Below are 62,500 nucleotides of genomic sequence, written 5' to 3'. Positions count from 1 at the left end.
GAAATACAGACGAAAGAAGGCTTACCAGTGGGAGGGATGAGAGAGTGAAGATGCTGGTTAACTCTTGCATTTTCTTTCTTCTCCTTTATTTTCACCTGTCTTCTCTCTACCTTCCTTGGAATTCCCCTCCTTAAAAGTCTTTGGAGTTATAGGAAGAAGGAAATATAGACGAAAGAAGGATTGTCACTAGGAGGGATGAGAGAGTGAAGACGCTGGTTAACTCTTGCATTTTTTTTCTTCTCCTTTGTTCTCCCCTGTCTTCTCTCTACCTTCCGTGTGCTATTATTTCCACCTGTGTTTTTTTTATTATCCTCCGTTTTCTTTGTTTTTTCTTTGTTCTCGTTTTTCTTTCCACCTTACTATTTTCTCCCTCCTCTTTAGCTCACGTTTTCTCATTAATTCTTACACTGACGTCACTGCAGCACACACACACACACACACACACACACACACACACACACACACACTGACAGTATATCGGACCTCTAGCAAAGGGAGGAAAACAAGTCAAATATTCAAGAAAAAACAAATAAATCGGATAGAACATTAGTATTTTCTCCACGTGTCGCCAGAACAAACATCTTTCTTATGTAATGCAAAGGGACCAAGACTATCAAACCACGTAACATAAAAGAAGAGGAAAAAAAAAAAGTATAAGCTCCCTGACCCACATCGTAAGGAGGGCTCTCTCTGTGTGTGTGTGTGTGTGTGTGTGTGTGTGTGTGTGTGTGTGTGTGTGTGAGGGAGAGGACGAGGACGAGGACGAGAGCGAGAGCGAGTCCTTGTTAGATCTCATTCTTTTTTTTTTTAGTAGGAGTCGTTTGTGGCCGTCCAGAATCGTATTGAAGTCAGTGTGTCAAAGTGTGTGTGTGTGTGTGTGTGTGTGTGTGTGTGTGTGTGTGTGTGTGTGTGTGTGTGTGTGTGTGTGTGTGTGTGTGTGTGTGTGTGTGTGTGTGTGTGTGTGTGTGTGTGTGTGTGTCGTGGAGTCGTCGAGTTTTTAAGGACAGTTTTGCTTGGCGTGCGGAGCTGCAACACGAGGACAAGGAAAACAAACCCTCCCGGCAGCGATGATGACAAGACCTCGCAGCCTCATTCAGGGACAGGGAAAGAAAGGAGGGAAAAACAATGTCCCTGGAGTGGTGGTGTTTGGATTGTCTCTTTCTAGGTTTGTGTTTGGATAAGGAAACAAAGAAAGAAAAAAACAGCCTATAGCGGTGGTGTTTGGTCCGTCTCTCTCTCTCTCTCTCTCTCTCTCTCTCTCTCTCTCTCTACTTAGGTTTGTGTGTTTGGATAAAGAAAGAAAAAACCCAGCCTATAGTGGTGGTGTTTGGACCGTCTCCCTCTACGTCGGTTTGTGTTTGGATAAAGAAAGAAAAAAACAATGTATATGTAGCAGTGGTGGTGTTTGGGTTCTTCCTTTCTCAGTTTGTGTTTTTAAATGGAAGAAAAGATATCATTTCCTAGGAGAGTTTCCCCAGACGATTTTACGGGAAAAACTTAACAGAACACATGAACACGAGGAGTCAGGAAAAAGTCGGTCAGTTTAAACAACGCAGCTCCTCTTCCATTCCTGCTGACACAACACTCTGAACCATATGAAATTGAAGAATAGGAAGGATCCGTCACCATCTATCTTGACCACCCATAATTCTATATGTAACCTTTTCGTATATATATGGACTTTTAACTCATGATTGCTAAGCATGTTCGAACGGTTTCCTTCGTCCACTATTTTATCTGTAAACCGGTTCTTGCTATAAACAACTTTGAAACCAAATATAAAGGAGAATAAAAAATATGACGGTCCAGTATTAAAACAGTTCACTCGAAATATGAACAACAAATATAAAGAATTAACGAACACACACACACACACACACACACACACACACACACACACACACACACACACACACACACACACACACACACACACACACACACACACACACACACACACACACACACACGTACGTTTATGACTAACAGTAATAAACAGCTTTCGTAACCAAGAGCCAACAGTGTATAAGAAGAACAAATAACAAACAAACGAAAAAGAAACGGTAGCGAAAGAAAAAGAAGACCGAGTTATAGAAGAGGAGGAGGAGGAGGAGGAGGAGGAGAAGAAAATAAACTAAAGAGAAAGCAGAGGTGAAGATGATGGAGGAGAAGGAGGATACCGATATACACTCAAGGGAGGACATACGTGGTCGGGGCAAGGCAGAGGAGGGCGAAGGATGGGCGTAGGGCACGCCCGAGAGGGAGAGAGAAGAGCAAGGGAGGGGAAGATATGTAGGGTAGGATAGGACAGCAACAGAGAAGGCCAGTGCAGGATCAGGGAGGGGAAGGAAAGAGGAAGAAGGAAGGAAGAAAGAGGAAAGAAGGAAATACGGCAGGGCAGAAAAGGAGAAGGGATAGGTTAGTGTGGGGTTACTTAGAGTAGGGGAGGGCAGGGTAAGGTAGGAGTTTGCAGACTAGAAGGGAATGGGCAGTAAAGGGTAGGAAAGGGCAGGGCAGGGCAGGGTAAAGGCTGAACAAGGCACGGTAGGAGTTTGTGGGCCAGAATAGACAGTATACGGAACAGAACGCGCAGAACAGGGTAGGAAAAACAGGGTAAAACAGGACTCGGCAGGGCAGGAAAGGGCAGGGTTATGGCCAGGGTAAGGGCTGAACAGGGCACGGTAGGAGTTTGTAGGCCAGAATAGACAGTATACGGAACAGAACGCGCAGAACAGGGTAGGAAAAACAGGGTAAAACAGGACTCGGCAGGGCAGGAAAGGGCTATGAACAGGGCAAGGTAAAATATGGACAGTACGGTAGGAGTTTGCATGTTAGAAGAGTGAGTATGGAACAGAATGCGTAGGACAGGATGGGAAAAACAGGGTGAACTAGAACAAGGCAGGGCAGAGCAGGGATAGAACAGGGATCAGAACAGGATAGGACAGAGAAGTGAGTGCTGAACAGGGTACGGTAGGAATTTGTAGGCCATAACAGAGTGAACAAGGAGCAAAATGCGCAGGAAAGGAGAGAAAAAACAGGGTCAGCTAGGATTCGACAAGGCAGGGCAGGGTTATGGACAGGGCAAGGTAGAGGCTGAATTCGTTACGGTAGGAATTTGCAGAAGGGAACAGAGTGAGGGGAAAACAAAACGCTCAAGGCAGGGTAGGAAAACAGGGTAAAGTAGGACTCGGCAGGGCAAGGTTGTGAGTGGGTCGGGGCGCGCCAAGGGTCCTCCTGCCACGGGTCCGCTGAACACACAGTAACTTGACCCCCAGTGTCCCTCCAGAGGCGTCCTGCTTAACCTCTCGCCAGCTTCAGAGGGCGCCGCGGCAGGGGGGGAGGAAGGGACGGCATGATGGAGGTGAAGAGGATGAGGGATAGATGGAGATGGAGAGAAGGAGGGAGGGAGGAAAGGAAGGAGTGAGGGTGGAAGGTGAGGAGATAAGGTGCGCATGGAACAAGGAGGGAGGGAAGGAGGGAGGAAGGGTAGAAGGGAGAGAAGGGAGGGAAGGAAACGTGCCTGTGAACTGTCTGGAGATACGAACAGGAGGCTGATGGATAAATAAACTGAACTGAGATGAATGACCACGGGAGGGAGAGGCAGGGGAAGGAGATGGAGATTGACAGAAGCTAAACAGATTGACGGAAGATAGAGCAATAGAAGGAACGAAGATAAATAGATAGACGGGTGATATACGGGAAAACGGGAGAGGGAATGAACGGATGATAAAAAAATATATATAGATGAATGGAAGAGGAGGAGACGAGAAGGGGAGGAAGGAGAAGGAAGGAACGGTGAGAGATGAATGGGGAGAGAGACCAGAACAGGATTTTAGTTAGTTAATACAAGCAACAGGAATGACGGTAAATATTGACGGAGGAATACGAGACAAGAGGAAGGAACTGGGAAATGGATAGGCGGGAAAAAGAGGCAAAAATTATAATAAGTAAATGTTTGTTAGTGAAAGAAAATGGGACGTGTTTGTTGTTGTTGTTGTTGTTAATGATGCTATAATATTCGACTTACTAACTGTGTGTGTGTGTGTGTGTGTGTGTGTGTGTGTGTGTGTGTGTGTCACCTCTACTCCGTTATTCGGCCTGTGACCTAACCCATCGAGGAAGAGGAAGAGGAAGAGGAAGAGGAGGAGGAGGAGGAGGAGGAGGAGATGGAGAGTCAGTGTGTCAAAGGTTAGGTCGTCATGATAGCCAACTCTCTCTCTCTCTCTCTCTCTCTCTCTCTCTCTCTCTCTCTCTCTCTCTCTCTCTCTCTCTCTCTCTCTCTCCGACTGCATCTCTATTTTCGTCACACACACACACACACACACATACACACACGTTCCATTTAGCTCATTCCATCCTTTCTTTTTTCATGTAAACAATTAGGAAAGGCTGGTATTTGTATTAGTAAAGCTAATAGTCGTAGTAGTAGTAGTAGTAGTAGTGTGTTCGTAATGCTTCTTATAATGTTGTTGATTTTTATAGCTGTTTTTTTATTTATAGATTTATTAGCGACCAGCCGAGTGTGGTTATTAGGTTAAACTGAAGGAGAGGAGGCATGGTAAGAGGAGGTGGAGGAGGAGGAGGAGGAGAATGTGAGAGAAAACGTGAGTGAGAGGCTGAGAGGAGAGAGGAGGGAAGGAAAAGGAGAAAAAAAATGCCTGAACCTGAAATGTTTGAAGAAGAATGACCGGTAACACGAAGGAAGGGAAGGGAAAGAAAAAAAAGTGGAAACAAATATCATACCTGTTGAGAGAGAGAGAGAGAGAGAGAGAGAGAGAGAGAGAGAGAGAGAGAGAGAGAGAGAGAGAGAGAGAGAGAGAGAGAGAGAGAGAGAACTTTGGACCCTCGTTAGGACATCTACGAATTTGTGAAGGTCAGAAACCCTCGCAGGTGAAGTGGCCAGCCTTCCTCCTCCTCCTCCTCTTCCTCCTCTTCCTTCCTTCCTTCCTTCCTTCCTTCCTTCTCGTGACCGGTTGTTGGAAATTCCTGATTTTTTTTTTTTTGAGTTAACGGGTTTGTTTGATTAGTTGTTGGTCTCTCTCTCTCTCTCTCTCTCTCTCTCTCTCTCTCTCTCTCTCTCTCTCTCTCTCTCTCTCTCTCTCTCTCTCTCTCTCAGGTCAAGTGAATAGGCTGTTCCGAACCTACAATTTATTTTCTTATTACTTTAACAAACTACATTTTAACTACTACTACTACTACAGTAACACACACATACACACAAATAAACATACTAAACCAGCGCCATTTCATAATCTTAATCTCAAGTGTCTCATTCATAGTTTCGAGACTCCTGATGCGCTTCGAGTCGTGGTGGAAGAGGCGAGTGGAGTGGAGTTCAGTTTCGCCTTGGGAGTGGTGGTGGTGGAGAAGGCGGTGGTGGTGTTGGATGATGTGGAGGAGGTGAGTTTGTTGATAGCGTAAGTTTAGTTATAAGGCTTGAACGGAAGAGGAGGATAAGGAGGAAGAACAGTGGGAGAAAGAGGAGGAGGAGGAGGAGGAAGAGCAGAAGGATGTGCATTAATCCTCATTATTCATTGTTGTTTTACACTATTGATTCGGTACCAGTAATTAGTGTTCATGTGCGTTATCGTTGTTCAGATAAACGAGTACGATGCTAGGTGTTAAAGGCGCGAAAATTTGAAAACGTCTTATAGGATTAATAGAGGAAGGGTTGTGATGAGTGGTGACCGTTGTGGTGATCGAAGTGATGGCAGTGGTGTTGGTTGTTACTCATGGTGGTGAGGCCGTAACTACAATAACAGCGGTGGTGGTAGGAAGTAATAAATAGTTATCATGATACTGGTAGTTGTGACGTCTGTTTTCTAGTTACATTAGGCTAGTTAGGTCATGGAAGGGTACTGACGAAGGGGAATGTATGCGGTAACACAAGCAAAGAACGTTAGAAGTAGTAGCTGTAAGTGTACATGTAAGAACGTAAGGAGTCCGCAAGAGGCGGTAGGTCTGTGCAAGGCAACTCTTGTGAACATTCTAACCCCACCTAACATCACTATCCATGAATTTATCTGATATTTTTTTGGTAAATCTTAAGAATAGCGGCTCTTATAGCGTGTGCGCATTTAGGGCACGGTGTGGTGGTAATTACAACATTTCTAGCACGTACGGTGGGGTTTTGACAAGCGGACAGGCGTGTTTGTCACAAGGGGTGTATTTTTCCACGCTGGCCTCACGATGGGCGATGAGACTGCGAGCTCCTGGGTGAAGAAAGGGGAGAGCCCGCGCTGAAAAATACACCCCTTGTGACCTAAACACGCCTGTCCGCTTGTCAAAACCTCGTACGTGCTAGAAATGTTGTAATCACTACTACACCGTTTTTTTAATGTGTATCGTGTTGGCACTGTATTTAGTAGCAGAAGAGACGGGGGGAGGGGGGAGGGGTGCATCTCAGCTCACCCGATAAGCATGATCACCACCTTTCTATTTATCCAAGTCGGAAGTCAGAATTCGGGCATGGTCAGCAGGAAGCACAAGACGGCAAGGCTGGGGACGAAGCGAGGCGTGGCGGGCGGCGGGGAGGAGGAACGGGTCGGGGAAGGGAGGACGGCGAGGTATTGTCCGGTCTGGTTGATGGTAGGTGTTTAGTGCTTTGTGGGTCTAGGTTACCGTGTACTTGAGTAAGGTTTGTTTAGTGAGGTTAGGTTACGGTTTAGCGGGGATAGGTTACTGCTTAGATAGGTTACTGAATAGGGGGATTGGGTTATTGTATAGTGTGTTAGGTTATAGTGGGGTTAGGTTACGGTTTAGCGGGGATAGGTTACTGTTTAGATAGGTTACTGAATAGGGGGATTGGGTTATTGTATAGTGTGTTAGGTTACTGTTTAGATAGGTTACTGAATAGGGGGATTAGGTTATTGTGTATAGTGTGTTAGGTTATAGTGGGGTTAGGTTACGGTTTAGCGGGGATAGGTTACTGTTTAGGTAGGTTACTGAACAGGGGGATTTGGTTATTGTATAATGGTGTATGGTTATGGTTTAGTTGGGTTAGGTTAGTGAGTAGTGAGGTTAGGTAACTGTGCTGTGAGGATAGGTTACTCTTTAGATAGAATAGGTTATTGTGTAGAGGGGATAAGTTACGGAATAGGGTGTTAGGTTATTGTATAGTGGTGTTAGGTTATAGTGGGGTTAGGTTAGTGAGTAGTGAGGTTAGGTTACTGTGCTGAGAGGATAGGTTACTCTTTAGATAGAATAGGTTATAGTGTAAAGGGGATAAGTTTCTGAATAGGAGGTGTTAGGTTACAGTATACTTAGGTTAGGTTACTGTTTTGATAGAATAGGTTGCTGAATAGAGATTAAGTTATTGTGTAATGAGGTTAGGTTATTGTTTAATGAGGTTAGTTTACTGGTAAGTGCTTATATCAGGTTAAATTAATTACTCGAAAATGGTTAAGTAAAAACAAACACAAAACAGGAAATGATAATGCTGACCCTAATATACAGTTTCGTAAATAAGTCATAATTTGTGAATCCGATAATTGATTTTTATGGGAGATCACTGAGGGCAGACCTAATCGCAGTAATTACTTAAGCGGTAGTTGTGTAATTTACAAGTAACAGTAGGAGTAGCAGGGGGAACAAAGATAGTGGGATTAACGGTAGTAACAGGAAAGTCATCAATATTAGCAAGTATAATCAGAAACAGCAGCCATATATAATAATAAGTCAGGAATGCAGTTATCTTGGAACATCAAAATACAGCGAAAGGATTAGCGAATTAAGGGAACAGTAGCAGCACAGTGGTAGCATGATCAATAGTAGTAGGAGTAATAGAGGTATCAGTAAAGAGTTATAGAGGTGGTGGTGGTGATAGTAGTAGCGATAGTAGTGGTAGTAGTAGTAGTAGTAGTAGTAGTAGTAGTAGCAGAGATACCGTTCACAACGCAACTCTAATGGATGGAGGCCCGTAGTAGTAAAAAAAAAGTAGTAGTAGTAGTAGTAGTGGGGGTAACAGTGGCAGTGATGGCAGTAATAGAAGCAGAAATATAACAGTTCAAGTGATCTTTGGCTTATTTTGTGTGCCCTTGAACTGTCTCGTAAGAATAAATTGTAATAGCAGTATAGTTGTTTTTCCTGTATATTTTGTTCTTGTTTCGTTGGCTTATCATCAAGTAGATCATCATCATCAATAACATGTTGAAGTAGTAATAGTAGTGTTGTTTTGTATAGTTGTCCTTGTTAGCATCACGTATCATCATAAATATAACATCAGCAATATAACATCTGCCCGCACTAATACTTAAAAAAGAGTTAATTTGAAGTAGTAGTATTGTTGTTTTGTATTGTTATAGTTCTTGTCTAGCATTACGAATATGTCATCATCAATATATCATTACGAATATGTCATCATCAATATAACATCTGCCGGCACTAATACTTGAAAAAAAGGTAATTTGAAGTAGTAGTATTGTTTTGTATTGTTGTAGTTCTTGTCTAGCATTACGAATGTCATCATCAATATATCATTACGAATATCATCCATTATCAATATAACATCTGCCGGCACTAATACTTGAAAAAAAGGTAATTTGAAGTAGTAGTAGTGTTGTTTTGTATTGTTATAGTTCTTGTCTAGCATCACGAATGTCATCATCAATATATCATTACGAATATCAGTCATCATCAATATAACATCTGCCGGCACTAATACTTGAAAAAAAGGTAATTTGAAGTAGTAGTATTGTTGTTTTGTATTGTTATAGTTCTTGTCTAGCATTACGAATATGTCATCATCAATATATCATTACGAATATGTCATCATCAATATAACATCTGCCGGCACTAATACTTGAAAAAAAGGTAACTTGTAGTAGTATTGTTTTGTATTGTTGTAGTTCTTGTCTAGCATCACGAATATCACCCATCATCAATATAACATCCGTCAGCACTAGCATATCGTCACCCTCATAAAATAATCGCCAAAGTCATTTTTCAGTGATTTCCAGGTTTTTGTTTACATCAATTTTTCATCATGTGACGCCCATTTTTGTACAGTTGCCTTCGTCATTCAGGGTTTGAGTGTTCTGGAATTGGCCGTTTCATTTCTGCCTAAATCTTAAGTCAAATAACATGATGACAGTTCTTTTCTGATTTCCTGTAAAGTAGAAAATAATGACTTCGGCGGTTTGTTTACGAAGGTGACGATATTCACAAGCAGCATCCCTCCCCGCCGCCGCCAGCATCTCAGGCGCGCCCAATCACCGTGAGCAACACTTTCTTGTAAGCTTGGCGGAACTCGGGCGAGGACAGCGGGTACAGGACAGGGTTGACGGCCGAGTTGATGTAGGCCATCCAGTAGCTGAATGTGACGTACCAGGTAGGGAACAGCGTGGGGAACCAGGCGCTCAGCTGTGGGGAAGAGGGGGGGGATAGAACGGGAATAAGGAAGGGGAGGAGTAGAAAAATAGAGACAAGGAAGACGGTGAAGGGCGGGGAAAGAGGAAAGAGAATAGAAGGAAGTGGACGTGTTACAGGAAAAAGGATGAGTGTTAGGAGGAAAAGAAGAAGGAGGAGGAGGAGGGGGAGGAGAAGAAAAAGGAGGTTGTGGTTTGGTGGTGGTAGGAAACAGTTAAGAGTAATAAGAGGAGGTGAAAAGAGGAGGAAGACGAGAAATAGGAGAAGTGGGAAAACGAGATAGAGAGAGAGGGGAAGGCGGGGGAGGGGATGAGAGAGAGTGGAGGAAAGTGAGAGAGGGGAAGGCGAGGGAGGGGATGAGAGAGAGTGGAGGAAAGTGAGAGCAAGGGAGAACGAGTTGTTGGGGCGAGGAGGAGGAGGAGGAGGAGAAGAAGGAGAGTGAGTGTTTGGTAATGCCACGTAATCATATTGAGAAACTTGTTGTACATGAAGCGGTGTGGGCAGCACTACTAACGGGATCCACGGTAATATATCGGCGTGGGTGCAAGAAAGATCAGTTATCTATGTCCAAAAACCGTAAGATCGAGTTTGGTGCTTTTTTTTTTTTTTTACAGCAAAGGAGTCAGTTCAAGGGCATAAAAAAAGGAAACAAATGTGAAAAAAAGCCCGCTACTCACTGCTCCTAAAAATAGTTAGAGTGGCCGAAAGATAGGTCAGTTTTGGCATGAGCTTGTATCTATAATTGTTAGTGTTTAAAATAGCCCTCCAAGTTTATCGCTAGTAAGGCTTAATATTTTTGAACTAGAGCGAATATATGAAACCAATTGCTGTTTTGATAATTCGGTTTCAGATTCTCTTTGGCTTTTGATAATGCGGTTTCAGATTCTCTTTGGCTTTTGATAATGCGGTTTCAGATTCTCTTTGACTTTTGATAATGCGGTTTCAGATTCTCTTTGACTTTTGATAATGCGGTTTCAGATTCTCTTTGGCTTCTCTTAAAAAAGAAAAAAAGATATATGGTGTTATCGGACATTGGCTCTTCATGCGTTCAGGTTAAAAATAAAAAGAACAAGGTGAGCGTTGTGCGAGATGAGTGTAAATTGACGAGAAAATTAGATAAAGAAGGAAAAAACTTACTCTGCGGCAAGTTTCAAGATTAAATTAGTTACAGTTCTGAGAGGGGAAGAAATTTGACCTTAGATCGACTTTACATACTTCGTTGTTTTTTTTCTCTTGTTTGGTACGTTACGTTAACTCTGATGCAAGTAATGGTAGACCTCCCTTCCCACCCCACCCAACACTCTCTCTCTCTCTCTCTCTCTCTCTCTCTCTCTCTCTCTCTCTCTCTCTCTCTCTCTCTCTCTCTCTCTATCTCTCCTCCTATGACACTTTTTATTTTTCTTTCTTTCTTTCTTTCTTAGTATCTATTTATGTATCTGCACTTATCTACCTATTTATCTATATACTTTTTCTCTTTTTTTCTCTTCATGTCCCGTTAACTCTCTCTCTCTCTCTCTCTCTCTCTCTCTCTCTCTCTCTCTCTCTCTCTCTCTCTCTCTCTCTCTCTCTCTCTCTCTCTCTCTCTCTCTCTCTCTCTCTCTCTCTCTCTCTCTCTCTCTCTCTCTGTACTTTTATCTTTTTTCTGTCTGTGTGTCCCGTTAACTCTCTCTCTCTCTCTCTCTCTCTCTCTCTCTCTCTCTCTCTCTCTCTCTCTCACCACGAAGAGGATGTAGAATGGCACCCAACAGAGCAGGAAGATCACCACAATGTTGAGCAGCGTGTACACCGCCTTCATCTCCCTCCTCAGCTTCGCCTCCTGCTTGTCGTCCTTCGCCTGAGTTGCCGCCGCCGACCCCGCCACCAGCCTCCTCTGATCCCCTCCTGCTCCACTTCCTCCTCCTCCTCCTCCCGAGCTTGGGTCTGCTTGTACGCTAGGCTGTTCCCGTAAGACACAAAAAAGTAGGATTGGAAGAGTTAGTGTTTTTTTTATCAATAGTGTTTTTAGAAGTAGGATCTGAAGAGGTAGTGTTTTTTTTTCTCTAATTAATAGTGTTTTTAGCGTTGAGAAAGTTGTGTTGTTTCGTGATTGTTCCCGTAAAACACACACACACACACACACACACACACACACACACACACACACACACACAGACACACACACGTAAGTAAAATATGAGAGAAAGCGTGAAAAGTACATTATTATTTATTATTATTATTATTAGATATCATTCTTGGTGTGGAGAAAGTCATGTAGTATTGTGCTAGCCAGGAAACAGTGAGTGTCGGTTCGCCTTTTTTTGTACCGTATTTACGAGTACGTGTGTGTGGGATTCTTGGGGTCAACGCATTGGTGGACTTTTAATTGTTGGAGACTTGCAGATATATATTATGCAGCCACCCTCTCACTCTTCCACGCATCCAACCGTTTTCTCTCATCCACAAAGTAATCTCATTCACTCTCACCCACCGTACCTCTTCCTTATCCATCCACTCATGCACCGATTCATCCACCCATCTCATCAGCACGCCACCTACTCATCCATTCATCCACCACTCACCCTTTCACCCACACACTCATCCATCTCACCCATCAACCAACTCTTACACTTACCCACCAATCTATTCACCCGCCCACTCAACCACCAGTCCACCCACTCATCCATTTGCCACTCCTCCTCTCACTGAGCTTCCCCTTTCCGCTTCCCCCTTTTCCCTTCTCCCTTTTCCCTTCCCCTTCCACCTTTCCCTTCTTCCTTTCCTTTCCCCTCCTTTCCCTTCCCCTCTTTTCCCTTCCCCTCTTTTCCCTTCCCTCCTTCCCTTCTTTTCCCTTCCCCTCTTTTCCCTTCTTTTCCCTTCCCCCTTTCCCTTTTTTTTCACATCCGCCTTTCCCTTTCTCCTTTCTCCTCTCCCCCCATTTCTCCCCTTCCCTTCCTCTTCCTCCTTTTCCCTTCCCCCTTTTCCCTTCCCCCTTCCCCCTTTTCCCTTCTCCCATTCCCCTTTCCCCCTCCCCCTTTCCCCCGCCCGCTTCCCCCCTTCCCGCTTCTCTCTTCCCCCTCCTCACTTTTCCCTTCTCCTATTCCCCTTTTCCCTTCCCCTTTCCTCTTCCCTTCCCCCTTACCCCCTTTAACCCCTACCCCCCTTACCCCCTCCTACCCCACCCCCCTTCCTCCCCTCCCTCCACCCACCTTCCTGCCGGCGTCCCTGATGGAGGCCGCCCGCTTCCTCACCACCCACAGGATCCTGGCGTAGGCCACGAGCATGACGAGCAGGGGCATGTAGTAACCCATGCAGCCCACGAATACCACCTGAGGGAGGGAGAGGTGTGTTGATTAGGCGGACAGGTAGACTGATAGGTAGATAGATAAGGGGGAAGGGATAAGCGGGAAGGGGGAAGGGGGAAGGGAAGGGGAATAGGAAAAGGGGGAAGGGGAGAGGGGAAGAGGAAGGGGAAAGGAGGAATGAGAAAGGGGAAGGGAGAAGGGGAAAGGGGGAAGAGGAAAGGGGAATTAAGCTCAGTGAGAGGAGGAGTGGCAAATGGATGAGTGGGTGGACTGGTGGTTGAGTGGGCGGGTGGATAGATTGGTGGGTAAGAGTTGAGAGAGTTGGGTGATGGGTGAGAGGGTTGAAAAGACAGGTAAACTAGGGAGGTAAAGAGGTAAATTGGGTGGGAAAGCAAGTAGGCAGACAGGTTAATAGGCAGGTAGAGAGGTAAGCAGATAGGTTGGAAAGGAAGTAGAGTGGTAGACAGGTAACTATTATAGACAGGTAAGCAAACATCTAGATAACAAGGTAAAGATAAAGTACCGTCCCACTCCTTTCCTCATCCTCATCCCTCTCCTTCTCTCCCCTCATCTTCCTCTCCCTCCTCCCCATCTCACTCCCTCACCTTCCATCTCCTCCCTTACCCTTTATTCCTGCCCCACCATTTACATTCCTCATCCTCATCCCTCTCCTTCTCTCCCCTCATCTTCCTCTCCCTCCTCCCCATCTCACTCCCTCACCTTCCATCTCCTCCCTTACCCTTTATTCCTGCCCCACCATTTCCATTCCTCAACCTCAACCCTCACCTTCTCTCCCCACGGCTTCCTCTCCCCCCACCCCATCTCACTCCTCCCCTTCCATCTCCTCCCTTACCCTTTATTCCTGCCCCACCATTTACATTCCTCATCCTCATCCCTCTCCTTCTCTCCCCTCATCTTCCTCTCCCTCCTCCCCATCTCACTCCCTCACCTTCCATCTCCTCCCTTACCCTTTGTTCCTGGCCCACCATTTCCATTCCTCTGCCTCCCAAAGACCCTCACCCCCTCATCTTCCTCTCCCTCCTCCCCATCTCTCTCTCTCACCTTCCATTTCTTTCTCTCTTACCCTCTATTCCCGCCCCACCATTTACATTCCTCATCCTCATCCCTCTCTTTCTCTCCCTTCATATTTCTCTCACTCCTCCCCATCTCACTCCCTCACCTTCCATCTCCTTCTCCCTTACCCTCTATTCCTGTCCCTCCATAACCTTCCAGTCCTCTCCTCTGCCTCCCAAAGACCCACACCCATTCAGGCCCCATTCTCCGTTCCTCACCAGGTTTCTGTTGAGTACGGTATCCCAGTAGCAGTCCCCCTCGTTGTAGTCGTTGACGAAGCGGTCGTAGAGGAAGGGCGGCAGCCAGATCAGCGCCACGAGACACCACGTTCCCAGGATGATGTAGAGAGACTTGCGCCCCGAGTTGTAGTTACGATAATGAAGAGACCATGTGACGCTCCACAGCCGGTCCACGCTACACAGGTAAGTGAGACGCAGGTGATGGGAGAACAAGGTGAAAGGAGGATTAGCTGATGGGAGGAAGAGGTGTTGGGAGGGAGAAGTGAAGGGAGGAAGAGGTGAAAGAGGAAGAAGTGAGGGGAGAAAGAGGTATGAAGAGAGGAAGAGGGGGAAGGGAGGAAGCGGGGGAAGAGGTGAAGGAAAGAAGAGGTGTTGGGAGGAAGAGGTGTTGGGAGGAAGAGGTGTTGGGAGGAAGAGGTGTTGGGAGGAAGAGGTGAAGGGAGGAAGAGGTGAAGGGAGGAAGAGGTGAAGGGAGGAAGAGGTGAAGGAAAGAAGAGGTGTTGGGAGGAAGAGGTGAAAGAGGAAGAGGTGGAAGGGAGGAAGAGGTGAAGGGAGAAAGAGGCGAAGGGAGAATGAAGTGAAGGGAGGAAGAGGTGAAGGGAGGAAGAGGTGAAGGGAGAAAGAGGCGAAGGGAGAAAGAGGCGAAGGGAGAAAGAGGCGAAGGGAGAAAGAGGCGAAGGGAGAAAGAGGCGAAGGGAGAAAGAGGCGAAGGGAGAAAGAGGCGAAGGGAGAAAGAGGCGAAGGGAGAAAGAGGCGAAGAGAAGAGGCGAAGGGAGTAAGAGGTGAAGGGAGTAAGAGGCGAAGGGAGAAAGAGGCGAAGGGAGAAAGAGGCGAAGGGAGAAAGAGGCGAAGGGAGAAAGAGGCGAAGGGAGAAAGAGGCGAAGGGAGAAAGAGGCGAAGGGAGAAAGAAGCGAAGGAAGGAAGAGGGGGAAGGGAGGAAGAGGTGAAAGAGAGGTGGAAGGGAGGAAGAGGTGGAAGGGAGGAGGAGATGAAGGAAGGAAGGAAGGAAGAGGGGGAAGAAGGAGAAGTAGAGTTGTATATAAAAGAAAAAGATTGTAGAGAACGTTATGTTGAAGGAGGTTGTGTAGATAGAGGAGTGCATATGTGAAGGAAGAAGAGATGGAGAGATGGAGTTGCTGGTTAATCGGAAGAAGAGACTGTCGAGGGTATGTTGAAGGAGGATATTTAAAAGGAGATGGTTTATAAAGGGGCTATCGCACTGGGCAAATTTTCCGTGGATCTTCAGTCAAACACGATTTCCGCTGGCGTGGTTCTCAATTGTTTGTTGTTATTGCTGCTGCTGAAGATGGTGAGTAATACCGTCATCCTTCAGTGAAGTCTACCGTAGCTTTGGAAGATCGTCGACACGTCAGAAAACCACGGAAATATGAGAACACGCTAGCGGAAATCGTGGTTTGACTGAAGATCCACGGAAAATCTGTCCAGTGTAATAACCCCTCTAGGCACTCTAGCAAAGTTTTAAAAGTCACTATAAACTTTGACATATACTATAACCGGAGATATGCAGGTTGATAGACATTGACACACACGCACACACGGACAACAGTAACCCAACTTAACCTAACTCAACCCAATACACCGTAACGCAACACAGGACAACACAAGAACTCAACCCAACGCACCCAACCCATCTACAACCCTTCAATAAGTACACGACACAAGAACCGAACCCAACCCAACACCAAAACAACCAAACGGTAAAAACACGACACAAGAACCGAACCCAACCCAACACCAAAACAACCAAACGGTAAAAACACGACACAAGAATCTATCCGAACCCAACCCAACCCAACAGTAACACAACACAAGAACTGAACCCAACCCAACAGTAACACAACACAAGAACTGAACCCAACCCAACCCCAAAACAACCAAACAGTAAAAACACGACACAAGAATCCAGCCCAACCCAACCCAATTACAACCCAACAATAACACAACACAAGAACCGAACCCAGCCCAACCTAAGACCAACACTACACACCACAACTCAATCCAACACAGTACTGCCCAACACAACGCAACCCAAACCACCACAACCCAACACAGGAACCGAACCCAACCTAACCTAACCGCAACACACCACACCACAGCACGACTCACTCCAACGCAACACCACAAAACACAACGAACGCAACGCAACAACACCTGATGGCGGCGAGGGTCATGACGGACTCGAAGGTCATGGTGTAGTCACTCCAGACCCAGTAGTGGCAGAGCGGCGCGGCGAAGGGGAAGTAGTCGTAGAGGTTGTAGAACATGAACAGCGACATGACGGAGATGCCCACGTTCATGTCGGTGAAGGCCAGGTTGACGATGTAGTAGTTGAAGGGCGTCTGCAGCTTCTTCTCCATCTTCACCGACAGGATCACCATCAGGTTCCCGAGCACCGTCTCCACCATGATCACGAACTGCACCACGAACATCACCGCCTTGAAGGTCGTCCACTCGATCCCGCCAGTCCCCGAACCCGCCAAGAGCTCTCCCTCCGCCGTCTCATTCGCAGTCCCGTTAGCCTCGTGGGGAGATAACACTTCGTAGGCCTCGGAAGGGTTGTTACTTGGGGACTGCGAGGTATGGGCCGCTGAGGGATGGGCACTGTCTTCTTCTGGAGCCTTCTGTGACGCCGCCGTGCCTTTCAATGGCTGTGTGGATGGTGACGCGAGTGTTTCCTTGGTTTCTTCGTCCGCGTCAAGCTCTTCCGCTGCGGATGAGCCTGTGAGTGGCGCAACCGCTGCCAACCCGCCGCCAAGGGGTTCTGTCGGGACTAATGAGGCTGTCAGTGGCTCTGGAAGGCTTGCTGGGAGTCCTGACACCGCTGAGGGTTCTGCTGAAGGATGTTGTACCGTCAACGTCTCTGAGGTAGCAGCGGAAAGCTTTGATTCCGTGGAGGGTTCTTGTGGTAAAGACCCTGGTTCCAGTGAGTGCTCTGGGGTAGGATCTAACTCCGAGGACTCTGGTGACGGTTCTGGTTCCGCTGAGGACTCTGGTTCCGCTGAGGATTCTGGGGAGGGTTCAGGTACCGTCAAGGGCTCTGGGGAGGGTTCTGGTACCGTCAAGGGCTCTGGGGAGGGTTCTGGTACCGCTGAAGGTTTTGGTGATGGTTCTGTTTCCGCTGAAGGGTCAGGTGATGGTTCTGTTTCCGCTGTGGGCTCTGGTGATGGTTCTGTTTCCGCTGAGGGCTCTATTGATGGTTCTGGTTCCGCTGAGGGCTCTATTGATGGTTCTGGTTCCGCTGAGGGCTCTATTGATGGTTCTGGTTCCGCTGAGGGCTCTATTGATGGTTCTGGTTCCGCTGAGGGCTCTGGGGAAGGTTCTGGTTCCGCCGAGGGTTCTGGTGACGGTTCTGGTTCCGCCGAGGGTTCTGGTGACGGTTCTGGTTCCACTGAGGGTTCTGGTGACGGTTCTGGTTCCACCGAGGGTTCTGGTGACGGTTCTGGTTCCACCGAGGGTTCTGGTGACGGTTCTGGTTCCACCGAGGGTTCTGGTGACGGTTCTGGTTCCACCGAGGGTTCTGGTGATGGTTCTGGTTCCACCGAGGGTTCTGGTGACGGTTCTGGTTCCACCGAGGGTTCTGGTGATGGTTCTGGTTCCACCGAGGGTTCTGGTGACGGTTCTGGTTCCACCGAGGGTTCTGGTGACGGTTCTGGTTCCACCGAGGGTTCTGGTGATGGTTCTGGTTCCACCGAGGGTTCTGGTGATGGTTCTGGTTCCGCCGAGGGTTCTGGTTCCGTTGAGGGTTCTCGTGAGGGTTCTGGTTCCGTCGAGGGCTCTGGAGAAGGCTCTGGTTCCGCTGAAGGTTCTGGAGAAGATTCTGGTTTCGTCAAGGGCTCCGGGGAGGGTTCTGGTTCCGTCGAGGGCTCTGGTGATGGTTCTGGTTCCGCCGAGGGCTCTGGTGATGATGGTTCCGCCGAGGGCATTGGTGACGGTTCTGGTTGAGCCGAGGATTCTGGTGACGGTTCGAATGCTGGTGAACCCGTGAGTAGTTCTGGTCCTGGTAACTTGTCACCGTCACTAGGTTCAGGCAGCTCCTGTGTCAAAGTAGAAAGTTCTTGCGACAGTTTACCGTTGCCGAGAAACAACACTGTGTTCTCGGCCATCTGCCTCGCGCCTCCATCGTCCTGACGGGTCAGCCTGGCTGGGAGGTGGGGCAAGCCGGGAACACTGCCGCCTGACGCGTTCACTTGCCCTCCTGTCGCTTCTTGGTTCGTTCGTTCTAAGGTCTTGACGTGTGGCTGCTCACTGTGGTTGTTTGGCCACGTCTCCGGCTGAGAGGGAGGCAGCTCTGGAATTGTTTTGGGTGCCGTAGAAGGAAAAGGCAGCGTCATTGTCTCGGTAGGCGGCGGGGAAGAACTGGGTGGATACAAGACGGTGAACACGCCAGCGGGAGTCGTGACTCTTTCTCGTGGCGGCAGAGTCGGGTACTTCAAGAAGAACACCTCCTCTGACGTCATAGTTGTGGCTTCCGGCGTGGCTTGTGGCAGGCCATCCTGGGCCGCCTCGTGTTTTGGGTTGCTGAGGTTGTGTGCTGTTGCGAGGAGGAACGCCCACAACAGTGAGGCGCCAACGGGCACGTCAGAGACGGGTCGTGTGTGGCTGTCGGGCAGGTGTGTGAGAGAAGCATCCGCATGGCCGGGGATAGAACCGATCACCTCGTTCAACATTGTGACGAGGGGTAAATGCTTGCCAATATTTGTTCCTTGAATTAAGCTTAACCCGGTTTTTGCTTTTTGCACACCGGGGAACGCGTTTGTCAAGCAGCGTGGTAGGGGAACAAATTTATCAAGCAGCGTGGTGCTCTAGTCTAGTATGTCAAAAACACTGGCGTGGGAAGTGCAGTTTGTACTGAATTCAAGTCAGGACGTGGCTGAAGGATCGACCAGCCCTGCGTGGAGAGTCGGGAGAGTGTCGACCTGAGGCACACACGCGGCAGCAGCAGACCGTCTCGTACTTCCGAAAGTTGCTTGAATTGCGACGTTTGAGCAGACAGGTGATGAAGAAAGAACAATCACGTCCTACTCTCCTTTTCCTTACAAGCAGGAATTTCGTTGGTTCACCTTCCCCAGAGAATCCTTAGGGATCGAGGAAAAAGTCCTTATGAGCTGCACGTGAATCTCGGGTGGCCGAGACAACGACGCGGCGAGATGTGAACTGTCCCTCCCCGCCGCCACTGGCCTCGATACGAAGGTGGGTCGGAAGTTGAGGCAGGTGGCTTCCATTTCGGGATACCCTTCAGACCCCCTCCGTCCAGCTCTCCCGCCCTCCCTCTGTCACGACACCCGCCAGATGCCATGCGTCTCCTTCTAAATATAGACACAAAGAAAACGCCTACAAAGGAGAGTGATCGTTATATATAGAATCAAATTAAGTGCGTTATTCGTTGCACCTCTCCAGACGGCGGCACCCGCCATCATGCGGTATAGCGGTCGAGGAAGACATGATTTGAGGCGCGGTAATGGGATGAGCCTGACGGTGCCTGGCGGGACATGTAGAAACATTTTCTGTCGTTGCTCTGCGTGCGTGTTTTTTTTTTTTTTTTGTGTGTGTGTGTGTGTGTGTGCCAGAGCTCTTCAATCCCTTCCTCTCCAAGTCACGAGAACCACCACCTTCCATCCGTCCTCACCCCACATCCTTTCTTCCTCGAGATTCCTCCTCCTCCTCCTCTCTTCCGCCCTCCACTTCCTTATCTACGCTGACTCATCAACTACGCTCTAACTTGACCTATTTTTTGTTGTTGCGCGCGCGCGCGCGCATCCGAGTGCGTGTCAGGGTCACTACGGCACATCTAGACTAGAAGGCCGCCAAAACTGGGTCGCATCACAATAAGTTTGAAGATAATTTTTCTAAAGTTCTAGTGAAACGAAGTCTTTGTAATATTAATGTAATGATAAGAATAACTCGAAACACTAGCCGCTGCATTGTTTACAAGGTTGACTGGCTCGGGGCACTTAATAACAATGATAAGAACATAAGAAGAATAGAAGAATTTAAGGAGTTTGCAAGAGGCCGGTTGGTCTATACAATGCCGCTCCTGTAAGCTTAACCCCACCTTACCCCACTATCCACTAATTTATCCAAACTCTTCTTGAATGTATCTATGGTATTTGCACTCACAACATAACTGCCAAGCCTGTTCCACTCATCCACCACCAATGATAAGAACATAAGAAGAACAGAAGAAGTAAGGAGTTTGGCAAACCAATTCTTGCCTATGTCTTTGTTGAATCTGAATTCACCAAACTTAATCAGTGCTGTGTCCTACCTGGCTCTTTTACAACCAAAACCTTATTAACATCCCCTTTTTAAAGCCCTTCATCCATTTGTAAACTTCGATCAAGTCTCCTCGTAACCTTCGCCTTTCCTGAGAATGCAGATTTAAATGGTTCAGTCTATCCTCACGGCACGTTTCTCACTCCTTGAATAATTTTTGTCATCCTCCTCTGCACAGATTCTAACATCTTGATATCAATTCTGTAGTAGGGTGAGCAGAACTGGACCGCATAATCAAGGTGAGGTCTAACTAGTGCTATGTAAAGTTTGAGGATGACTTCAGGGCTCCTATTGCTTACGCTCCTTGAGATGAAACCAAGTACCCTGTTTGTACGATTCTTAGCTTGAATGCATTGAGCCCTAGGATGGAGGTCAGTGCTCATTATAAGTTGATCACGATACCTCACGATGCATCACGATGTTAAGATCGTAGCTCATCGGCATAGAATTTCTGAAGGTGGGAAAGGGGCTTAAGACTCCTAAGTCTCTCTCACACCCAGACCTACTTAGAGGAGTGTCATTTTAGAAATAACTGTGTGAGGGGTTGTTCCTACCTACACTCAAAATACTACACTTCCCGGCATTGAATTCCATCTGCCACTTCCCCGCCCAATCATATAGTCTGTCTAGCTCATCCTGGAGAACGCTAGCATCCTGGTCTGATTGGATTACTCTACCGATCTTGTTATCATCTGCGAACTTACTGACATCACTACTAATTCATGTGTCCAAATCATTGATGTAAATGATAAAAAGCAGTGGACCCAACACCGACCCCTGCGGGACTCCACTCGTAACATTGCCCAGTCGGATATTTTACCATTGATTTTCACTCTCTGCTTCCTACCTCTAAGCCAAGCCCTCATCCATACAGAAATTGGACTACTGATTATAAGTTCCTGACTCGAATAATATTAAGTTTTTATTTTAATATCGTGCCATTAAAAAATCAGATAACTGGAATTTCTGGGCCTGAGGAATTGAGACTAGCAGAGATGCATTGGAATGATTGAACCTCAACAAATGATTATGCTGACAACGATTTTCCTCCTTTAGTGGTGACCTTGTGGCCTTGGTTATGGGCTGGAGGCTTAATTAAAAGAGCGTCGGAGGTTCAGGCCCCGCTGCCGCCTCTAACTCGGGGTATGGAGTTTGTTAGTACACTCGGTGCTCAAACCCTCGAACGTTGTGTTCTCGGAAATGGTGTTTTTTTCCACTTTTTTTCAGTAGAGCAAGTTTTTAGAGACCGTTACCGACCACATTGATATAATCCGTTAAAATATATATTGTAATAGTTGCTGAAATTAAGAAAAAAATAGAAAGTGTAGTGATTTTAGTTCCTTTATTTTTTTTGCATAACGTGTGTGTGTGTGTGTGTCACCGTGCAGCTACAAGTTTCCAGGAACAATAATCGATACATCTCTTGACAACGAATTGCATTTATTCAAGAAATTATTACGCTACATGCAGTGAACGGTAGCGAGCCTCTTCCTGTCGTGTGAGCTGAAGAGGTAATGGAAGAAAAGGGACGAAGAAAATCATCTCAGCAATAAACAAAGGAAAATAAGGAAGAGGAGTGGAGCAGCTGAAGAAAAAGGAGACAGATGAATGGAGCTGCTGTAGGAGTAGGAAAAGGAGGGAGTAGTCGAGCAGGAGGTGGAGGAGGAGGAAGAGGAAGGACGAAAAAAAAGTTAGAGCGGAATGACAGTAGAAAAACGAGAACGAAAAGGAGGCAAAGCAGAGGAACCGAGCGGATTAGAAAAAGAAAAGACCACGAGGAGGAGGTGGGGGAGGAGGATGAAAACATGGAGGATCTAGAATGGAGTGACCGTAGAAAAACAAGAATAAAAAGGAGGAAAAGGAAAGGAGTCGGGAGTCGAGAGGAGTAGGAAAAGGGAATAGACAAGGAGGAAATAGGGGAGGAAGAAGAGAATACAAAAAGGAGGATCTAGAATGTAAATACCATAGAGGGACAAGAAGAAAAAAAGATGAAAAACCAAAGAAGATGAGAAAATGTGAAAGTCTCTGGCTCTAGTGGGGATAGCGGAGGTGGAGGTTGCGGTGGGGGTGGTGGTGGTGGTGGCATCAGCGGAGTAGAGCCTCAGAAGGGGAGTTGAGACTGCTTATCATTCCACTCCTTGATCTTGGGCAGCGCCACCACCCGCTCCACCAACGCCTCCACGCTGGGGTACTTCTTCAGCACCTCCTCATCGAACTTCTTCAAGCCGCTCATGGTCAGCCCGAGAGCCAGGTCCCCCCACGTCACCTGCGTCAGTGGATGGAAGGATTAGATAGTAGCAAAGGTCTGTCGTCGTTGTTATGGGTCAGGTAATTTACAGGTATGGATGCTTGATTAGTTTGCTAGAGTCCCGCCACTCCTTCCTATAGTCCTTCCTTTTCCCCTCTCCCACGTCTCCTGCGATGGTTGTGCGAAGGGTTTAGTCGTGGTTGTGTGTGTGGGTCGTGTTGTGGTTGTGTGTGGGGGTCGTGTTGTGGTTGTGTGTGTGGGTCGTGTTGTGGTTGTGTGTGGGGGTCGTGTAGTGGTTGTGTGTGGGGGTCGTGTAGTGGTCGTGTTGTGGTTGTGTGTGTGGGTCGTGTTGTGGTTGTGTGTGGGGGTCGTGTTGTGGTTGTGTGTGGGGGTCGTGTTGTGGTTGTGTGTGGGGGTCGTGTTGTGGTTGTGTGTGTCATGTCGTGGTCAAGTATGAGTCGTGTGTCTGTATCGTTTCCGTGTGGTGCCAGCGTCGTGCCTGCGTCGTGCCAGGGTCATGTGTCACGGGTCATCACCTTGCCGGACGTGAGCCACTCCTTGCCCTGCAGCTGGGGCTCGAGGCGCGTCAGGAAGGGCGTGATGAGCTTTGGGGTGATGTCCTCCTTAAACGTCTTCTGCATCCCCTCGGGGTTCTTGAAGCTGCGGAAGGATTTATGCCTTGATTAGTTGGATGATTCGGTTTATTGATTCGGTCTATTGATTGACTAGTTACATGTCTGGTTGATTGGTTAGTTGCCTGGTTGTCGGCCGAGTGATTTTTTTATTGATTCATACATTATTTTACCGAGACGTAAACTTTTTTGAGGAATAGAAGTACAAAAGAACAAGAACAAGAAGAACAAGATGAAATGTAAGTATATCAGGATGGCTGAGGCACTAACGCTTATGCTTTCTATTGCCCCCGATGAGCCCTCGCTTCCCCATTGCTGCTGTCCCGTATATATATACTCACAAATGCTGGTACACCTCGGACATGATTTCTGAGACCGTGTCAACGACCTCGTCGCAGCGAGCGGCCTCCAGGCTGTCTTGGGGCACGAGGCCGGCCTGGCGAGCGGCGTAGCGGGCGATGGTGAGGGACTGGAGGATCGACTGGCCGTCCACCATCAGGACAGGCACTCGACCCCCGGGCACGGCTGGGGACGGACAGTGGAAGTGCTTAATTTTCACCAAATTAAACAGCACAGCTCATAGAGCCTTGTGAAAACTATTTATACGCTAAAGTAGCCCCCAGGCTATAGGGCTTATTACCCACTTGGCCCTTAACGCTACTACACAGTATTATATGCTCGGGACAAGGAAATGAATGTTAAGCTTTAAACGCACTACACACAGCCCATGGCTCCCTACTCAGTGTTCTGCTCCTCAAAGGCAAGACAAAAAAGCTCGTACATATGTTCCTGAATTGGAGAGGAATACGTATAGTGACGCCTAGTTAGTTTTACTTTTTAAATACTACTGTCTTGTGTCACTAAACGTTAAACTTTAATGTTGTTGCGCATGTACACTGTTGCATGGTTTCTTATTCAGCGAATGATTTGCTGTTGCGTATGAAAAGTCGTAAAACCTGTTCAGGTTTTAATGTGAACTCACTTTGCTTCTTGGCGGGCCAGTCACTCATCTCGAATCGTTCGTCGGTGTAGGCGATGTCCCCGTAGGCGAAGATCCAGCGGGTCAGCTCAGCGCGGCCCCGCGCGTTGAAGTAGATCAACTTGTACTCAGGCATGGCGGTGGCAGGCGGTGACACGGCGCTGGAGCTGCAATGCACATTTTCAGCTTGAGTATGATTAATAAAAAAAAAAAAAAAACTGTTCAAGTCACTTTAGTGGGACGATTCAATATAGTAGACAAACCAACGGAGATTTCGGGTTATCTTCAACTCAGCACTGCGGGAGAATTTTAGAGGTAGAAGGCAGACACCAAGATAAAGGGAGATGAAGTGGTTAGCTGTTGACTCTACTGTCCAAAAGGGCTGTGGGCGTGGAAGCCCCCCCCCCCCCCGCAGCTCGAGTTGCATACTCCATAATGGAGCGGACAAGGCCTCTGTATATAATTGGCTATCAGGAGGGAGAGAAACATTGCTGGAGACGATACACAGCAACTAACCTCGAGGAAGCTGATTTAGCAAGCAAAGAGATATGAACTTTTAAGTGCTATCGAAGTCTAAGTATTCGGAACTGATGTTTGGAAGGGTAGATGTAGAAGAAAGGGACGAGGAATAGGGATAGGTGTTTGGAAGGGTAGTAGTAAGTATACTACGCAGGAACTAACGCCCAGCATAACAAAGGTGAACTCGAGCTTCCGCGCTGAATGCCAATCGAACCTTATGTAACCTTTGAGGCGCCGACAACCATAGATTATTAGTGTGTGTGTGTGTGTGTGTGTGTGTGTTATTTCTATAGTTCATGGACACAAAGTTATTTATTATCGAATGTGTGCCGTATGGGAAGAAGAGGAGGAGGACGAGGGGAGGAGGGGGGGAGGAGGAGGAAGACGAGTAAGAGGAAGAGAAGAAAGATCATCGAGCGAGCAATGAATAATATGCAGCATGGTTACTGTGTGTGTGTGTGTGTGTGTGTATGTATGTGTGTGTGTGTATGCGCGCTTCGAAATTTGCAGTGTCATGGTGTGTGTGTGTATGGAAAAAAGTTCGGAATGCGGTCGGTTTGGAATTTCCGGACGGCCCATCATATTTTTTTTATTAACCCTCGGCCATTACCAGGTGTTTGGGATCTTGCGTTTGAATGATGAGATCAGAATTGTTAGTACTATAACCGATCAATACGCTGCTTCCGGTCACAGATGGTGTTATGACTAAGTCCGTAACAAAGGAAACAAGATGTGGAGTTCGGGCTCCATAGAATGTTATGAAAGGGAAGAAAAAATAGACTTGCTTAGCTGTAATTATGTATCTCCAGAGCCACTTTCAAATTCTAGAGATACGTTGAGAAAGTTACAATCTTGAACGGAATGAGTGAAAAAGGGGGTTCCACAAGCTTTACCATTGCACAGCCCTACTAGGAGTTGAGACCGCTACATCCCTTCCGAAATGACAATGAACGCCAGCCCCTATCACAGCCCCACCTCAGGGTACACAGCATCCCTAACAGCCCCCACAGCCCCACCTTAGGGTACACAGCACTCCTAACACAGCCCCACCTCAGGGTATAAACAGCATCCCTAACAGCCCACACAGCCCCACCTCAGGGTACACAGCACTCCTAACACAGACCCCACAGCCCCACCTCACGGTATAAACAGCATCCCTAACAGCCCATAACACAGCCCCACCTCAGGGTACACAGCACTCCTAACACAGCCCCCACAGCCCCACCTCAGGGTATAAACAGCATCCCTAACAGCCCCACCTCACGGTATAAACAGCATCCCTAACAGCCCATAACACAGCCCCACCTCAGGGTATACAGCTTCCCCAACTCAAGGCCCTCACCGCCCCAACTCAAGGCCCTCACCGCCCCAAATCAGGATCCACAGCATCCATGACACAGCCCCCACAGCCCCAACTCAAGACCCTCACCACCCCAACTCAGGACCCACAGCATCCATGACACAGCCCCCACACCCCCAACTCAAGATCCTCACCGCCCCACCTCAGGACCCACAGTATCCATGACACAGCCCCCACAGCCCCAACTCAGAACCCACAGCATCCATGACAGCCCCCACAGCCCCAACTCAAGACCCTCACCGCCCCACCTCAGGACCCACAGCATACATGACACAGCCCCCACAGCAAGATACACAGCAAGACTTAACACAGCGCACAACCCAGCCCCCACCTCAGGACGCACATGCAACTTACCCTAACACAGCACTCACAGCCTCGACTCAGCTTTTACAATTTCACAAAACATCCTTCACACTGCCCGCACAGCCACAGCACTCACAGCCACACCTCACAGATCCTTTAACACCAACCCACTCAGACGCAGGTGGACAGAGCGACTTACCTGTGAGAGCGTGCAGGTAGAAGTGACTGTGACTGTGCAGGTGATTCGGAGGCGGCGCGGGGTGTGATTCGGAGGCGGCGCGGGGTGTTGTTCGCGTTCAAGGCCGCGCGATCCTGTAATGCTGTGTAACTATTAGTCGGACTGTCTGCACATGCCCGCCTCCTCCTTGAACCCGGTGTGTGTGTGTGTACTCCAGCCGTAGCACAAGTATACTCGCTTAAGGAAAACACTTCAGAACTATCAGTACTTAATGACGGAGCAAAAAAAAAAAAAAAAAAGGTTCGGCTTTCACTTGTTCCGCCGACAATGCCGCTTGCCAGTCATCCTTCCTTTCCCTTCCCTATCTTCCCTCCTCTTCCTTGCCTCACCCGCTGCAGGATTGACGAGTCACTGTTGATTGAGAATCCGAGAATACGAATACCTGACTCACTCATGTTTCTTCTCGGCCAAGGTATCTCCCCTTCCCCCAACCCCCACGCGTCCCGTCACGTAGCCAACACACACACATACACACCAGCAGTCCGCGTGTTGCCTGAGTTTGATGGTGGTTGAAAAATTAAAGCGGCAAGACTGTTTATTTCACATTGTATAATTATGAAGTCTACAGGCATCGCAAGGCTTTCCATTTCGAAGATCACGTGACCAAAAGTATGTGTGTGTGTGTGTGTGTGTGTGTGTGTGTGTGAGAGAGAGAGAGAGAGAGAGAGAGAGAGAGAGAGAGAAATAACACCCCCACACACTCCATCAAGTACTCCACGCCTGTCTGCTCGTCACCCTTATCACGCCTCCCTTTGTTGGCCGCCACGCCACCGCCGCCGCCGCTCCCTCACTTTCACGCCATTATAGTCAGTTTTCTACTTTTCTCCCTTCATGTTTATAGGTGCACTTTTTCTCATCTCGGAAGTTGCTTTCCTTTCCGAGGTAAAGAGGATACAACCGGGACACATCAGGAAAAGAAAATATGGTCAGGAAAACAAAAAAGTAAATGTGAGGTAATGAAGAAAAAAATAAAAATACGTTTACAGAGTCTGGGATATACCACGGAAGGTTAATTATCTCCTAAGTGAAGACGCTCGGCTGTACCTTCGAAACTAACCGCGAATTGTTCTGGAAAATACTTTCATTGTAATTCCCACTCAAAATTACGCGCTTAAATATATTAACACTTAATCTAATCTAACCCAACCTGCCCAGTTCAAGAGCGGGCGCCACATCCCCGTACGGAAAAGGGAAATACGCCCCCGGTCTTCTTGGGACGCCCCATGGCACCAATGAGTATGTATTGTTAGGGGAGGTTGCCACACGCCCATGCACTTGAATGAATGTTATCTCTCCTATTGTCCACCCTTACTGAATACTGTGTCAAACGTTGTATACTCCTCGCCCTCTCCTCCCGTCCATGTCGCCCTGATTGATGCACTTTCTCGATGTTTTCCTCCCCCACCCACATGTCCCTCACCTCGTTTATGCTGTACACGTCCTTTCCTAGTGCGCAGTGTCCTTGGCCAGCTTTCTGAGTTCAGTACATATTGATAATTTTTTAGTTTCTTTTTTTTTCTTCTTTTTTTTACAACAAAGGAAGCAGCTTAACGGGAAAAAAAAATGAAAAAAAAGCCCGCTAATCACTGCTCCTATATAAAAAGTAAAGAGTGGTCGAGAGGTCAATTTCGGGAGGAGAGATGTCCTGATAACATTCTCCTCTTCACTTTTGTGCTCATATTATGACCAACATGTAATTATCTCATGAAGTGTTGTCCTTTTGTTCTCCTTTACTACTGCCTCATATATAATAGAATTGCTGCCACTTTCTAGTACAATTATCATCATCTCTTCACATTAGCCTATTAGATTTTTTTTACCCTTCACCTTGACCTCACAGCATGTCATAGCTTAACCGACTCCTTACTTTGCTCTTTCATGTTCCATTTAGGCTTTATTTCCTCTAACCTGCGATCTTCCACCACATTTCAGTTTTCCTGGCCACCAGCAGCTCCAATACTTGTGTAGCTACAATAGTCCTGCTCTCTCTCTCTCTCTCTCTCTCTCTCTCTCTCTCTCTCTCTCACATACTAACTGCAATTCTTTCCCAACACTGCTGAGGTCAGGTTTAATAGACTAACACGAGAAGGCTACATTACTACATTTTCACTGGTTGGGAAGTGTTCTTGTTCCTGCAGTCACCAGGTTCAGTAAAATAATTTGTTTCTATTTAATTTATTTCAACATGCCACTAAATGGGCCAACACTGGATTAAGGGAACACATTAAGATCACCACCATGTCAATACTTAAGTGTGGGTTTCAGCAGCACACAAGGTTTAATTTATTTTTACGCTGACAGTCTCAGCAATCAAATGATACAATTAATTGTCGGCTGTCTGCCAAGCAATGAACTGTTGCAGTACTAGGTATGTATGCTCTGACCAAGATCCACAAAAGTGCAAGTGTTAATTGTGATTATTTTCTTAGTCTCCAGCATTTGTAATGACACTTAAAATTACAGATATTAATGCTATGTACAAAACTGTCATTCCACTTTGAAGATGATCATTAATAACAAAAATAGTCTTGCAACACCTAAGATCTTGACTCAATAACATTCATGAAAACTTGAGCACTGGGCAAATTTATCTAAAAACCAAATGTAATGATTACAAAAGTGAAAAATCCCTAAGTATGACTAATTTCTATAAACTGTTCTACATAATCCTATCACCACAGAAGAGAATAAGTAAGATACATTGCCATAAGCACAATCATATCTTTCTGAGGAACAAGAAGGTTCTAGGCAACAACAACTGTATGTAATGTAAGAGTTGGTTTCACATCAACCCAACTTTCATATTATGATGCTGGCTTCCAAGGTTACAATATACATTCTTTCCCTAATAGCAACACCGGGTATGTAAACTGCCATATTTCATTGTGAATACAAATATTTGCAAAGATTGCATGTATTGCATATATAAATTTATTTTTTCCAGCAAAGTAAACTTAAAGATACAAGGGTATTACTAAATGCTGTTTTAACAAGTGATTTTGTAAGGGTTCAATATTTTATCACCTGAGCAATGCTTGCTATAGAGGGTCAGCACTATTACAGACTCCTGTGGCCAGCCTCCCTGTCAGCCACAGGGTCGCCAGCCAAGGTCACAACCGGGATAGTGTGTGGGAAAGTTACTGGGAAGGTCCATACTTGCCAATTGAAGAGATCTTCCAATGTCAATAGTGTAAATTTCCCATCCCTGAAGGGGAATCTTGAAAAATGGAACATTTGCAATGTCATGTTCATAAGCAGAACACCACAAAAGTTCTCTTCACTAATTCCCCCATTAAGGAGAACAAATTTAACTATCAGCAGAGGAAGGTTCAGAATGACAACTATGCTGGGGACTTAAAAATATGCAAAAAAAAAAGTTATCACCACATTCAATTCCAAACAAGATCACTTTCCAGAGGTAAATGGTCTTGCACACAACATCACTTGTACTGTTCTACATGAACTGAATAATAAAAAATAAAAAAAACCTTTGCAGCCATAACAGAAAAAAAACAAATATATATGTATATATATACAGAGGATGGTTGAATATTAAAAAGTTTTGTGAAATGATGCGTTTGTTTTTAGTGACGATCAATTACTGTAATTTCTTAAAAAATTAATGTGTTCAAATATTTATGCATTTCTTTAAACACGATAAAATTTGTTATAGTTCTAAAGGTATTTAGCTACCACAGAATATTAAATATTCAGTTTAGAATAACATATGACTTAGATCAATGATAACAGCTGAGAAAGAACAGTTTTAGAAATTTTTTATCGTGTCACTCAATCAATCTGGCGGCCGTGTGTCTGGCCGCCGCCGCCGCCGGGTCATTACACACTAATGGAGCCTTAAACGCTTAGCAATGTGGTCAAAATGAATATGACATGAATATTTATGTACAAAATTACACTGGGATGAAGCTTGTGCTAAAGCATGACAGAATAACCAACAAGACTTGTTTGTTTGACATTTTCACAAACATTTATAAACACTCATCAAAAGTTCATCGGTCAAAACACCTTCTGGGGTGAAACATGCAACACTTTCTACTAGTTAAAGACTCCTGTTGTATTGCAGGATCAATCTCATTTGGTTTCTTAAAACTTAACATTTCCAAATTCGTGTAACCTTTCCTAGTTGACGCAATGCTTCCTAGTTCCGTCACAGCACTGGGCTGGGCCACTAATGTCCACTGTGCATTGTCCTTCTCTTATGAATGAAGCGCTGGTATTACTGGGATTGCAACAATGGTTGCTGCAGTGAATCAAGGACACATAACACTTAATTATGCTAAGGCTACTGCTAGATCTTTGTCTAATTGGACTTTCATCATCAAAAAAATCTTTAAAATAATATCAATGAGGCTCCTTCCTACAAAACACCACCAGCATGCCACCACATGAAGCAGTGTCTTCCTCTCAGTGACCTGCCGTGGCCAGAAGACCCCCAGCACGCCACACACTCCTGGAAACCTAATGTTAGCAAGGAAACGTCTGCTATTAATTTGTACTGTTTGTCTTGCTTTACACAGTGTCATGTGGAGGATTGTCTTACTACACTAACTAAACAGTCCTGCAGGGCTCCAACAAAAAGCTGTTATTGTCTGTGGCTGGATGTGTTAATATATCCTTTTTTGTAGATAACATTCTCAGTATATATTTATTACATAACATAAAACTATAAAATGAAATATTAGTAAAAACTTCATTGCTTTTCCAGAAGGATATTAACTCTCAAGATAATACTTATTTAACACTCACAGCAGAAAATATATATCATATACATATATAAGTAAAGTAAATGAAACTTTTCCAGTCTCTGCAGTGCTAACAGAATCCTGCCTCTGCATTATTATGCTGTACCTCTCTGGTGTATTCTGCAGCCTAGGAAAGGAGTTCCTAGACCCACACTCTGCTTCCTTTTACAATGCCTCAGCTTCAACAACACTTACAACCATCTGCCACAAACTTTTAATTCTGACACTTTCCTCCTGACAGCTCCAGCGTGCTGGGATGACATTCTTGAAAGGCAACACTCCACATCAACCCTGGCAACATTCAACATCATTCCAACATTCTGATCACAATGAGGACAGACATCTGAGAGCATTCCATTGGGACTCCCTAACAGTGACAATTCATTTTTTTGCAAGCAGTATTAGGGGACTGAATGCCAGCTGCTAGTCCCACTGGGCAGCCCATGACAGGTTGGCCTAGCTGGTGGGGGGAGTGGTGCTTGAACTTGGGTTGTCTACAAGCATCTTCATCAAGTAGCTCTCCAGGGGAGTGTCTCCAATCAGCTGCAACAAAAGTAAAGGGTTAAATATTTTATATGGGCTCAGAATGCTTTGTTTGTTTTGACATATTTTGATTTTTTCCTCTGATAGACTTAAGATATATGAATACTGTATTTTCAAGAATATTACTTTGTACTTTCATGGTACATTACTATTACTTTGTACTTTCATGTTGATGAAAAGTTTGCATAATTTCCAGAAAATGTGGTAATCCTATTTAAAAATTACCCCAAAAGGTAATTCTTATAATTGGAAGGGCAGAGTTTTAGTGTCATCTTACCTTAAACAGGAAGAGGTACTCAAGACACTTGAGGCCAATGGACCTGAGTGCAGGGAGTCGCAGGAGCAGCTTGGCGAAGCGTCCGGGCTCGTCAGGGTAGGTGGTGCGTGTGTACTCCTCCAGGGCAGCGTACACCTTCTCTCGCAAGATTTCCACGTCATTGCAGCAGTTTAGTCCTTTGGCATCTGTTTAGATAGGTAAGTAAATAAGGAACTTTTAAAAATACTCAGTTAACATAAATTCAATGCATGTCTATTCAAATTTTCTGATATATCTTCTGAAGAAGCAAAATTAATCTCGTTCCAAAATACTCCAAGGTTGGTCCCTGTCATATGTTTTGTTAATGGCTGATAATACAATTATGTTTTCATTTTTTGTACCTAAGCAAACCTGCCTGCCTAAACCAACTAACCTAGAGATAGTAAATTATTGCTGGTAATTTAGTAACCTAGCCTCACCAGTTGTGGCTTGACTTGTCAGCTAGCACAAATGTAGTCAACACAAATATGGTGACCACTCGCCTGTAAGCATCTGTTAATATTCTGCTTGATTCTACCTCCTTTATCAATAACAATAGTTATATTCACACATTATGTTTTCCACTTCCTCTGGATGCCATAATTTACCCTTTTATTAGCTACATATCCAAGAAATAATAAATGCATGAACTTAAATCGCTTGCCAAAACCGAAGCTACTGTAGGACCAAGATATTGTTACTGTCACAGACCAATCGAAACAATAGTCTGGAACTGGAACAGATCAACATTAAGGCCTATGGACTTTGTTGGTTCCAATAACTGTCAATACCGAGTTTACTATGATAAAGTGAAAAATTTACAGCATGGGACTGGCTCCTAAGTTTTGTCTACTATACAAGTAATCATGTGATTAGTTTGCAGCAGGGGACAGGACTGGCTGCCCACCTGGGTTGAATAGGACGATGGAGCGGAGGCAGCCCAGCTCCGTCTTGTCAATCTTCATCTCCTTCATCTTGGCCACCAGCTCAGAGAGGACACGATCAAATATGGGGCCCACCCCAGCCTGGTGAGCACTACTTCTGTGGATCTGAGGAGGGAAAACATTTAGAAGCATTAATTGTTGAGTTTTCTAATTCTAAGAACTACTGTTATGCTGTTAGATGTCTCTCTCTATGCGCCTCTCCTAAACTTTCAAAACTGTGCTCTTGCTACAGCTATTCTATTTCCACAAGGGTTCCAGTCATAGATTGTGTGAGGGAGCTAGTTATTACAGTCATTAATAAATAAACAATCCCCAGTCATGTGTGACCATCCCCATTCTCATAACAAGCACAATTAATTTCTACAATATCTATGAGACAACAATATGTTCCTCAATGACCCTCCATAATGAGTTCTCCCAGAGGTCACCAGTGGTCTCAAAGATCCTTAATGATGTGTCCCCAGTAATGTCCTCTCAAGTGTCCCTGGTAATGTGACCTCTCATAAGCCCCCAGTAATGTCCCCAGCAAGATGTGAAGTTCACAAGACTGCCCTGTACATCCCCTCAAGACTCCAGTAATGCGTGTTGCACCCAGACTCACCACGAGCCCAGTGGCCAGCACAATGCCGTCCTCAACACCCATGCTGCGGTGGGAGAAGGAGGCGATGAGCAGCTCGTTCCAGCCTGCAGAGAATAACACCAAAAAAGGACATTAGGTAAATTCCACTTCTCCCATTTTCTAACATATTTTCTTCCTCTCTAATTTGGGTAGGTCAATAGGTGCTAGTGTAGTGTATGTTGGGAGTAGGGTCAATAGGTGCAATGGGTGTAGAAGGTCAGCTGTGACTCACCAGCTTTGAGTAACACCACTTGGTCCTCTATGGGAAGGTCTGTGAAGTGAGGGATGTGCTTGGCCCACTCCACCAGCTGCACCAGGTGTCTGTCGGCTGCCTGGCAGATGTTGCTCACCACATCCTGCTGAAGAAAGAGCAACAAGTTCTTTCCACTGCTATGGGTTTGGCTTGGGAACATTTTACCACTAGGCAACAAACTTTGTGCTGATTATATAACTATACACCACTTGATGAAAGTTTGTTTCATGTAGTGCCGTAATCGCATGCCCCTGTCAATCGATCAATTGTTCCAGGTAGCGCTGAGTGGGACAAACTTGTGTAAAAAAAAAATACAATGATATGAATAAGGGCGTTGGAATTATTGACATAAGTTTGTTCCACCTACATAACATTGCAGTGTCCCTTCCCTTCTTGTTGAACCTCTCAGACCCCTCAGTGCTCGTGTGGCTGCCCCTGGAAAAGTGATGGAAATTTTTTGCTGCATGCCCCCCCCCCCCAATGACTCCCCCTGCCCAGATAACTGTGGTCTTACATGTTCTTCTACCCATGACAGTGGCACGTGTAACGAAGCTCAAACACACATCTGCTTACAGTACATAGTTTCCTCACCAAACAGACCTGGATTAGACTCCTTTATTTTGCAGGCTGTTACACGAAGATTTGTCAATGAACACTCACTCTCTTCACCATGAAAGCAAAATGACTGCAGTTCTAGTGAGGGCTACCAGACCACTTCTCTGGGTTGGTGTGGCTCTGCAGCTTCCCCTCCTGTCAGAATTCTGAGTATCTTCTCACATGCAACCACTGACTCCAAGTTGGTCAGGTATTTCCTTGGTCTGGTTATCCCCAACCTTCAGAGCAATGATAGTTTAAATGGTCTCACCTGGTTTACTTACCTGGTTGTCCATCCGTTCTCTATAGCACGACAAGAAAATATAGCATAAAAAAGTTTGGGTGGGCCTTAAAAAAAATGCTGGCATGCCAGCCCATAAGTTGATAAATCATAGTGGTGTACTTGTGTTCAGTCTTGAAAATCATAAAGCCGATTAGATAAGTGAGTGTGTAGGGCAACTTTCAGATGTCAACCACCGGCTTTGCTTATAATGTGGGTAACACACACAGTTATATGGGGGATAAATTGTGGGGGTACACGAAGCAAATTATTTCAATTACCTTTTCTGGGGCAGCCACTTGAGCACTGAGCGTAGTCTGAAAGATTTGCCGGTAAGGCAAGGGATACTGTGACGTCATGTAGGTGAAAGAAACTCTGGTCAATACTCTTTTTTTTGTCATGTTTGTTCCACCCAGCGCTACATGGAACAAACTTGACAATTGTCAAGGGTTATATATATAATAGGGAAATTTGCTTTCTGCTTTGTAATGTCTACACTTTGGGAAAACATTTGTCACCTGCTATCCTAAACCTTTTTATCTTCTGGCACAGAAAAATTAGCTTTAAATACTTTTGATTTTTCCTCTCTAAGGCAAAGGGTATTCTTTGATTTCTGTTCATTGTCTCTACCATTCCTGTCCTCCTGCTCTCTAAACTATTCTACAGTTTTCTCCTGTTTTACAATGGATGGTCCTGTCACACCAAAGACCATGTCACACCATGAGACCATCCTGCTCTCATAGTCATTCTGTGATTTAATCTTTTCCTACCCTTTTATGATGGACTTTTGGGCTGTGGATGTATATAATCCATCCTTACACATCAATTACATATCCTAACCACTGTTACATATGAATTCAACTAAAAAATCCTTTTATTTATCCTTTAAATTTCTAAAAAAAATTATCTACTGAAAAAAATACTGGAGCTGTACTTAGACAAGATGACAAGATAACTACTCTGTCCAAATTATGTTGAGACTTTACTTTAAGCTGATGAAGGGATTCTATGGTCCACAAATACATGCAAGTTATGGTGCCCTCTGTTATTCTCTAATGAGCCTAAACCTCCCTCCTTGCAACTGGGGCACAATTAAAAGATTTAGTGTTGATGGGAAGATTTTTCAAGTGAAAGAATAGCTGTTTCCCTTATGCCTAAACAAATGTATCAGTAGACAGACAAACAGACAGACACTGGCTATCCATGCAGATAATGGTGTATTGTTGGAGACATCTTGTAGCTTTATGAAACTAGTTTGGGGATCTCTTGCAGAGAGACTTGTTATTAAGGCATTAGATACTGATTAGTGATTAAATAATATTTAAGAATACAGTGTCCCATACACATCTCATGAAAATGGTAGACTAAGGTAGAATTTTAGATCTATGGAATGGATGCATCTATGCAGAGAGAAAAAAATACAAGACAGTACCAATATTTCAACCAAGATTTCTCTTTCAGGGACAAAAGGCAGCGTGGGTCAATGTCAGGCGGGAGGCTTACAGCAGAAGCCATGCCTCCCCTTGCCATCAGGGGAGGTTGTACTGCATCTAACTGTAAACACTCAGCTGAGCTTCCTGTTTGCTGTAACTTTTCATGTGGCCAAGCGAGAAATGAGCCAAGACCTGCAATAACAGCCGGGGCACCAAGAAGGCATCACTAAATCCCCACATCAGCACACCCTCAGGTGACACCAACCACCAGCCCAGAGCCTTGCCATTCTCTATGCCCACCAGAGGGTTGACTTAAATGGGTGCTCAGAGGTAGCTGAGGTCTGTCCATCCCATCACATACATGATCTCCAGCAAGTCACTCTGAAGAAGTGTGAGGAGGAGATGTCTGCAGTGATTTTTTGTTCATGGTGGAGATCCACTGAGCCATGGCTGGCTGCTGTATGGCAGGTTACTAATGTTCCATCACATCGACACCCTGCACCCCAGTGGCCAGTAGAATCAATCAATCAATGGGAGCATGTGCTGGGGGGCAAGTTGCCTCACCCACCTTATAATGTCAAACCCAGCGATTCCCCTGGACAAGTCTCCAAACAGGCCCTCTTCCCATCCCAAGTACCTCATGACAGGATCTATTGACTTGCTCAAGCCACGAACTCTGTGGGGTCCCCTTGGCCTCCTCCACTTGGGGTTGACTCATACAGAAACAACCCAGGGAACAGGGTTGGCTTCTGCATAGTGTGCTACACACCAGTAAAGCTGAAGTTGTCATTGATAAACTATGCAAGTAATAGATGATGAATCAGTTTCATGGAGAAGTCGCCAGTTTAACACAGTCATTTCAGCGATATCCCATGATTCTGCGTATTACCAAAGGCATCACACATCTCACTGCCAGAGAGTAAGACAGGAAGCACAAGAAACTTGGAAGATTTGGATCTGGGTCCTTCTGCACAGATATCAACAATGCCATAACACCATGGACCAAGTCAATCCACTGTAAGACTTCTTGACGAGACCTGCTGTTCTTATGAACTACGCTATCAAGGTATGTAAATTTTTTATATCAAGGTCCTCACCACACACCAGGACAGACTGCACTATTAAGGCGGTGTCACAATGATCGTTTTCCTCCAACTGTTGGAGCTTGGAGCAACCATGGTTGCCTGTACACTCAACCGGGAGCGAGTTGTTGGCTATTCATATGGATGGAAAACTCTTGTGGGTATGAGCAACTGCACGGCTGTATGTAAACAAACGAATGACAGTAATAGCTCGGGAGTATATGAGTAGTGGGAGATGGCCTACCAAGAGAATCGTAAAGTGGATTGGCAGAGCTGCATTGTCTACAAGATAAGAGAACACCCTGTGCTGTGGGACCACACACATAAGCGCTTTCCAAAAAGAATTTAAGAAGAAGTGAACAGTCCATGTTTGCTGCTGCTCTTCCCTCATTCTGGCATATTGCTTGGATATGAGTGGGGCAACCATTTTCATTAATTCAAATACTTCTTTCTCACTCCCGATCTTCACAGCACAGTTCTCTGACGAAGTTTGGGTAAAAATTCCTGTCCTCCCGTCTTTGAATACATGATCGTACCCACAACTGCTTCTTACTTCCATTTAACAGCAGCAGAAGCCACAACAACCCTTACTTTTGGAAACCGTATGAAGATACAGGGTGACTGGTTTGTTTACATTGTGGACATGGGCAACTGACCTTAGTTGTGTGTGCCACACACCCAAAAAAGTTGAAGTTGCCGGTTGCGCCTACTGTGAACATGGTTGGAGGTAAAAGGCACAGTGTGACACCAGTTTTGGCAGAAATTTGCCATCCGGGAGGGTCCATGTCCCCTTACCCCCACGAATAATGGGGAACAATATTAAAGACATGTAGGGTGTACATACTTAGGTATAATGAAGCTGTCTTCATCATGTTTTATATAAGATAAAACTTTCATTAAGTAATGAATGCTTATTCTGAATGTAGGTATAAACAATATAGCAGAGGATATGTGATTATGTGGGTATAAACAGTATAGCAGAGGATATGTGATATAATCATTTTACAGGTCTGAGGTGACTTGAAAATCTTTAATATTGAAGATTCTTTCCTATATCATTCATTCATACTTGAAGAAAAAGCATTTACTTAATGAGGGTTTTGTCTTATAACCTGATGATAACTGCTTCATGGGAGAGGGAATCCACTGCACAGTTTTCTTGCCTGCCAGATATTTGGTTTCCAGCCTCTGCCTCCAGCCTCTAAACCCACAAAAAACAGAGAGTAATTTTACGCAAATTCTATTGAATAAAGCATTTCCGTCACCTGAAAGCAACATGTAATATCATAAGGAGCATCATTCATCAGCTATATGTACTATAAACTGTACTATAATTCATGTAAACTTCTTACAAATATGTAGTCATTACAATCTCACTTTAATGTTGGGTACTCAACAAAAGTCTCCACCTTTTTATTTTTCGACTTCAGATGCTTAAACATTTAATACCATAAATATTATTTACTAATGAATGTTTCTTTCTATAAAAATCAAGTAATATAAATGAAACAAGTAATACAAACAGATAACTATAAGCAGCTGTTCAGTTGATAACCATAAAGAAACTATAAGCAGCTGTTCAGTTGATAACCATAAAGAAACAGATGATAGAGTGGTAGGGTGGTGGCAGCAGGGTTCATGTACAAGGCATGACAAGTGTGCAAGTAGCCTGCTCTCATTGTTTTGAAAAGTAAGTAATTACTGCAAGTGTTGTACACACAGGAAATGATTAGAGAAAGCAGCCTCCCAGTTTGTGCCGTGTGTTTGGTGCATACACGTACGTTCCTCAAACTACCTTGCAGACATTTTTAAATTAAGCACCTGATGTTGAAAAAGAAAATGGAAGAGTCTTTATGGTGGGTACCTAACAGTAAAATGAGACTTTAATGGCTACATATATGTAAGAAATTTACATAAAATACGACACAATTATGGTACGTAGAGCTGATGAATGATGCTATTTATGATTTTTTATGCTGCCTTATGAATTTAAATATTGTCCTTTCCGTGAATAAAACCCACAGTTGCAGATAGGTTTGGTGGATGCTGACACTATCTTCAGAGATGAGAAACAGGAGAGGAAGTGAGGAAAGTCCGTAGAGATCTCATTTTATACAAAGACCAACGGGTAAACATGAGACGGCGGCGCCAGGAGGCGTAGGCAAACACCTATTTGACAAGTCACCTCCCTTCATTGCTGGATCCAACTTGAAAGTATACCTTTGGTTAAATTATTAATACATATTGCTTCAATAACACAATATTTTTTGTAATCATTATATCATAAAAAAATGTTATTTATGCAATGTGTATCAAGAAATGCAACAATTTTAATTTAAACAAAATTAGTACTCTCAAGTTAGATCCATTAATGAGGTCACTGGTGGAGAGGTCTCTTCCCAACCCTTTGATCCCTCATCTGTCCATCACAGCGTGGGGGAGGGCAGGTGACATAACTGTTGAATAAGGGTGCACCCACCCCTCCCTCTCATGTCTACCTGTTCATCTTTGTATAAAATAAGAGCTACACTGACTTTCCTCACTTCCTCTCCTGCTTCTTACCACTGAACATGGTGGCAGTGTCCACCCAAACTGCCTGGTATATGTACATCTTTCATCTGCAAGTGTGGGTTTTATTCACATTAAGAACGCTGTCACTGTGATTACCCCAGTCTATCGTCTTTTCCTTACGAAGTGCTGAATTGTCCGCGGGTGGACCGTGAAAGTTTGGAGTGGTGTCGCAAAAATTATTCTGCAGCCAACTTTGTGCAATTGGGGGAAAATCCGCATATGTGCGAATAGTGAGCCCACGAATACAGGGGAACGGGTGTATTATGGCAATCAATGACACGGCTCAGTCACCTATGGTCTGTTCTAACCAACTGTTCCTCTAGTACCTAACCAGCATTTGTAATGCTGCATCTGATTGGCTAACTTCCTCTTTTGACTCATGGAGGTGACAGTGACCAAGAGTACATGCTCTTGGTGTTACATGTCAGCATGTTGCACCAAGAGCATGTGTGAGTGACTGTCACTTCCAGAACGACCAGAAGAGCCAAGAGAGGAGGCCAGTCAATCGGGTGCAGTGTCACAAATGTTGTTTGGGCACCAAAGGAGCAGTTGGTTTAAACAGACTATACTATATCACTATAGTTCACTCTAGTGGTGGCAGTTTGAGTAACAATGATAGCTAGGAGCTTCACCAAGACTGTCACTTGTTGTGGCAAAACAAACTCAGTTTTGCCAAAGCAGCTGACTGAGTCTTAGCGAAGTTCCTAGCTACCAGTTACCAGATCCCACACAACCCCAGCAGTGGAATATTGGCCATGAGTCATCCGTCCACAGTTGTGCAATGTTTCTTTGATCAGTCAATGGAAAAAAAGGTTTCCTCATTCACTTGGAGGGAGATGAAAGATTATTCTGAAATACTTGTGTATGACAGTCTTCCTCACAGCACTGGGAAATGCTGGACAAAAGGCTCATGGCAGCAGCCGTGCCTCCCATGTCATCAGGCGAGGCTGTACTATTGTATCTAGAATGAAACACAAATGTTAGACGAGTGTTGGCTGTAACCTTTCACACTTGGCTATGTTTCAAATTACATTCTTATGAGAAAATTAGTGTTCACTACTATTCTCCTGTCATACAAGATTAAAATCCAAACAAATATTATTAACACTACATTGTTTACACTATACTGTGCATAATAATGTTGCATTATCACAAGAATTATGGACAGCATATCCAATATCGTACGACTTTCTTGTCCTGACAAACTGAGATTTATGAAAATCCCTGAAATTTCATCATAATACAGAGTTTAGGATTCTTAGGGTTTATATCCATGATATGCAACATTATTATGCAGAGTTAACTTTAAACCAAATTTATTTGGTTGATCTTTGTTTTGTATGACAACAGAATTATTAAACTGATAAATGATTTTCTAAATTAAAATATAAGTTAAAACACAGCCAATACCTCTCGTCCCTGAAAGCAGAAAAGAAATGGAAATGTTGGGAATATTTGGCCTTTTTTCCCTTTACATGAGTACCTCCATTGGCAATGGCACACCAGAGCCATGAATGTGTACAGGGGTGAGATGAGGCCCACAGGAAGGGTCAAAATAACTTGGCTACTGTAAAAGCACAGGAAAAATATACCTCCTTGTAATAATTTTCATCTACTCTAATGAGTACTTGGGGTAACTTGCATCACTCTGCTACTAAGGGTGACTTACCTAAAACTTCAGTTGTTACAAAAAACTGGGTAGCAGGAAGACTTCCAAAGATAACAAAATGATACTTCTCTTTCAAATTTTATGAGTGAGGTGAAAAAGAGGTCTGAGGCTGATGTGAGAATATAGCAAGAAGTTATGAAGTACATGCAGGAAGAACTTAGGTTCTGCTTTATAATGTCTGGCCTCTGGGTTAAATAAGAGTATGGGGAAGAGAAACTTAACTTGCATGGATAAGGATTAAAATGTGTAGATGTGTGATAAACTCAATATGCTGTTAGAATATGGGAGAAACAAGCTGAGGATGAAAGAACAAAACGAATATTTACAGAAGAAAGGATTAGCAGTACCAATGCAGGGAAAAATGAAGAGAGCCACAGAAGGTAGAGGGTATTATTATAAGCACAGAGTAGGCACTGGACATAATAGTAATCAATGTCAAAGAAGACAGCTTTCCAAGGCTTGAGAAGGATGCAACTGACTCAACCAATTAACTTTCTTTTAAGCTAAAGTACTCTTGCTAAATACAACAGCAACAAAGGCAATGAAAGTTTATATAAATTTGATTTTTGAGATTCAGAGTTTAATGTTATCCTCGGAACATTATATTTAGGTGCTGAAACCAAGCAGAGTAGTCAAAGGTTTTAGTAATTTACCACCAACCTTTTGGATAAGTAAATTTACCACCAAGTACTATGCAATTTAGAGGTTTTTGTAGCCAGGATATCACAAGAAAGATGAAAGAAAATAAGGAAATACGTTGCACTACATCCAGCACCTACCCACTCAGAGGAAGGCAGCAGCAGCAGCATGAACAATAATGACCCAAACTCAGTACAGGTCAGTCGGTTGTCTTACCAGAGGGTTAGCACAGGGTACTTCACTGACAGGATGAAAAGGTAAAGTAAAGCTACACTTTTCACTATCAGGAGGTGCGAGTGGAACCTGAAGCCTCACCCCTTGGTCCAGCGGCTGCTCATCTATGGGTTCCACAGTGAGCTCAGCCTCCCGTATGCTGGCGATCGGCATGTCTGAGATGGCACCGCAGGATGACTCTGTGTCCCCATCACCCTTGTCGCCCTTTGTCCGCTGGCGCTCCTCCTGGAATGTGGCGGAGCAGGGATGAAAAGAGTGCCATGCAAGACGTCTCCACCAAACAATGACAACAACAACTGATACAGACAAATCCTATCACAGCCAAAGATCCTGTTGCCAAGAGGAAGCAGTTTTTGCTGGCTGATGTCTTGCTTCAAGGTTCAGAGTAAAGTTTGATTTTAACACTCGTTCTAATTATGGTTTGTTTTTCATCTGATAACTTGAGTGTCTGTTGATTGATTAATTGATTAATTGGACTAGAATCATGGTGCCGCAACTGCACGTGTCATATGGCGCCGAACCTGAGTGTAAGTTAATTTTCAGTCATAAAAGTGTTTCCATTCTAATTCAGAACTTAGTAACAGCAGTAAACAGTTCATTCATGGGCAGATGACTATTTTATCAGCTGGTAAGAATGAGAGTTGACTGCTTCGACTTCTCTCACTGCTCTTCATAGTATGGCAGATAGAAGCAGTGGCAGGACTTGACTGTGTAGGTCTTTATAATATAGTACATGGAGAGTTACTACTTGTGGGTAAAATATATATTCAGATAATCCATTTCCTTCTATTTCCTTCACGTAAATATAATCAAAATTATGTATTTCATCCTCATTATATTAATGTGTGGCAGTGAGTCATGAGTGACGTGACTCCCCATGTACCATGTGTGGGTGGGGGGTACAGTGTGGGTGGGGTGGGTGGGTGGGTAAGTATACACATCATGCACCATCATCTGGGGTGATGGGACAGGCTGAAACAGTTGTTGTACTATACTATAGTAGGCTACAACATTTTTTTTTGTCTGAAACATTGTAATGAAAACATAATATGGACCAAACATGTATGTGGATAATATCAAAGCACAGATCAACATTTTCCGGAACACCATGATCAGTGACCAAAGCAAAACTCCCTGAAACGCATAAATGACCCGAGCCTGTCACCGTCACCCCAGCAGATGCCAAGCAACAGACAAAGGTACAGACGGATGCCTGCCCACAACAAGCACAGGGAAGCCCACCTCTACAGCCCCTACCTGGACCGCTTCTCTCTTCATCCCCATGGTCAAGCATTTTTGGTAGCGGCAGTATTGGCAACGGTTCCTCTGGCGCTTGTCGATGGTGCATGACCGCTCCTCACGGCACGCGTACGTCAGGTCCTTGCGCACCGTCCGCTTGAAGAACCCCTTGCACCCCTCACAGCTGCCGATGGGTTAAGGATTACTAACGAAACAATGCAAAGACGGACCACAATGCTTAAAGGTAAACATGCTGAAGGGACACTTTCATTATCACTAACAAACCACCTGCTGCAGACACGCCACAGTGGTTGGGGGTGTACAAGCCGTAGAAAAGTTTTAGCTCACAGACAAAACACTTAATGCAAAAACACACTATGATGCTTAAGCAGTACAAAGGCTTCAAACAGAACACCACTCACGGCTCCAGGGATTGGTTTGGGTCATTAACAAACACCTCGCTAGAAACCATCACATCAACAGGACTTAAATGCATCTCCTCTGTCCTCAGAAGAAGTGAGTTGCAGACATTTATCATTGATGGGACTCAGATTGTTCCCTTTTAGAACAAGAATAACACTGATCACGATGCTTCAAGTTGTACAGAGACATTAAAGGAATTGCAGATAAGATAAATTTCCAATCACTAGAAGAAGCGAGTTGCAGACATTTGTTATTGATGGGCCTTAGACTGTCCCCTTTTAGAACAAGAATAACACTGATCACAATGCTTAAAGTTGTACAGGGACATTAAAGGAGTTGCAGATAAGAGAAACTTCCAATCATTAGAAGAAGCGAGTTGCAAACATTTGTTATTGATGGGCCTTAGACTGTCCCCTTTTAGAACAAGAATAACACTGATCACAATGCTTCAAGTTGTACAGAGACATTAAAGGAATTGCAGATAAGAGAAACTTCCAATCACTATGTACACAGACACACACACACATACGAGGCGTCCGGACAGAGCATTTTTTTTCTAGTTTGCACTGGGAAAGGCAAGCTACACATCCCAGGAAGAACGAGGAACAAGCGGCAGTGGATAAGTGCCCTTGTATTTGGTGTGCCGAGGGAAACAGGTATACGTAAGTCATTATATCTTTGCGCCACCACTCACTCAATACAGACAGACTTCCACTCACTCCCTCGCACAATGACTCAACTATTGGAAGGCTGCTGACAGAACAATAATCGCGCTGAAGTGGCATGACTGTTCTGCGTGTCAAAGCTGTACTGGTCACCTTGAGTTTGATGAGTTGGGTTAAATATTTTGCATTTTGTATACTGCCCCATTTGGTATTTAGGAAAGACAGAGACAAGTAGTAGTAGTAGTAGTAGTAGTAAAACATGCCTGAAGGTTTAGAAGTAGCAATAGCAGCAGTAGTAATAATAGATGTGGGAGACGTAGTAGTAGTAGTAGTAATAATTATAAGTAGTAATAACAGTAGTAGTAAATAAATGCTTGAAAGTAATAGCAGTAAAGTAAATTAATGCCTGAAAGTTTAGTAGTAGAGATGGTAGTAGTAATAATAACAAATAGAAGTAGTAGTAGTAACATAAGTAGTAATAGCAGTAGTAGTAAATTAGTGCTTAAAAGTAGTAACAAAAGTAGTAAATTAATGTATAGTAGAAATCGTGCTAGTAGTAGTAGTAGTAGTAATAGCAGTTGTATCAGCATCATCAGCAGCACATGATCAGCACTCACCTGTAGACACCATAGTGCTTGCCTGAGGCGCGGTCACCACAGATGGAACAGAGGTGCTTGGAGCCAGACAGCGGGTGGGTCGGCGGGTACTGGCTGGGGGAGGTGCTGAGGCCGGTGGTGTTGCTGGAGCCAATGGTGAAGGGCGGTGTGGACATGCTGCAGAGGAGGAAAGAACACTGTCAATGCCCGTCTGTGTCTTGACCCTCTGTCTAAAGCAAGAGTTATGCTTTGATACGTGTTGCTGCCTTAGCTCAAAAATGGGTGTCATCAATCCTGTTTGACTCGTATGCAGCAGCCTTCCATGGTTCACCCTGACACTGCTGCTTCACACTTAGCAAATCATTAGATAAAAAAAAGGCCACATACCCAATAGTCATCATTTTCTTATTTTCTTAACATTTAACTCTCATCACCAGAACGGCCACCTTTCTAGTGCAAGAGTAAACCCCACTGTCTTCGCTCCTTTTAACACTCGTCTAGCTCATGTCTCTCTCTAATGCAAGGGTTTACTGCAACATCCTCACTTTATATTTTCTAACATTGTCAATCATCATTTCTGAAACCTGAGTTGAGATATACACGACTATATACAGTACCTGCCTTTCACTGTCTATAATCCCCGTACAAAAGTTAATTAGGCACAACCGTCACTCTCTGGTCACTAAATCTTGTCTGCTATGTGTGTCACTTATGTTCTCTAAAAATATTCTGCCTTCCACTGCTTAAAATAACAATCTCTCCACTTCACTCCTTTCTTAGGCATATCCAGGAATAGTCGAGTTTCCATTCTTAGTCTCCCCACTACCAAGATTAATTTATTACTCATTCTTATGCTCCTAATCCTTATCCTCCTTATCCTCTTCCATTATTATAAGTCGTCTCATATATCTTGACTCCATCTCTTTTATCGGGACATTCAGGAATAGTACCCATTATGTTGTCCTCGTACATGATCGGTGAACTTTGAGAACTAAACTGACCTTGGCCTTTTGGAAGTGTACGTTTTTCTGTAGACAAGCCTTTGGTGAACTATTTTTTCCTATTGCTGTGCCTCTGTTCTTTGTATTAGAATAGGAAAAAAAGTGAAGTATAGGTACAAAGGAAGTGTTGGATTGCTGTAATGGCCAGGTGGTTAACATTATGTGTCCTGTGTATGAGAGAGAGAGAGAGAGAGAGAGAGAGAGAGAGAGAGAGAGAGAGAGAGAGAGAGAGACACAGACACAGACACAGACACAGACAGAGACAGAAACAGAGAGAATGATTGACTGACTAGCTGACTTTCAATACCATAGCAAATAAGACTGGCAAGCACCTGTGAAAATGCTGCGTAAGTGTGAGTGAGGGAGGGAGAGAGAGAGAGAGGGAGGGAAAGAGTGAGTGAGTGAGTGAAGGCAAACAGCCACCATGATGAAGTAAGGCCGTTCAAGTTGCTGGTGAGACAATGCTGTTATTACGCCCCGAGGAAATGTTCTAACAATGGAATAAGACTCGTTATGTTTTAAGGTGACGGCGAGACATCACACTCAACTGATCTGTTTTTCCCCTTATATTTCTTCTTTTATAACTTTTTTTTCCTTTTCCTTACATTTTTTTCATCTTTTCGAGCTAACTTTTTCTGCTCAATTGCGGTTTATTTTCTTTCCTTTGCATTTCTTTTCATAACTTCTTTTTTTTACTCAACCTCCATAATCTTTTTCTTGCATTTTTTTCATCTCTTCAAGTTAACTTTTTCTGCTCAATTGTGGTTTATTTTCTTTCCTTTGCATTTCTTTTTAACTTCTTTTTTTTACTCAACCTCCATAATCTTTTTCTTGCATTTTTTTTCATCTCTTCAAGTTAACTTTTTCTGCTCAATTGTGGTTTATTTTCTTTCCTTTGCATTTCTTTTTAACTTCTTTTTTTTACTCAACCTCCATAATCTTTTTCTTGCATTTTTTTCATCTCTTCAAGTTAACTTTTTCTGCTCAATTGTGGTTTATTTTCTTTCCCTTGCATTTCTTCTTTTATAACTTACTTTTTTTTCCTACTCAACTGTTCCATAATATTTTCCTTGCAGTTTTTCTTTTTCTAACTAACATTCATTACTGTTCTCAATTACCTTCCCTTGTAATTTCGCTTTATAACTTTTTTCTTCAACTGTTTTTCCTGTATTTCTTTTCCTTCCATTTCTTCTTTCCTAACTTAATTTCTCTTCTACATAACTGTTCTCATTTGCCTTCCCTTGTATTTCTTTTTTAACTACATTTTTTTTTCTATATTCATGTGCTCCATCATCCTCTTTTCCTTTCATTTCTTCTTAATAACTAACTTTCTTCACTCGCCTGTTCTCCATTTCATTCAGTTTTATTCTTTTCTTACAAACTTCTACTCGACTGTGCTCATTAACTAATCTTTTCCTTGCCTTTCTTCTTCTTTAATTAACGTTCTCTAAACAACTTTTCTTCATTCTATTCCATTTTCTTACAACTTATTTTTTTCTACTCGAGGGCTCATTAATCTTTTCCTTGCATTTCTTCTTTTTAACTAACTTTTCTATTCAACTGTGTTCTTCTATTTTCTTTTCCTTGTGTTTTTTTTCTAACTAACGATGCAATCAATACTTGTTATGCCGTTTTAAATTGACGCAACCGAACGCAACTGTTTCCCATTTTCTTTCCCTTGTATTTATTCTATCTCTGTCTTCCCTATCTTATTTCCTGTATTTCTGAACTACTATACCTTATTTTCTGAACTTTTGACTATCTATCTATGTCCTGGGATAATGTGACGGAGATGAGCACCGAGGCCACGCGGAGCAATGACGTTTGCATCAACCTTTCGCTCTCTTTTTAAAATTTTCCTTCCATACGAGGTTGACAGACATTTATTCTCCCAAGTCGATGAACATTTACATAACATCTGAAAGGACACCCAGACACCCACCCATAGTCACAGCCATATCTACACCCAGACACCCACACCCACACCCTCACAAGGCCCTAGCAGTACCCAGAGAGCAACTAACGAGCTCCGACTACTCTCACCGGGAGGGTTTACTATTCTATATACTTGCTGGCGAAATCACGAGTCCAGCACATGAGCAGACCCTGGAGAATTGCACACACCTGGGGGAGGCGGGTCCACCGTTGGCCGTGAAGCTGGGGGCGGGGGAGAGCAGCGACACCGTGTCCGGCGCCACGCTCAGGGGCGACTGGCGGTCCAGGGAGCCGGACATCCCGATATCCAGGCCTGGCGAAGGGAGAGACAGGGGCGTGAGCGCTTGGACAGTGACACGGGGCATAAGGGAGAGACAGGAAGGGGCGTGAGTGTGTGGACAGTGACACGGGGCATAAGGGAGAGACAGGAAGGGGCGTGAGTGCGTGGACAGTGACACGGAGCATAAGGGAGAGACAGGAAGGGGCGTGAGTGCTTGGACAGTGACACGGGGCATAAGGGAGAGACAGGAAGGGGCGTGAGTGCGTGGACTGTGACACCGGGCATAAAGGAGAGACAGGAAGGGGGTGCGTGGACAGTGACACGGGATAACATAAGGGAGAGACAGGAAGGGGCGTGAGTGCGTGGACAGTGACACGGGGCATAAGGGAGAAACAGGAAGGGGAGTGAGTGAGTGGATAGTGACGGAAGCTTGAGGAGGGGAGAGACATGGGAAAGACGTGAGTTGACAGGGAGTGGGGCATCAGGGAAAGACAGGGGCGTAAGTAGACAGCGACATTTGCTTGGGGAAGGGAGAGAAAGGGAGGGGCGTGAGTGCGTGGAGTGACGGTGGAAGGGGGAAGGAGAGACAAAGAAGGGCGTAAGTGGACAGCGACATTTGCTTGGGGAAGGGAGAGACAGGGAGGGGCGTGAGTGCGTGGAGTGACGGTGGAAGGGGGAAGGAGAGACAAAGAGGGGCGTAAGTGGACAGCGACATTTGCTTGGGGAAGGGAGAGAAAGGGAGGGGCGTGAGTGAGTGGACAGTGACGGTGGAATGGGAAGGGAGAGACAGGGAGGGGCGCGCAAGTGGTGTTGGGGATTTGGAGGAGAGAATGAAGAGCGTGAGCGAGTATACAGTGAGGGGGGCATGGGGCATCAGGGAGAGAGAGGGAGGGGAGTGAGAGAGTGGACAGTGACGGGGGATTGGGGGAAGTATTATACAGGGGCGTGAGTGGAGAGTGACAAGGGCTCGGGGCTTGCTGGGGAAAAAAATAGGTGAATGTGCATTGTGTAAATAGGCCATACTTTTCGTACACATGACAGAAGAAGAAAAAGAAGAAGTAAAAGAGGAAGTAGGAGAAGAAGATGAAGACAAAGACGACGACACAGCGTACATAACAAAGGGAGAAGAAAAAGAAGAAAAATAAGACAGCGTACATGACAGAGTGGCAACCTAGAGAGTGCTTGAGTGTACATCAATGCTTGGCCGGGATATAAGAGGACATAAATTCGGACAAGGATGTATGTGTTGTGTTTATTGAGGCCATCAGAGGACCCACAGATCTTGGGACGGGAATGTGGGTTAGTTCAGAGAGAGAGACAGATATAGCCAGATAGATATAAAAAATAGATAGATAAAAATAGTTAGATCAATATAAAGATAGATAAACACAGACATACATACAAAGATATAGATAGATACAGATGTGGATAGATAAAGATAGACAGATACAGAAATATTGATAGATACACATATATAAATAGATTGATGGATAGAGATAAATAGACATATACATAAAGATAGATACACAGATAGATAAATACAGATAGATAAACAAAAGGGTTGATGGATAGATATTGATTGACAGATAGACAAAACTAGCATTATTATTATTTTCCTGGAAGACCGCCCCCTCCCCCTCCCCCACAAAAAAAGTTGGATCGGTGCTAAACAAAGGGGGCTAATCTCCCTAATGAAGAACACCCCCCTCTTCCCCCCTCCCCTCCCCCCTTTCTCTTTCTTTTCTCCCTCTTTCATTCTCTCCCCATTTTTTTTTCACCGTCCCCAATATCTTTTTTTTTTTTTTACCCTTTCCGATCAGCCACAACAAAGGGCGGAGATAGAAAGATAAAATAATGAAGAATGAAAAGAAAAGGGAAGGAAAAGAGTAGGCAAAAAAGAGGGAAGGAAGAAAAAAAATATATAAAAGAAAAAGAAGAATGAAGCTAAACTGTTAATCTTACTCATAATATAAAGCAAGAAAGTGAGTAAGCAGAAGAAAAAAAAAAACGATAAAGAACGAAGAAAGAAACTATTAATGAAACTAATGATATACCAGCCTGTCTTTCATCATCAATCATCTTAGTTTCCTCCCCATCTCTCTTTGTTTCCTCACATTCGTCATCTTTCTGTTCACCTTCGCATCCTTCAGTCACCTTTCTGTTCACCTTCGCATCCTTTAGTCACCTTTCTGTTCACCTTCCCATCCTTCAGTCACCTTTCTGTTCACCTTCCCATCCTTCAGTCACCTTTCTGTTCACCTTCGCATCTTTCAGTCACCTTTCTGTTTACCTTCCCATCTTTCAGTCACCTTTCTGTTCACCTTCCCATCCTTCAGTCACCTTTCTGTTCACCTTCCCATCCTTTAGTCACCTTTCTGTTCACCTTCGCATCCTTTAGTCACCTTTCTGTTCACCTTCCCATCCTTCAGTCACCTTTCTGTTCACCTTCCCATCCTTCAGTCACCTTTCTGTTCACCTTCCCATCTTTCAGTCACCTTTCTGTTCACCTTCCCATCCTTCAGTCACCTTTCTGTTCACCTTCCCATCCTTCAGTCACCTTTCTGTTCACCTTCCCATCCTTCAGTCACCTTTCTGTTCACCTTCCCATCCTTCAGTCACCTTTCTGTTCACCTTCCCATCCTTCAGTCACCTTTCTGTTCACCTTCGCATCCTTCAGTCACCTTTCTGTTCACCTTCCCATCCTTCAGTCACCTTTCTGTTCACCTTCCCATCCTTCAGTCACCTTTCTGTTCACCTTCCCATCTTTCAGTCACCTTTCTGTTCACCTTCCCATCCTTCAGTCACCTTTCTGTTCACCTTCCCATCTTTCAGTCACCTTTCTGTTCACCTTCCCATCTTTCAGTCACCTTTCTGTTCACCTTCCCATCTTTCAGTCACCTTTCTGTTCACCTTCCCATCCTTCAGTCACCTTTCTGTTCACCTTCCCATCCTTCAGTCACCTTTCTGTTCACCTTCCCATCCTTCAGTCACCTTTCTGTTCACCTTCCCATCTTTCAGTCATCTTTCTGTTCACCTTCCCATCCTTCAGTCACCTTTCTGTTCACCTTCCCATCTTTCAGTCACCTTTCTGTTCACCTTCGCATCCTTCAGTCACCTTTCTGTTCACCTTCGCATCCTTCAGTCACCTTTCTGTTCACCTTCGCATCCTTCAGTCACCTTTCTGTTCACCTTCCCATCTTTCAGTCACCTTTCTGTTCACCTTCCCATCCTTCAGTCACCTTTCTGTTCACCTTCCCATCCTTCAGTCACCTTTCTGTTTACCTTCCCATCCTTCAGTCACCTTTCTGTTCACCTTCGCATCTTTCAGTCACCTTTCTGTTCACCTTCCCATCCTTCAGTCACCTTTCTGTTCACCTTCCCATCTTTCAGTCACCTTTCTGTTCACCTTCCCATCCTTCAGTCACCTTTCTGTTCACCTTCCCATCCTTCAGTCACCTTTCTGTTTACCTTCCCATCCTTCAGTCACCTTTCTGTTCACCTTCCCATCCTTCAGTCACCTTTCTGTTCACCTTCCCATCCTTCAGTCACCTTTCTGTTCACCTTCGCATCCTTCAGTCACCTTTCTGTTTACCTTCCCATCCTTCAGTCACCTTTCTGTTCACCTTCCCATCTTTCAGTCACCTTTCTGTTCACCTTCCCATCCTTCAGTCACCTTTCTGTTTACCTTCCCATCCTTCAGTCACCTTTCTGTTCACCTTCCCATCCTTCAGTCACCATTCTGTTCTCCTTCCCATCCTTCCGTCACCTTTCTGTTCACCTTCCCATCCTTCAGTCACCTTTCTGTTTACCTTCCCATCCTTCAGTCACCTTTCTGTTCACCTTCCCATCCTTCAGTCACCTTTCTGTTCACCTTCCCATCCTTCAGTCACCTTTCTGTTCACCTTCCCATCCTTCAGTCACCTTTCTGTTCACCTTCGCATCTTTCAGTCACCTTTCTGTTTACCTTCCCATCCTTCAGTCACCTTTCTGTTCACCTTCCCATCCTTCAGTCACCTTTCTGTTCACCTTCCCATCCTTCAGTCACCTTTCTGTTTACCTTCCCATCCTTCAGTCACCTTTCTGTTCACCTTCCCATCTTTCAGTCACCTTTCTGTTCACCTTCCCATCCTTCAGTCACCTTTCTGTTCACCTTCCCATCCTTCAGTCACCTTTCTGTTCACCTTCCCATCTTTCAGTCACCTTTCTGTTCACCTTCCCATCCTTCAGTCACCTTTCTGTTCACCTTCCCATCCTTCAGTCACCTTTCTGTTCACCTTCGCATCCTTCAGTCACCTTTCTGTTCACCTTCCCATCCTTCAGTCACCTTTCTGTTCACCTTCCCATCTTTCAGTCACCTTTCTGTTCACCTTCCCATCCTTCAGTCACCTTTCTGTTCACCTTCGCATCCTTCAGTCACCTTTCTGTTCACCTTCCCATCCTTCAGTCACATTTCTGTTCACCTTCCCATCTTTCAGTCACCTTTCTGTTCACCTTCCCATCCTTCAGTCACCTTTCTGTTCACCTTCCCATCTTTCAGTCACCTTTCTGTTCACCTTCCCATCCTTCAGTCACCTTTCTGTTCACCTTCCCATCCTTCAGTCACCTTTCTGTTCACCTTCCCATCCTTCAGTCACCTTTCTGTTCACCTTCCCATCCTTCAGTCACCTTTCTGTTCACCTTCGCATCCTTCAGTCACCTTTCTGTTCACCTTCGCATCCTTCAGTCACCTTTCTGTTCACCTTCCCATCCTTCAGTCACCTTTCTGTTCACCTTCCCATCTTTCAGTCACCTTTCTGTTCACCTTCCCATCCTTCAGTCACCTTTCTGTTCACCTTCGCATCCTTCAGTCACCTTTCTGTTCACCTTCCCATCCTTCAGTCACCTTTCTGTTCACCTTCGCATCCTTCAGTCACCTTTCTGTTCACCTTCCCATCCTTCAGTCACCTTTCTGTTCACCTTCGCATCCTTCAGTCACCTTTCTGTTCACCTTCGCATTCATTCGTCATCTTTCTGTTCACCTTCACATTCTCTCCCACTCATCATCTCCATTATCTATCCAACAACTTCCCATTTGCATTATTCATCCTTTGTTATATAAAAAGCTTCAAAGGTTTCCTATTTACATAACGCAAGCTGCACATAAAATATAATGAAGTGGGAAGAGATTCGATATTATTATTGTTACTATTACTATTATTATTATTACTACTACTACTACTACTACTACTACTACTACTACTACTACTACTACTATTTACACTTATAAGTCTTGTCTTCTTTGATCGTTTGTATATGTAACAACGATAGTAATAGTAGGAAAAAGGGAGGATAATTATAAAAAAAACTCTGCAATATAATAATAATGATAAAAATGAGGATAAAATAATAACAAAATGAAATCGAAGCGCGCACACACACACACACACACACACACACACACACATTTACTTAACATCATAATACAATGTCGCGCTTTGAGTTATGGTCGCGCTGCCCCAACCCGGTATATCTGCTTCCATCCTGCCCTTTCCAGGAAGCACACACACACACACACACACACACACACACACACACACACGCCTCCAGGTCATGCCACACGTCTGTTTTATATGCTCCTCACAGCCTTTCTTCGCATTTAAAAGCATTACATCTTTTATAATTTCAAGGTTTCCAGACGAGTTTTTTTTTTGTATTATTTCGTAAATCTCTCTCTCTCTCTCTCTCTCTCTCTCTCTCTCTCTCTCTCTCTCTCTCTCTCTCTCTCTCTCTCTCGGGTGAACGTAATGCAGATGTTCTTTTATGCTTTTAACCTTCCCTCAAACGGCATCTATCTCGAGTCTGGCATGCCTTCTTTGTGTGTGTGTGTGTGTGTGTGTGTGTGTAGTGATGCAAGCCTGTCTCTATCCGGTGTTCGGCAATTTTCACATCTCCAAGGTCGACCCCGCGAGCGAGAGCACACACACACACACACACACACACACACACACACACGTTCCCTTCTAAAACACATATGCATACCCTCCCAAACACACACACACACACACACACACACACATTCATTTCCATCCAAAACACATATGCATACCCTCCCAAACACACACACACACACACACACACACACATCCATTTCCATCCAAAACACATATGCATACCCTCCCAAACACACACACACACACTCACACACACACACACACACACACAGGCATGCCCACAGCAAGCTAATCTTAATATCTCTTTGTTGCAACTGGTAAGCACACACACACACACGACCTTCGCCTCTCCTTGCTCCCACCTGCGCGCGGAGAGGCGTTACATATTTCTTTTAATTTGACTCATTATTGTTATTATTATCATTATCATTATTATTATTATTATTATTGTTACTATTATCATCGTCATCCCCGTTTTCTCTGTTCTCCTTTTCTTTCTCTCATAATTTGTTCACATTACAGACACTGACGCCACAAAAATTCCCGTCACTCTTTTTTCCAGTCATTTTCTTGCTTCGAAGCGCTGATCCAGTTTCTGTTCGTCCGATTTTCCTTTTTTTTCTTTTTCTTGCCCCTCTCACAGATCCTTCTCGAGCGGTGTTGCATCTAATCCTTTGTTCTCGAGTGGTGTTGGATTTTCTCTTGATCTTGCGCCGATCTTGTTCTGGGACGGCTACGAAGTGTTTGGATTCCTTCTGATGCTGCGTTCTTCTTGCTCTCGTGATTCTTAACTTACATTTTACTTCTCATTTTTCTGTATTTACATCTTAAGAATTACCAATCATGTACAATAATATCTTTACGAGCTTCCAATATGTTTTTTTTTTTTTTTTGTACAAGCGACTCAATCTTTCTCATTCTCAAGCGGCATTTCTTAATATGGCGTTTTTAATATTTTCTTCTGAAGCTGTATTCAATTTTATGGTCATGACGCGAAGTGCCGTGAATCACATCAGTTTTTTTTATTTTTATTTATCGGCTGGGCTCCCTCTGTTCTTCGTGCCTTTCACATACATGACAGCACCAACATTTTTTTCCATATTCTTCTCTTCTTAAAACTTCTACTCGTGTACTATTCCATAAACTTTTCTTTGCATTTTTTCTTTACTAACTAACTTCCCCTCATCAACTGTGGTCCATTTTCTTTTATTCCACTTACTCCGTTTTCTTTTACTCCATTTTCTTCTTTTCATGCAACCTTCTCGTGTACTCCATAATCTCTTCTTTGCATTTCTTCTTTTCCAACTAACATTCTCTCTTCAACTGTGCTCCATTTTCTTCTTGTATTTCTTCTTTTTCTAACATATGAACTAAAAACATAATAACCTTCGTCTTCCTTACCTGGTATTATGGCGTTCTTAACCTTATATTCTGGATCAATGTTTCACCTATTTCTACATTTGATTCATGTTACTACATCTTCCAAATTAATTCTTCTTTGGCGCCATATTTTCCAAGACTTTATTATTTCTTCAGTCTTATTCTGGATCTTTTTTTTTTTTTTATCTATTCCTGTCTTTGATCGATGTCGCTATCACATGCCATCTAAAACTACTCTTCTCAGGCGGTAGGCTATATACATATTTTCAAAGCCTTTTACAACTTCCTTAATCGGTATGGTATTAGGATATATTTTCTTATTTCTTCTTTTCTGGATCAGTGTTTCATTTTCTTTTTTACATTTTCATTACAAGCCCGACCATGGAAGCCTTGATTAAAAAGAAAAAAAAAAAAGAAACAATGGCATCTTTTGAGCTGGATTTATGTTAGTTTTTCTTTCTCATGTCATTATCTTTGCCATCTCCGAGCCTAGCAATTTGCAGAGCCTTGTGTATCTTTATCTTTGTGTATCTTGTGTATTATGTATCAATTTTAAGTATTTTGTGTAACTGTGTATGTATTATCTTTGTGTTATCTTGTGTTGACCTTATCTTTGCAGTCTGTAGGCCTAGCGATCTGCAGGGTGTGTGTGTGTGTGTGTGTGTGTGTGTGTTTGTCATCCCGCGCCAGGCGTTGTTTTCTCTCAACCCGATAAAGAGTAAGAAAAACACGCCTCCAGCCTCGCCCCGCGCTGCTCCCCTCTCATGACGCAGTTACGGAGGTTCGCGTCGTAGGCTATTCGGGACTTCCTTGTTGTTGAGTCGTAGGCTATTCGGGACTTCCTTGTTGTTCAGTCGTAGGCTATTCGGTACTTCCTTGTTGTTGAGTCGTAGGCTATTCGGGACTTCCTTGTTGTTGAGTCGTAGGCTATTCGGGACTTCCTTGTTGTTGAGTCGTAGGCTATTCGGGACTTCCTTGTTGTTGAGTCGTAGGCTATTCGGGACTTCCTTGTTGTTGAGTCGTAGGCTATTCGGGACTTCCTTGTTGTTGAGTCGTAGGCTATTCGGGACTTCCTTGTTGTTGAGTCGTAGGCTATTCAGGACTTCCTTGTTGTTGAGTCGTAGGCTATTCGGGACTTCCTTGTTGTTGAGTCGTAGGCTATTCGGGACTTCCTTGTTGTTGAGTCGTAGGCTATTCGGGACTTCCTTGTTGTTGAGTCGTAGGCTATTCGGGACTTCCTTGTTGTTGAGTCGTAGGCTATTCGGGACTTCCTTGTTGTTGAGTCGTAGGCTATTCGGTACTTCCTTGTTGTTGAGTCGTAGGCTATTCGGGACTTCCTTGTTGTTCAGTCGTAGGCTATTCGGGATTTCCTTGTTGTTCAGTCGTAGGCTATTCGGGACTTCCTTGTTGTTCAGTCGTAGGCTATTCGGGACTTCCTTGTTGTTCAGTCGTAGACTATTCGGGACTTCCTTGTTGTTCAGTCGTAGGCTATTCGGTACTTCCTTGTTGTTGAGTCGTAGGCTATTCGGGACTTCCTTGTTGTTGAGTCGTAGGCTATTCGGGACTTCCTTGTTGTTCAGTCGTAGGCTATTCGGTACTTCCTTGTTGTTGAGTCGTAGGCTATTCGGGACTTCCTTGTTGTTCAGTCGTAGGCTATTCGGGACTTCCTTGTTGTTGAATCGTAGGCTATTCGGTACTTCCTTGTTGTTGAATCGTAGGCTATTCAGGACTTCCTTGTTCTTATCATTCCGGGCCAACAACGATGAGGAAAAGAAGGAAAAGAAGTAGATGACGGCGAAGAAGAAAAAGAGAGCAACGCAGTCTTCATTTTCTTCGTCTTCTAATTATATTTTTCTTCTTATTATCATTATTAGTAGAAGTGGTAGTGGTAGTAGTAATAGTAGTTGATGTTGTAGTAGTAGTAGTAGAGGAAAAGTAAGAAATGAGAGATGAAGAAAAAGAGGAAGCCGTAGATAACGAAGATGAAACAAGAAAATGACGTGAAGAATAAGAAGATGAAGGCAAAGAAAGAAGAAGACGGAGGATGTAGATGCAGCGTCGAAGAAGGGGAGACGGATGCCGCCCCCCCCCCCCATCCTCCTCCTCCACCTCCTGCTCCCTTCTCCTCCCGTCATATCGGAACAATGTCAGGGAGTAACTGGAAGACCTTGATGACGAGAGCTCCTCCTCCTCCTCCTCCCGCTATCTCAGTACACTCCCTCTCACTGCATACTTTAATATCCTCCTCTTCCTCCTATCCTCCTCCTCCTCAATCTCTTCACAGCAAACAGCAAACTCACTCCAAATTCCTCCTCCTCCTCCTCCTCCTCTTCTCCTTCCAGTAAGGGCAATCTAAGGTTCAGTTATGTACTTTTATTTTTCCTTTCGGTGAGCCTGTGTGTGTGCGTGTGTGTGTGTGTGTGTGTGTGTGTGTGTGTGTGCCCTGTTAAAATACCATAGAGAAGTTTGGGCGAGTGAATACAGAGGAGGAGGAGGAGGAAGAGGAGGAGGAGGAGAAGGAGGAGATGATTACTGTCACATTGCTTAATTCGTGATAGTAATCTTGTCCTTCACACTTTAATAGTCCTCCTCCTCCTCCTCCTCCTCCTCCTCCCCCTCCTCCTCCTCCTCCTCTTCGACCTCGGTTCTTCCCCATCATCATTACAACCTCCAACATATTTAACTACCTCTTTTTCTTTTCCTCCTCCTCCTCCTCCTCCTCCCGGTTTGATGGTGATGTGGAGTGACGGGCTGTCAAGATTTTACTCCATAACTACCCCATCCTTTCCTCCTCTTATTCCTCCCCTCCCTTTTTATTCTCTCCCTTTCCTCCCTCTCTTTATCCTTTACGCCCAATCCTTCCTCATTTTACTCTCTCCTTCCTTCCCATTTTCCTTTTATTCCCCCTTTCTTCTTTTTCTCCTTTCCCGCTCTCACTGTATTTTCCCTCATCATCTTTACGCCCAATCCTCCCTTCCTCATTTTTACTCTCTCCTTCCCATTTTCCTTTTATTCCCCCTTTCTTCTTTTTCTCCTTTCCCACTCACTGTATCTTGTCTTCCCTCCCTTTCTTTCCTCTTGCCTCCTCTTCCCAGTCAATTCTTCTCCCATTCTTCCTTCTACCTCTCCTCCCCTTAGACAACACCTCTTTATTCCCTTGTATACTTCTCCCTCTCCTTCCCTTTTCACACCCTTCCTCCACACATTCCTTCTCCCGCCTTCCTTCCCCTCCCTCCCTCTCCTCGCATGCATTCCACCGCACGGCTGTCTCTCTCTGATGTAAAAACCTGGTTCTCCCTTCAAATATTCCCCCACCCCCCTCTCTCTCTCTCTCTCTCTCTCTCTCTCTCTCTCTCTCTCTCTATTCCCTTAGATAAAGTTAGTGACCCGTTTATTAAGAGAGGGATTGGTGTGTGTGTGTGTGTGTGTGTGTGTGTGTGTGTGTGTGTGTGTGTTCGGAAGAGTTTAATCCCTTAGCCATTATTCTGAAGGCCTGGCAAAGAAAGATAATAAAAAAAACAGGGTACAAACACACAAACAAACTCTCTCTCTCTCTCTCTCTCTCTCTCTCTCTCTCTCTCTCTCTCTCTCTCTCTCTCTCTCTCTCTTTCGTATCACCGGGTCATAAATATATTCACATGTGTTCTATATTCACCTCACACACACACACACACACACACACACACACACACACACACACACACACACACACACACATACAGTTTATATCCTGTGCACGTTATCAACTCATCTTGCCTTTGTCTCTCTCTCTCTCTCTCTCTCTCTCTCTCTCTCTCTCTCTCTCTCTCTCTCTCTTACTACAAAACAATTTACTTCCACGGAGAGAGAGAGAGAGAGAGAGAGAGAGAGAGAGAGAGAGAGAGAGACGTGTGCCACTCACCATTATCTCTCCTTTATATAATTTTACACAAACTTGCTAAAACGGATTACGGAATATTTTGTGCTGAAGAAAAAAATAGGGGAGGGAGAGAGGGAGGGCATGGGAAGGATGGGGAAGGGAGAGAAGGGGAGGGGAGGAGGGAAAGGAAGGGAACTGGATGGGTAGGGGATGAGAAGGGAAGAGGAGAGGGAGGTAAAAACACGGAGAGGAAAAGGGAGATAAAGGAAAACAAAAGGAAAAGAAGGGAGGAGAAGGGAGGAGAGAAAGGATGGGAAGGGAAGGGGAATAGGAAATCAGTTGAGAATAAAAGGGATGGGATAGACAAGAAGCAAAAATAAATAAATAAATAAATAAATAAAGGTTGATAAGGTTGAAGGACGCGAGGCTGACACTGATGATAACTCTCTCTCTCTCTCTCTCTCTCTCTCTCTCTCTCTCTCTCTCTCTCTCTCTCTCTCTCACACACACACACACACATGCACTTACTGACCCATTAATCCACTTATTTATCTATTTATTTACCTTTCCTTACCTTCACCTTTCCTGACCTCATTACCTACCTTCCTAACCTTCCTTACTTTACCACTGCCTACCTTCCCTACCTTATTTACCTTCTTATCCTGCCCTATCCCTGCATACCTTTCCCTCCCTTCCCTGCCTCATCACTGCCTGCCTCTGCCTGCCTCTGCCTCCCTTCCTCCCCCTCGCTTCCTACCCTCTTAGCATTGCCTTCGCGGGTGTAATGTAACCTTGAGTGTCTGTCAGTCGTAGCACACCTGCGTCTCATTTTTATAGCTACCCCACCCACCACTACTACTACTACTACTACTACTACTACTACTACTACTATTACTACCACAACCCTTGCAATATGACACCACCACATAGATATACACACACCACCACTACTACTACTACTACTACTGCACCGCTCACCATTTCTACTACTACCACAACCCTTGCAATATGACACCACCACACAGATATACACACACCATCATCACCGTCACCACCACTGTCAGACAAAACACTGTCTATTAAGTGGGTTGTCAGCTTACACAAGGAAGCTTCTAAGAACAATTATTCGGTACCTGTCAACTCAGCAACCACAACCACGACCACCACCACCACCACCACACATCTTGTCACTTTGTTTGCTGGCAGTGTCCCATCCTCCCCCTTCCCTCTCCCCTACCCACCTCCCGTACCCACCACCACCACCCCCTCTGACCGCCTACCCTCCCAACACCAGGCCCCCGTATCACCACAATCACCACCACCACTACGCGCCTTGTTGCTATGCTGTTTGTTGTCAGTACCCAACCACCGCCACCACCACCACCGCAACAACAACATCAACACCACACTTTAACACCACCACCACATCCAGAGAGGAGTTGAGCACCGGGGCAAGGGGTAGGTTGGTAACATCACCTGACCTACCTGTCCTCACGTAACCCAAACCTGATGGACCCAACGCCACCGCCTACACCACCACCACCACCACCACTACCATAATTACCCTACCTGCATGATTAACAAACAGGTAGTAGTAGTAGTAGTAGTACTTGACAGAATAAAAGCAGCAGCAGCAGAATAAACAACAATAACAATAGCAGAAACAACAGCCACTACAACAACAGCAGCAGACAACAACAACAACAACAACACCAGCAATAGCATAAACAACAAGTCCCGCCCCGAACAGGTTTTCTTCTAGTTCACTGGTTGTTTGGGGTCAGTGGCCGAGGGGCAGCCAGGAGCCAACCGACAGCCATCCGACAGTACGCCACAACACAACCGACAGCCATCCGACAGTACATCACAACACAACCGACAGCCGACCGACAGTACATCACAACACAACCGACAGCCGACCGACAGTACATCACAACACAACCGACAGCCGACCGACAGTACATCACAACACAACCGACAGCCGACCGACAGTACATCACAACACAACCGACAGCCGACCGACAGTACATCACAACACAACCGACAGCCGACCGACAGTACATCACAACACAACCGACAGCCGACCGACAGTACATCACAACACAACCGACACCGACAGCCAACCAACAGTACACCACAACAGCCAACAGTCCGAAGTCAACAGCGACTATATATCAAAAGCACACACAAGAAAAACAGCCAACAGTCACCGAACAATATATCACTAACAGCCAACAGCTAAGGAATTCCTCAAACCGAGTCATCCGCCAGTGAAATAACCTTCCTGCAAAATTAGTAAGTGCGAAAACCATCAACCCCTTTCAAAATTGCATCGACCGTTTCCGTTACTTCGTTACATCACGGGTAATAAACTTATAAAATGCGTACCGAGGTGTTTTCAACTCTCCATTAGGCTTTAAGTGACTGTCGAGCTGATTAATTAGGGCCGTATTACTGAACTCTTCATCCCCCAAGCACACATCTTTGACAAGGCTTTCGTAGGAGTTTTGGGCATTTTCAGAAGTAGTTTTATGACCCTGGTGGTAGTTTGGCCCTTCTTCTGTACCGTGAACCTAAAGAAACACTCATTAGAACGAAATTGATCCTCTCTTTGACCTTTAGAAATACTGATGTGGGAAGCAAATGTGTCTTATATTTGACAAGGCTTTCGTAGGAGTTTTGGGCATTTTCAGAAGTAGTTTGATGACCCTGGTGGTAGTTTGGCCCTTCTGTACCGTGA

General features: G+C 44.7%; 3 protein-coding genes and 1 long non-coding RNA gene across 33 annotated transcripts; all 4 read right to left on the bottom strand.

Annotated features, from left to right (window-relative positions):
- Positions 1–8,623: 8,623 nt before the first annotated feature.
- LOC127004699 (cell surface glycoprotein 1-like) lies at positions 8,624–21,559 on the bottom strand. Its single transcript, XM_050872789.1, has 5 exons — positions 16,133–21,559; positions 13,940–14,135; positions 12,552–12,671; positions 11,084–11,314; positions 8,624–9,360 (listed from the first exon to the last, which is right to left on the bottom strand). The coding sequence occupies exons 1-5, from the start codon at positions 18,646–18,648 to the stop codon at positions 9,196–9,198; spliced, it is 3,228 nt and encodes a 1,075-aa protein (XP_050728746.1). The 5' UTR covers positions 18,649–21,559; the 3' UTR covers positions 8,624–9,195.
- A 116-nt stretch (positions 21,560–21,675) lies between these two features.
- LOC127004457 (hematopoietic prostaglandin D synthase-like) lies at positions 21,676–26,680 on the bottom strand. Of its 2 annotated transcripts, none has more exons than XM_050872196.1 (5): positions 26,495–26,680; positions 24,117–24,280; positions 23,476–23,659; positions 23,039–23,162; positions 21,676–22,520 (listed from the first exon to the last, which is right to left on the bottom strand). In XM_050872196.1, the coding sequence occupies exons 2-5, from the start codon at positions 24,247–24,249 to the stop codon at positions 22,356–22,358; spliced, it is 606 nt and encodes a 201-aa protein (XP_050728153.1). In that variant the 5' UTR covers positions 24,250–24,280; positions 26,495–26,680; the 3' UTR covers positions 21,676–22,355. The 2 variants fall into 2 exon arrangements, with proteins under 2 accessions (XP_050728153.1, XP_050728155.1); XM_050872198.1 differs by lacking the exon at positions 26,495–26,680 and adding an exon at positions 26,347–26,487.
- A 2,012-nt stretch (positions 26,681–28,692) lies between these two features.
- LOC127004455 (retinoic acid receptor RXR-like) lies at positions 28,693–48,659 on the bottom strand. Of its 11 annotated transcripts, none has more exons than XM_050872182.1 (10): positions 48,501–48,659; positions 45,397–45,552; positions 43,695–43,875; positions 42,435–42,677; positions 35,106–35,141; positions 33,930–34,056; positions 33,680–33,762; positions 33,042–33,183; positions 32,117–32,301; positions 28,693–31,839 (listed from the first exon to the last, which is right to left on the bottom strand). In XM_050872182.1, exons 1-10 carry the CDS (start codon positions 48,608–48,610, stop codon positions 31,753–31,755), a joined length of 1,350 nt encoding a protein of 449 aa, XP_050728139.1. In that variant the 5' UTR covers positions 48,611–48,659; the 3' UTR covers positions 28,693–31,752. The 11 variants fall into 11 exon arrangements, with proteins under 11 accessions (XP_050728139.1, XP_050728146.1, XP_050728140.1 ...); XM_050872189.1 differs by having other exon boundaries at positions 42,534–42,677; positions 48,501–48,658; XM_050872183.1 differs by having other exon boundaries at positions 43,710–43,875; positions 48,501–48,658.
- Positions 48,660–50,378: 1,719 nt separating this feature from the next.
- Positions 50,379–54,626, bottom strand: LOC127004458 (uncharacterized). Of its 19 annotated transcripts, XR_007757810.1 has the most exons (9): positions 53,548–54,626; positions 53,424–53,516; positions 53,052–53,330; positions 52,668–53,020; positions 52,420–52,543; positions 51,905–52,171; positions 51,657–51,811; positions 51,006–51,563; positions 50,379–50,757 (listed from the first exon to the last, which is right to left on the bottom strand). It is a non-coding gene; the product is annotated as an uncharacterized LOC127004458 (long non-coding RNA). The 19 variants fall into 19 exon arrangements; XR_007757811.1 differs by having other exon boundaries at positions 51,006–51,470; positions 51,626–51,718; positions 51,781–51,811; ... (2 more) ...; positions 52,730–53,020; positions 53,052–54,626; XR_007757818.1 differs by having other exon boundaries at positions 51,006–51,439; positions 51,626–51,718; positions 51,781–51,811; ... (2 more) ...; positions 52,730–53,020; positions 53,052–54,626.
- Between the last annotated feature and the right edge of the window lie 7,874 nt (positions 54,627–62,500).

The sequence above is a fragment of the Eriocheir sinensis genome, chromosome 28 (genome assembly GCF_024679095.1).
Source record: "Eriocheir sinensis breed Jianghai 21 chromosome 28, ASM2467909v1, whole genome shotgun sequence".
Classification (NCBI taxonomy): Eukaryota; Metazoa; Arthropoda; class Malacostraca; order Decapoda; family Varunidae; genus Eriocheir; species Eriocheir sinensis.
This window is presented reverse-complemented; position numbering and strand designations above follow the sequence as displayed.

Excerpts from the sequence above, each read along its gene's own strand:
- LOC127004457 (XM_050872196.1), bottom strand. The coding sequence starts at position 24,249 with ATGCCTGAGTACAAGTTGATCTACTTCAACGCGCGGGGCCGCGCTGAG. Across the intron at positions 23,163-23,475 it reads TCCGAGGTGTACCAGCATTT|CTTCAAGAACCCCGAGGGGA; the intron begins GTGAGTATATAT and ends ATCCTTCCGCAG. Across the intron at positions 22,521-23,038 it reads AGTGGCTCACGTCCGGCAAG|GTGACGTGGGGGGACCTGGC; the intron begins GTGATGACCCGT and ends CCACTGACGCAG.
- LOC127004699 (XM_050872789.1), bottom strand. The coding sequence starts at position 18,648 with ATGTTGAACGAGGTGATCGGTTCTATCCCCGGCCATGCGGATGCTTCT. Across the intron at positions 12,672-13,939 it reads CCGTACTCAACAGAAACCTG|GTGGTATTCGTGGGCTGCAT; the intron begins GTGAGGAACGGA and ends TCCCTCCCTCAG. Across the intron at positions 11,315-12,551 it reads TCAGGGACGCCGGCAGGAAG|TTACGGGAACAGCCTAGCGT; the intron begins GTGGGTGGAGGG and ends CTTTTTTGTGTC.
- LOC127004455 (XM_050872182.1), bottom strand. The coding sequence starts at position 48,610 with ATGTCCGGCTCCCTGGACCGCCAGTCGCCCCTGAGCGTGGCGCCGGAC. Across the intron at positions 34,057-35,105 it reads AAGTGGCTGCCCCAGAAAAG|CAGGATGTGGTGAGCAACAT; the intron begins GTAATTGAAATA and ends CTCTTTCTTCAG. Across the intron at positions 33,763-33,929 it reads AGTGGTGTTACTCAAAGCTG|GCTGGAACGAGCTGCTCATC; the intron begins GTGAGTCACAGC and ends TATTCTCTGCAG.